The sequence below is a fragment of the Aegilops tauschii genome, chromosome 2 (genome assembly GCF_002575655.3).
Source record: "Aegilops tauschii subsp. strangulata cultivar AL8/78 chromosome 2, Aet v6.0, whole genome shotgun sequence".
Taxonomy (NCBI): Eukaryota; Viridiplantae; Streptophyta; class Magnoliopsida; order Poales; family Poaceae; genus Aegilops; species Aegilops tauschii.
In genome coordinates this window covers 522,596,185-522,668,273 of record NC_053036.3, presented here as the reverse complement: position 1 = coordinate 522,668,273, position 72,089 = coordinate 522,596,185, and the positions used below count along the sequence as shown (strand labels likewise).

Below are 72,089 nucleotides of genomic sequence, written 5' to 3'. Positions count from 1 at the left end.
GGGTGAGCTCAACGAGCTCGCGGACGAGGCCGCATGCGGCAATGGCGACGGAGGCACCGCAAGCCAACTACGGTGCATGAGGAGGAACCAGAGGAAGGAGGAGGGTGTGGAGGCTTACGGCGCGGCACACGGAGGCCCTCGAGTGAACGGGAGCGTAGAGGGGAGGCGGAATCGATCACAACAGACGGCGGAGACCGAGGTTGGGGAAAAGCTTGACCCGGCCGCTGCAGGGTACTCCAGCTCGTCCTGAAGCGCGGGGTCGACAAGGACGACGTAGAGGGAGCTCGGGGACTCGGCGACTCGGCGAACGGTGGTCGGGGCCATGCCTACGGCGAGGCTTCGGCGGCAATCTCGCTCGGGCGAGGGGTGAGCAGAGAGAGAGCGGTCGAGATGGAGAGGGGAGTGGGTGGAGGTAGGTGGGGGGAATATCTGGGGGGCCTCGGTGGAGGCCTTATCCACCCAGTAGCGCTGTCGGCGAGCTGGCTCGGCGGCGACGGTGGGTGCACCTCGGTCGCTTGAACAGAGAATGGGGGAGAAGGAGGAGGCCGTGGTGGGCTGGGCTCTAGGCACTGTGCACTTAGGCCAGTGCACAGTGGCCTTTTCTATTTTCTTTTTACAGAAAAAATGATATGCATTATTTGAGCTGCCAAAAGGAGTTCTGTAAAATGTGGGACTTGGCCAAATAAATACATTACAATATTTGGCACCTGCCACAAAAAGTTTGGGAGGAGTTTGAATTGTTTTGGATTTTTTCACAAATGGAAAAGAATTCAAAAATGCTGATTTGGAACTGCATTAATTTCCAGGGGGAATTAGCTATCTCAAATGATGTTGAATCACTCATGACATTTAGTTAGTGAAAATTTGCAGCCCAGCGAACATTTTTGTTTTACTGTTTGGAGAAATAATTTATTTGACTTTATTTTAAAATTGAATTTGAATTGGTTTCGAATCAAAGTGAGATTAGCAACAATAACAGTGATGACTTGGCATCATTAGTAGGGGATTACTGTAGCTTGATTATCCGGGTGTTACAAATCTCCTCCACTACAAGAAATCTCGTCCCAAGATTTAAGAGGTGGAGTAAGGGGGAAGCTATAAGGACGAATGTCTGAAAGGATGAGCATCCGGTAGTTATCTCAAGAAAGGAGATTTTAGAAGCACCAGGACGTATCGAGAGTGCTATACGGAGATTCAACAAGTTTTAACCAGGTAGGCATCTGGCTGATGCCTAGAATAGGTGATGAAGGGGTTCAGAGCAAAGAAGAATAATGTTGCCTCTGATACCGAAATGAAACATGGCGAGGAAGTTAGCTCGTGTATTACATACGAAGCCGAGTGCCAAGAATATTTCGGAATCAAGGTTGTACAGGAGAGTCAGGTTTCGATCCTGTGGAACTGTGGGTTATGGGCCCACCATGTGGGTTAAGGGGTAGAAAGGATGATGGCGTCTTGCATGGTCATGATAGTAAGGCATGTCAGAGAAACATCTGTCAGTTATGTTGGCAACAACGTTGGTACCAAGGGCGAGGGACGAAGAGAACCATTTTCCTGCTCGTTGAAATGAGGCGGACTAATAGGCAAAGTTCTCGTCCATCCGTGGTTACCGGAATGTCAACAACTATAGTAACAGGGTCTTACTCACACGGTTCTACACCAAGGTGTTTACATAAGCAGAAAAAAATTACTGCTTAGATCATATAGATCACAAGAAAGGTTAAACAAAACAATGGGAAGGAAAAGGCGATTATCAGATTAAACAGAACAATGGAAATGAAAATGTGTTTAAACACATATTTCAAGGGTGTATCCTTCCCAAGGACAAGCAGAGCATGATATCCATGACAGGATATAATGTAGAAAACTCTTTAGGTAAGGGGAGAGAAATTTCATGACATTACCCATACAGCGGTGTTTGGATAGTTGATCAAGAAACATTTAGCATTGGGCTTCAAATGTTCTTGTTGAAAATCGGAGTACCATAGGCATGCTTCGAGATAGCATTGACATGGTCATCAGGTGAAGATCAGACTTTGGAAACACAAAGGATCCATCAGGAATAACTTTTAGAATAAGTCTTACAATTTCCTCATGGAAAGAATGGATAACCTTGCTAAAAATGAAAACTATAACAATGGGTCCTCTAGCCCAGTGCACTAGGCAAGACATCACCTTGCTGGGCTATACAAAGTCCAATGTTACGGCTTTTGGAAAATTTCCCAACCATCATATTTGGCCGAGATTCAGTTCTGATTGGTGTCAGGATACCTCAGACTCATGATGCGTGAGAAGGAAGGGGTGCAACACCATTTGACGAGATGGAGTTGCAAGATTCTCGGGAAATGAATTATGGAAGCAAGTTCCGAATCATGAGTTCATCATTTAACCAAGGAGAGGATGAGGAGGTGGCTGATGAACTCAGCGACAATTCATTGAGATTTTCAAGATGGATTTCCACACTTATGTGAACAAGGAGATAATATTTGTCAGATCAAATGATGTAATGAGGTATGCTCGAGGAAGCCATACACAGTTAAACATTGGTTGAAAGGTGCACCCGAAATATGGACTTAGGTAGCATGATCAATGTTAGTATGGGGATTCGATAACCAATGGTCTAAGAATGAAATATCGACCATTAACTTCAAAGCAATAGGGTTGCTAGAAGTTTTGAAGACGCACATCATAGTTCAATTGTCGGTTTTCCGGTTAGAAACAACACGGGGACCAAGGAATGAACGGGTATGGCAAGAAGTATCACCTGTATCAAGATCTCTTAAGAGGTGGTGAAATTCTCACGACTTTCTTGACATAGAAGATGGTAATACTCCAAGGTAAAGAAGAACAAATGCTGGGTAGCAAGGATCTCAAGGTATAACGCAAAACACGAACAATTTGTGTTAAACGGAAGGCAATAAAGTGGTCGATGATAACACACATCATCGAGGGCAAGGATGGTATTTCTCAACAAGAATTCAACTGATATGTTGGAAGAGCTCAGAATGTTGACGAGCACGACACAATTGTCGAGAGATTTCAGGAAGATGTAATCGATCGGCGATGACATCAAGTCAAAGGAATGATGAAGCGAAAAGTTATTGGAACCACGGATGCGACACAAGCTCAAAATCAAGCTTGTTGTTCGAGGTGAATTGATAAAATGAGGAAGGTCGACGTAAGCTTCACTCATCGTCGAAAAGTTGTGCTCCGGGAATAAGGACCAGGTAGCACAGTTAAATTAGCATGATAATGATGTAGCCGATCAGGCTAGGAATGATGTGACGGAGTACCACTCCAATTAAGAATTTTCAAGAGGTAGTGCAATGAAACAATATCATCGAGATAACATGAGGCAATACTTGAAGGTAGATCAAATTAGAGGTTGGACAGATGAAATGATCTGCAGAAGACAAGTATTTTAACTTGTCCAGGAAATGGAATCAAGGAGAAAATATGGTCGGAACCACGATTGCAAAGAATCAATTTAAAGATGCAAGATGAGCTTATACCAAGGGGATAATTAATTTTAAGAGAAGCTTCCATGATAAGATCTACATCGTGTCCACGGACATGAACACAAGTTCAAGGTCGACTCCCACTTCTTCAATGCATATCATTTCATTTACTTCTCGCTTTCGATGAAGTTGTAGTGTTGAAATTATATCTGGCAAAACACCAGAAGAGTATGACTCGTGAAAACTCTCGGGTTCACACGGATTAGGGAAGGCATAGGTTCAACCCATAGGGGCATCTTAGGAACATATACCACAGACCTCAGGAGTAATATAACACAAGCTCGAAGGCAGAGCATGGTTGAGAAGGCAAAGGATACAATTTACCGAAGGCATTATGTATCCGAGGAAAGGCTAAAAAGGTTATTGAATATGACGGACGTTGCCAGATAAAATCCAACAAAGGATCTGGCGGTCCACATAGGATCTGATGTGAGTATCAGTACTCAACCAGAAGAAGAAAGAATGCAAAGGCTTCGAATTATAGAAACATCTAAATAATTCGATGCTTAAATGCAAAGAAATCATGATTCAAAAATAGAAGATCAGAAGCAGACGCTCTGATCAAAAGATAAGTAAGTTGAATAGCCTTAGGGATACAATCGACAACAATTTGATTGGTCGAGAAACAGCTCTTGGTCAAATGACGTCCAAGCCGGAAGGATGAATTCTATGATCCAACTGAGGATTGCGAGTATCCGCAACATATTGAATCAACAGACTCAAAAGGATAGTGACAAAGGATGCCAGTAAGATTACTAGACTTATGGGATTATCCATAATGCAAACAAGCAAGAATTTTAAGAACAATAGGCTGTTGAGGATTATTGAAAGATCGAATAGTATTTCAAAGACTTTTGTGAAACACATGAACAACTGGGGATGAACGGATCCCCGGTAAGTGTGAGGAATTATTCGCAAGGGCTTTCATGCGGTAAGGAACTGCGGGGCAGTAAGCATAAAGGATTCTTGGAACATCGGCGAGTACCTCAAGGCATCCTGTAATAACAAGAGCAACTGGGGATGAAGGTATGAACGACAATTGTAGGTCGTTATCCATAGGGGTTGACGGTGGAAGGGAATCAAAAAAGCGATGAGCACAAGTTCTCGGGAGTAGATCGGAGAGTATCTTCGAAGTCTTCTCGTGAAGCAGGCAACCATCCGAAATGAAGGTGATCTCCGGGAAAGTCATTACGAGAACCTAATGTAGTTAGTAAATTCATTTAACCCGAATAGAAGAGAGAAAAGAGTCCCAGAATAAAGATCGAGGAGTAAAAGATGCTACTACCACCCATTTGTGATGTGGGCCCGTAAGCCACACAATCAGTGTTAGTAAAAGTTTTTCAAGGACTAGACTCGACTTCGGCCAAGGAGTTGGAAAGGGAGCTACCGACAGGCAGTCGGCTCTGATACCAACTTGTGACACCCTCGATTCAATCGTACACTAACCATACATGCAAATATGTACGATCAAGATCAAGGACTCACGGGAAGATATCACAACGCAACTCTAGACACAAATTAAATTAATTCAAGCTTTATATTACAAGCCAGGGGCCTCAAGGGCTCGAATACATAAGCTCGAAAACACAAGAGTCAGCGGAAGCAACATTATTTGAGTACATACATGAGTTAGACAAGTTTGCCTTAAGAAGGCTAACACAAAAGCAACAACGATCGAAAAGGCAAGGCCTCCTGCCTGGGAGCCTCCTAACTACTCCAGGTCATCGGCGGTCTCCACGTAGCAGTAGACATCGACGGTGGCATCTGGCACCTGGGCTCCGACATCTAGTTGCATCAACTGGAAAGAAGAAGAAAGGGGGAAAAGGGGGAGCAAAAAAACCGTGAGTACTCATCCAAAGTACTCGCAAGCAAGGATCTACACTACATATGCAACATTATCAAAGAAAGGCTGTATATGTGGACTGGGCTGCAGAAATTCCAAAATATAGGGGGGAAAGCCTAGCCTATCGAAGACTAGCATCTTCTGAAAACCACCATCTTGCAGCAACAGGAGGGAGTAGAGTAGCATAAAGTAAAGTAGTAGAAGTGTTATCAACCTCGGCCAGAGATCCTTTCTCGACTCCCTGCGAGAAAGCAATCCCAGAGCCATACTATCCATTTCTCATATCCATATCTCATCTCAAGTATCCAGTTCTAGTTGTATCGATCGGGATACAACTCCAAGTGTCCGTTACCGTAGGACAGGCTATCGATAGATGGTTTCTTCCCTGCAGGGGTGCACCAACTTACCCACCACGCTCGATTAACTCTGGCTGGACACACTTTCCTGGGTCATGCCCGCCTCGGCCAAACAATACGCCGCAACCCGACCTAGGATTAATAGAGAGGTCAACACGCCGGACTAAACCTATGCCCCCAGGGGTCATGAGCCATCGCCCCAGGAACTCCTGCACATTGCGTACGCGGCCGATGAGCAGACCTAGCTACCTCCCTAAAAATGCAGCAGCTTACCAGTCCAACCCGGCGCGCGCCGCTCAGTCACTGACGTCTATTAAGCTTCGGCTGATGCATACGACACAGAACGCCCATACTATGCCCATGTGATGGTTAGTGCTATCAGGCCAGAGGCCCCTCGCATCAAATATCCAAATCGTAGTGGATTAGGAACGCACGGTAACAAGCAGAGACTCACGAAAGATGTGACCCCGTTGCCCCGTCTCGAGGACTTGCGGCAAGGGCTAGGAATGCCCGGCCATGCCTCGTAGTTATCTCGCGGGCACCCCCGGTGAATTCCACTCAATGTAATCATCAAGGTGAACGTAAGAGGAACCACCCCCGAGGTTCACACTTGAGGGGTTGCATGACAGAGTCGTATCGGAAGTGGTTAAGGCGGAATCACCCTCGATGACCACGACCGAATAGCTACGCTACAGGGTTAACATCAGAAGTGATGTAGAGGTCTCACCCTCGGCGGTCGATAGTAACCCAGTAGTGTCGAGCAACTAAGGGGAATGTGATGTGCGGTGCCGGGGCCTGGTCTTCAATCCCGTTGATCGGGTCTTCAATGATGAAGCAGGGGCAACAAGGACAAGGTGGGGGTCACTGATGGATCACTAACCAACCTATACTAAGCAGTTTAGGATAAGCAGGTAAGGTACAATGAGCAGGTTACAAAAGCAGGCTATGCATCAGAATAGGAGCAATCAAATACAGTAGCAAAATCTAATGCAAGCATGAGAGAATGGAATGGGCGATATCGGGATGATCAAAGGAGGGGCTTGCCTGGTTGCTCTGGCAAGGAGGGGTCGTTGTCGACGTAGTCGATCACAGGGGCGGCATCGGTCTCAGGGTCTACCGGAGAGAAGAGGGGGAAGAAACAATAAATATAAAGCAAGCATAGCATCACAAAGCATAACATGGCAATATGTTGTGCTGGGGGTGACCTAACGTACGGCTACACGATAAAGGTGAAGGGGGAATTCAACCGAGAATGATTTCCCGGTTCCGGACCTCTGTCAGACAGATGACCGGAGGGGGAATGTTCCATGCTCTGGTAGTTAGAGGCATCTGACAGGTAAACGGACCGCATATTCGGATTCATTAGATTTTTCTGAGCAACTTTCATGTATAAAGTTTTTCCATCCGAGCTACGCTTTATTTTCTGTGATTTTCTAAAGTTTTAATAGTTTTCTGAAATTATTTAAATTAATAGAATTAATAGAAAAGGGACATGACTTCAGCATGACGTGTGGGTGACGTCAGCAGTCAACACAGGTCGGCTGGCCAGGTCAAACCTGACCCGTGGGTCCGGCGGGACCCACATGTCAGCCTCTGTTAGCTTAACAGTGGATTAAACTAATCTAACTAAGCAAATTAGGGGTGTGGGCCCCATATGTCAGTGAGTGTTTAGGCTAGTATAGTTACTTGTTTTTATAAAAATGTTTATTAAACTAATTATCAGAGTGGGGGCCCACATGTCTGTGACAGAAGCCGGCCCAGTCAGCGTTGACCTCGGTCAACTGGTCAAAGTGGGGCACCTGGGCCCACCAGTCAGTGGCCCAGGCGGTGCCACGCGGGTGCCACGTCGGTGACGTCACCGAAATCACGCCGGCGACCATTACCGCGGCGGAAGTTCGCCGGAGTTGCTCGGATTTCCTGCATAGTGCACCATTCCGCCCATTTTCGGTGGCGTTCGAATGAGTAGATCCTCCCGCGTCGATCTAGAGTGATCCCAGGTGCGGGGGTGGCCGGAGTGGAGCTCAACGACGACCGCGGGCGGCGCCGGAATACGGGCATCTCCGAAAACCACACTACGGGCTGCGTTCTAGCTAACAAACGGCGCTAGCGGGCTCTACGGATCTCCAGCAACTCGACGGAGGCCACGGCTTGGCTCGGAGATAGACGGGGTGAGCGCAACGAGCTCGCGGACGAGGCCGCATGCGGCAATGGTGACGGAGGCACCGCAAGCCAACTACGGTGCATGAGGAGGAACCAGAGGAAGGAGGAGGGTGCGGAGGCTTACGGCGCGGCACACGGAGGCCCTCGAGTGAACGGGAGCGCACAGGGGAGGCGGAATTGATCGCGGCAGATGGCGGCGACCGAGGTTGGGGGGAAGCTTGACCCGGCCGCTGCAGGGTACTCCAGCTCGTCGTGTAGCGCGGGGTCGACGAGGACGTCGTAGAGGGAGCTCGGGGACTCGGCGAACGGTGGTCGGGGCCACGCCTACGGCGAGGCTTCGGCGGCGATCTCGCTCGGGCGAGGGGTGAGCAGAGAGAGAGCGGCCGAGATGGAGAGGGGAGTGGGTGGAGGTAGGTGGGGGTATGTGGGGGGCCTCGGTGGAGGCCTTATCCACTCAGTAGCACTGTCGGCGAGCTGGCTCGGCGGCGACGGTGGGTGCGCCTCGGTCGCTTGAACAGAGAATGGGGGAGAAGGAGGAGGCCGTGGTGGGCTGGGCTCTAGGCACTGTGCACTTAGGCCAGTGCACAGTGGCCTTTTCTATTTTCTTTTTACAGAAAAAATGCTATGCATTATTTGAGCTGCCAAAACGAGTTCTGTAAAATGTGGGACTTGGCCAAATAAATACATTACAATATTTGGCACCTGCCACAAAAAGTTTGGGAGGAGTTTGAATTGTTTTGGATTTTTCACAAATGGAAAAGCATTTAAAAATGCTGATTTGGAACTGCATTAATTTCCAGAGGAAATTAGCTATCTCAAATGATGTTGAATCACTCATGACATTTAGTTAGTGAAAATTTGCAACCCAGCGAACATTTTTGTTTTACTGTTTGGAGAAATAAATATTTGACTTTACTTTAAAATTGAATTTGAATTGGTTTCGAATCAAAGTGAGATTAGCAACAATAACAGTGATGACTTGGCATCATTAGTAGGGGATTACTGTAGCTTGATTATCCGGGTGTTACACACCCATACTTGTTAGTTCCTTCGATGAAAAGCATGATTGCAATGATTTTACTATAAATTCTCTTGATGTCAATTGTGCTAATAATATGCAAAACCCTAAGCTTGGGGATGCTAGTTTCGTTATGTCTACTACTTGTTGCAATGATCATGATTGGGGTGATTCTTCTTATGATCTTGAAAATTTATTTAAGCCCCATGATAAATATGAGATTGATAATAATGTTTGCAATAGTATTGAAAGTGGGTTTGGAAGACTGTCAACTTTATATCCCACATATTTGGAGAATGTTCAATCTTATGGTATTTTTGATAAAAGTGGGTTTGGAGAGGTCATGACTTTAGTTAATGATAATCCCACTATTTTGGAAGAGTGTCAACTTTGCATACATGTGGATAGTGTTAAGAATATGTTTTGTGATAGCTATATTGTTGAATTTTCTTATGATCCTACATGTAATTATTATGGGAGAGGAAAATATGGTTGTAGAAATCTTCATGTTACAAAATTACCTCTCGTTATGTTGAGATTGCTATTGTTTCTTTCCACTTCCTTGCATATGTTGGTTTTTGCTTGCTATGATAATTTGTTTGCCTATAAAATGCCTATGCATAGGAAGTATGTTAGACTTAGATGTATTTGTCATGTGTTTCATGATGATCTCTTTGCGCTTCAATTCTTGTCTTTCATGTGAGCATCATCGAAATCTCAATGCCTAGCTAGGGGCGTTAAACAATAGCGCTTGTTGGGAGGCAACCCAATTTTATTTTTAGTTTTTTTTGCTTTTTGCTTCTGTTTAGGAATAAATATTTGATCTAGCCTCTGGTTAGATTTTTATTTATGTTTTAATTAGTGTTTGTGCCAAGTTTAACCTATAGGATCTTCTTGGATGATAGTTGTTTGATCTTGCTGAAAATTCCAGAAACTTTCTGTTCACGAAAATAATTGTTAAAAATCACCAGAACGTGATAAAATATTGATTCCAATTTCTGCTGATCAATAAATAAATTGTCTAGGTCTTCCTATTTTGGCTGAATTTTTGGAGTTCCATACGTTTGCGTTAGTTACAAATTACTACAGACTGTTCTGTTTTTGACAGATTCTGTTTTTCATGTGTTGTTTGCTTATTTTGATGAATCTATGGCTAATAAAATAGTTTATAAACCACAGAAGAGTTGGAATACAGTAGGTTTAACACCAATATAAATAAAGAATGAGTTCATTACAGTACCTTGAAGTGGTGTTTTGTTTTCTTTCGCTAACGGAGCTCACGAGATTTTCTGTTAAGTTTTGTGTTGTGAAGTTTTCAAGTTTTGGGTGAAAGGTTTGATGGATTATGGAACAAGGAGTGGCAAGAGCCTAAGCTTGGGGATGCCCATGGCACCCCAAGACATTCTAAGGACACCTAAAAGCCAAAGCTTGGGGATGCCCCGGAAGGCATCCCCTCTTTCGTCTACTTCCATCGGTAACTTTACTTGGAGCTATATTTTTATTCACCACATGATATGTGTTTTGCTTGGAGCGTCTTGTATTATTTGAGTCTTTGTTTTTTAGTTTACCACAATCATCCTTGCTGTACACACCTTTTGAGAGAGACACACATGATTTGGAAATTGTTAGAATACTCTATGTGCTTCACTTATATCTTTTGAGCTATATAGTTTTGCTCTAGTGCTTCACTTATATCTTTTAGAGCATGATGGTGGATTTGTTTTATAGAAACTATTGATCTCTCATGCTTCACTTATATTATTTTGAGAGTCTTAAAATAGCATGGCAATTTGCTTTAATTATAATATCATGAGAAATTTTATGCTTGATCATTGTTTTGAGATATAAAGGTGGTAGTATCATAGTTGTGCTAGTTGAGTAATTGTGGAATTGAAAAATACTTGTGTTGGAGTTTGTGATTCCCGTAGCATGCACGTATGGTGAACCGTTATGTAACGAAGTCGGAGCATGAGGTATTTATTGATTGTCATCCTTTGTGTGGCGGTCGGGGTCGCGCGATGGTTAACTCCTACCAACCTTCTCCTAGGAGCATGCGTAGTAGTACTTTGCTTCGAGGGCTAATAAATTTTTGCAATAAGTATGTGAGTTCTTTATGACTAATGTGAGTCCATTGATTATACGCACACTTACCTTTCCGCAATTTTCTAGCCTCTTCGGTACCGTGCATTGCCCTTTCTCACCTTGAGAGTTGGTGCAAACTTCGCCGGTGCATCCAAACCCCGTGATATGATACGCTCTATCACACATAAACCTCCTTATATCTTCCTCAAAACAGCCACCATACCTACCTATTATGGCATTTCCATAGCCATTCCGAGATATATTGCCATGCAACTATCCATCGTTTCGTTTATCATGACACGCTCCATCATTGTCATATTGCCTTGCATGATCATGTAGTTGACATTGTATTTGTGGCAAATCCATCATTCATAATTCTTTCATAAATGTCGCTCTTGATTCATTACATATCTCGGTACACCGCCGGAGGCATTCACATAGAGTCATATTTTGTTCTAAGTATTGAGTTGTAATTCATGAGTTGTAAGTAAATAAAAGTGTGATGATCATCATTATTAGAGCATTGTCCCAAGTGAGGAAAGGATGATGGAGAGTATGATTCCCCCACAAGTCGGGATGAGACTCCAGACTAAAAAAAGATGCCATAAAAAAGGCCCAAATAAAAAAATTACAAAAAAAGAGAGAAGGGACAATGTTACTATCCTTTTACCACACTTGTGCTTCAAAGTAGCACCGTGATCTTCATGATAGAGAATCTCACATTTTGTCGCTTTCATATACTAGTGGGAAATTTCATTATAGAACTTGGCTTGTATATTCCAATGATGGGCTTTCTCAAATGCCCGAGGTCTTCGTGAGCAAGCAAGTTGGATGCACACCCACTTAGTTTCTTTTGTTTGAGCTTTCATATACTTATAGCTCTAGTTCATCCGTTGCATGGCAATCCCTACTCCTTGCATTGACATCAATTGATGGGCATCTCCATAGCCTGTTTATTAGCCTCGTTGATGTGAGACTTTCTCCTTTTTTGTCTTCCCACATAACCCCTACCATTATACCTTATTCCACCATAGTGCTATATCCATGGCTTGCGCTCATGTATTGCGTAAGAGTTGAAAAAGCTGAAGCGCGTTAAAAAGTATGAACCAATTGCTTGGCTTAAACCGGGGTTGTACATGATATGAATATTTTGTGTGGGGAAGATGGAGCATAGCCAGACTATATGATTTTGTAGGGATAACTTGCTTTGGCTATGTTATTCTGATAAGACATAATTGCTAGGTTAGCATGCTTGAAGTATTATTGTTTTTATGTCAACATTAAACTTTTATCTTGAATCATACTAAATCTGAACATTCGTGCCACAATAAGAAGAATTACATTGAAATTATGCTAACTAGCATTCCACATCAAAAATTCTATTTTTATCATTTACCTACTCGAGGACGAGCAGGAATTAAGCTTGGGGATGCTTGATACGTCTCCAACATATCTATAATTTTTTATTGTTCCATGCTATATTATATTCTGTTTTGGACATTATTGGGCTTTATTATACACTTTTATATTATTTTTGGGACTAACCTATTAACCGGAGGCCCAGCCCAGAATTGTTGTTTTTTGCCTATTTCAGAGTTTCGCAGAAAAAGAATATCAAACGGAGTCCAAACGGAATGAAACCTTCGGGAATGTGATTTTCGGAACGAACGTGATCCAGAGGACTTGGACCCTACGTCAAGAAAGCTACCAGGAAGGCACGAGGTAGGGGGGCGCGCCTCCCCCCGGGCGCGCCCTCCACCCTCGTGGGGCCCACGTTGCTCCACCGACGTACTTCTTCCTCCTATATATACCTACGTACCCCCAAACTACCAGATACGGAGCCAAAAACCTAATTCCACCGCCGCAACCTTCTGTACCCGTGAGATCCCATCTTGGGGCCTTTTCCGGAGCTCTGCCGGAGGGGGCATCGATCATGAAGGGCTTCTACATCAACACCATAGCCTCTCCGATGATGTGTGAGTAGTTTACCTCAGACCTTCGGGTCCATAGTTATTAGCTAGATGGCTTCTCCTCTCTCTTTGGATCTCAATACAATGTTCTCCCCCTCTCTTGTGGAGATCTATTCGATGTAATCTTCTTTTGCGGTGTGTTTGTTGAGACCAATGAATTGTGGGTTTATGATCAGGTTTATCTATGAACAATATTTGAATCTTCTCTGAATTCTTTTATGTATGATTGGTTATCTTTGCAAGTGTCTTCGAATTATCAGTTTGGTTTGGCCTACTAGATTGATCTTTCTTGCAATGGGAGAAGTGCTTAGCTTTGGGTTCAATCTTGCGGTGTCCTTTCCCAGTGACAGTAGGGGCAGCAAGGCACGTATTGTATTGTTGCCATCGAGGATAACAAGATGGGGTTTATATCATATTGCATGAGTTTATCCCTCTACATCATGTCATCTTACTTAAGGCGTTACTCTATTCTTTTGAACTTAATACTCTAGATGCATGCTGGATAGCGGTCGATGTGTGGAGTAATAGTAGTAGATGCAGGCAGGAGTCGGTCTACTTGTCTCGGACGTGATGCCTATATACATGATCATACCTAGATATTCCCATAACTATGCTCAATTCTATCAATTGATCAACAGTAATTTGTTCACCCACCGTAATACTTATGCTCTCGATAGAAGCCACTAGTGAAACCTATGGCCCCCGGGTCTATTTTCTGGGAATATAAGAAACGGTGAAAGGCCAAAATCTGGGAGCGCAGAAACAGAGAGAGACAGAGAGACATATCCAATCACGGAGGGGCTCTCGCCCCTCCCATGCCATGGAATCCAAGGACTAGAGGGGAAACCCTTCTCCCATCTAGGGAGAAGGTCAAGGAAGAAGAAGAAGAAGGGGGGCCTCTCCCCCTCTCTTCCGATGGCGCCGAAACACCGCCGGGGCCATCATCGTCACCGCAATCTACACCAACACCTCTGTCATCTTCACCAACATCTTCATCACCTTCCCCCATCTATCTACAGCAGTCCATTCTCCAGCAACCCGCTGTACCCTCTACTTGAACATGGTGCTTTATGCTTCATATTATTATCCAATTATGTGTTGCCATCCTATGATATCTGAGTAGATTTTCGTTGTCCTATAGGTAATTGGTGAATTGCTATGATTGGTTTAATTTGCTTGTGGTTATGTTGCTGTCCTTTGGTGCCCATCATATGAGCGCGTGTGTGGATCACACCGTAGGGTTAGTTGTATGTTCATAGGACTATGTATTGGAGGGCAAGAGTGACAGAAGCTTCAACCTAGCATAGAAATTGATGCATACGGGATTGAAGGGGGACCAATATATCTTAATGCTATGGTTGGGTTTTACCTTAATGAACGTTAGTAGTTGCGGATGCTTGCTAATAGTTCCAATCATAAGTGCATAGAATTCCAAGTCAGGGATGACATGCTAGCAGTGGCCTCTCCCACATAAAACTTGCTATCGGTCTAGTAAAGTAGTCAATTGCTTAGGGACAATTTCGCAACTCCTACCACCACTTTTCCACACTCGCTATACTAACTTTATTGTGTCTTTATCTAAACAGCCCCTAGTTTTTATTTACGTGCTCTTTATATTCTTGCAAACCTATCCCGTTACACCTACAAAGTACTTATAGTTTTATACTTGTTATAGGTAAAGCAAACGTCAAGCGTGCGTAGAGTTGTATTGGTGGTCGATAGAACTTGAGGGAATATTTGTTCTACCTTTAGCTCCTCGTTGGGTTCGACACTCTTACTTATCGAAAGAGGCTACAATTGATCCCCTATACTTGTGGGTTATCAAGACCTTTTTCTGGCGCCGTTGCCGGGGAATTATAGCGTGGGGCGAATATTCTCGTGTGTGCTTGTTTGCTTTATCACTAAGTAATTTTTATTTGCTGTTCTAGGTTGTTCTCTATCTTTAGTTATGGGTAGGAAACGCAAAATACCAAAAAAATAGTTGTACCTACTACACCAATGGTTGAAGAACCATTCAAAATCTATCACACTCCTAAAGCTTTTTACTTGGATCATCTTCGATCCCTTTGTGCTTGTGCTGAAACCCCAACTAGCTTAGTTGAGGGAAAATCTTTAGATGAGCATGCTTGTTATGTGCGACACCGCTTATCTCAAAAAGGGGAACTTTTACTGGATCAAATTCGTCGTTTGCAATGCTATGCTTGGAATTTATGTGAAATATATGATGTGACTTGTTGTTCTGAAAACCCTAAGAAACACCTTCCCTACCAATGTGAGTTTAGTGATAATGTAATCGTATCTTCATATGCTAAGGGTGTTTATAATTACTATGATGTTCAACAAATTGAAGAATTTGTTGCTTTGAAGGGTGCTTATGAAATTGCTTCTTTGATTGAAAAGTATGATGCTACTCTTTACAAATCTGAAAATTTTGCCATACTTAAATATTGTTATGATAATTATGCTTCTAATGCCTATGTTAAACCATATATTGAGGACTCCTCTGCTGTCCAAGAAGAGACTAATATTTTGCAGGAGCCTATGGAAGAAGAAATTGATGAAACTGTGAGCTCATTGGATGAAAAAGATGATGAGGAGAGCGAAGAACAAAAGGAGGAAGATCGGATTCACCTGTTCCCACCTTCTAATGAGAGTAACTCTTCAACTCATACATTGTTTAATTTCCCTTCCTGCTTACCGAAGGATGAATGCTATGATGATTGTTATGATCCCGTTGATTCTTTTGAAATATCCCTTTTTGATGATGCTTGCTATGTTGTGGCCAATATGCCAATATGAATTATGCTTATGGATATGAACTTGCTATAGTTCCTTATGTTAAACATGAAATTGTTGCTATTGCACCCACACATGATAGTCCTATTATCTTTTTTAATTCTCCCGACTACACTATATCGGAGAAGTTTGCCCTTATTAAGGATTATATTGATGGGTTGCCTTTTACCGTTGCACATGATAATTTTGATTAATATAATATGCATGTGCTTGCTGCTCCTACTTGCAACTATTATGACAGAGGAACTATATCTCCACCTCTCTATGTTTCCCACATGATAAAATTGCAAGAAACTGTTTATACTATGCATTGGCCTTTACTATGTGTGCATGAATTGTTCTTCTATGACATGCCGATGCATAGGAAGAGAGTTAGACTTCATCATTACATGATATATGTTACTTTGTGCTCACTACTAAATGCCAAATCATTGTTAATTAAAATTGGCTTTGATATACCTTGGGATCCGGGTGGATCCATTACTTGAGCACTATATGCCTAGCTTAATGGCTTTAAAGAAAGCGCTGCCAGGGAGACAACCCAGAAGTTTTAGAGAGTCATTTATTTCTGTTGTGTGATTTTATAGAGTTTTAAAATGAAAATAATGTGCCAAGGTTTGCCTTTAGGATGTTTTAGATTACTTGTTGGTTTGTGCGGTGCAGGACAGAAACTTTGGCTGTAGTGCGCGATTTTACATTTTTTACTGGAAAGTCAAACGGTTCTGAAACTTTTTGCACTGTCTTTCTATAATTTTTTTTATTTTTCCTAATTTTTGCAGAATTTTTGGAGCACCAGAGGTATGGTGAATGTTCAGATTATTACAGACTGTCCTGTTTAAAACAGATTCTGTTTTTGATGCATAGTTTGCTTGTTTTGATGAAACTATCGACTTATATCAGTGGATTAAGCCATGGAAAATTTATATTACAGTAGCTACAATGCAAAAACAAAATATGAATTGGTTTTCAACAGTACTTAGAGTAGTCATTTGCTTTATTATAATAACGGATCTTACCGAGTTTTCTATTGAGTTTTGTGTGGATGAAGTGTTCGAAGATCGAGGAGGTCTCAATGTGAGGAGAAGGAAGAGAGACAAGAGCTCAAGCTTGGGGATGCCCGAGGCACCCCAAGTAAATATTAAAGGATACTCAAGCGTCTAAGCTTGGGGATGCCCCGGAAGGCATCCCATCTTTCTTCAACAAGTATCGGTATGTTTTCGGATTCGTTTCGTTCATGCGATATGTGCAAATCTTGGAGCGTCTTTTGCATTTAGTTTTCACTTTTATTTTATGCACCATGCTGGTATGAGATAGTCCATGGTTGATTTATAGAATGCTCTTTGCACTTCACTTATATCTTTTGAGTATGGCTTTATAGAATGCTTCATGTGCTTCACTTATATCATTTGAAGTTTGGATTGCCTGTTTCTCTTCACATAGAAAACCGCCATTTGTAGAATGCTCTTTTGCTTAACTTATATTTGTTAGAGCGTGGGCATATCTTTTGTAGAAAGAATTAAACTCTTTTGCTTCACTTATATCTATTTAGAGAGATGACAGGAACTGGTCATTCACATGGTTAGTCATAAAATCCTACATAAAACTTGTAGATCATTGAATATGATATGTTTGATTCCTTGCAATAGTTTTGTGATATAAAGATGGTGATATTAGAGTCATGCTAGTGCATAGTTGTGGATTGTAGAAATACTTGTGTTGAAGTTTGTGATTCCCGTAGCATGCACGTATGGTGAACCGTTATGTAACGAAGTTGGAGCGTGAGGTATTTATTGATTGTCTTCCTTATGAGTGGCGGTCGGGGACGAGCGATGGTCTTTTCCTACCAATCTATCCCCCTAGGGGCATGCATAGTAGTACTTTGCTTCGAGGGCTAATAAACTTTTGCAATAAGTATATGAGTTCTTTATGACTAATGTGAGTCCATGGATTATACGCACTCTCACCCTTCCATCATTGCTAGCCTCTTCGGTACCTTGCATTGCCCTTTCTCACCTCGAGAGTTGGTGCAAACTTCGCCGATACATCCAAACCCCGTGATACGATACGCTCTATCACACATAAGCCTCATTATATCTTCCTCAAAACATCCACCATACCTACCTATCATGGGATTTCCATAGCCATTCCGAGATATATTGCCATGCAACTTCCATCATCATCATATACATGACTTGAGCATTTATTGTCATATTGCTTTGCATGATCGTAAGATAGCTAGCATGATGTTTTTATGGCTTGTCCGTTTTTTGATGTCATTGCTACGCTAGATCATTGCACATCCCGGTACACCGCCGACGGCATTCATATAGAGTCATATCTTTGTTCTAGTATCGAGTTGTAATATTGAGTTGTAAGTAAATAAAAGTGTGATGATCATCATTATTAGAGCATTGCCCAAAAAAAGAGAGGCCAAAGAAGCCTAAATAAAAAAAGGGGGGCCAAAGAAGCCCGCAAAAAAAGGGCAATGTTACTATCCTTTTTCAACACTTGTGCTTCAAAGTAGCACCATGTTCTTCATATAGAGAGTCTCTTGAGTTATCACTTTTATATACTGGTGGGAATTTTCATTATAGAACTTGGCTTGTGTATTGCGATGATGGGCTTCCTCAAATGCCCGAGGTCTTCATGAGCAAGCAAGTTGGATGCACACCCACTTAGTTTCCAGTTTGAGCTTTCATACACTTATAGCTCTTAGTGCATCCGTTGCATGGCAATCCCTACTCCTCACATTGACATCAATTGATGGGCATCTCCATAGCCCGTTGATTAGCCGCGTCGATGTGAGACTTTCTCCTTTTTTGTCTTCTCCACACAACCTCCATCATCATATTCTATTCCACCCATAGTGCTATGTCCATGGCTTGCGCTCATGTATTGCATGAGGGTTGAAAAGGCTGAAGCACGTTAAAAAGTATGAACCAATTGCTCGGCTTGTCATCGGGGATGTGCATGATGTGAATATTTTGTGTGGTGAAGATGGAGCATAGCCAGACCATATGATTTTGTAGGGATAACTTTCTTTGGCTATGTTATTTTGAAAAGACATGATTGCTTTATTAGTATGCTTGAAGTATTATTGTCTTAATGTCAAAAGATAGACTATTGCTTTGAATCACTCGTGTCTTAATATTCATGCCATGATTAGATTACATGATCAAGATTATGCTAGGTAGCATTCCACATCAAAAATTATCTTTTTTATCATTTACCTACTCGAGGACGAGCAGGAATTAAGCTTGGGGATGCTGATCCGTCTCCGTCGTATCTATAATTTCTGATTGTTCCATGCCAACATTATACAACTTTCATATACGTTTGGTAACTTTTTATATTATTTTTTGGGACTAACATATTGATCCAGTGCCCAGTGCCAGTTCATGTTTGTTGCATGTTTTTTGTTTCGCAGAAAACCCATATCAAACGGAGTCCAAACGGGATAAAAACAAGCGGGGAATATTTTTGGAATATTTGCGATATTTGGGAAGAAGAATCAACGCGAGACGGTGCCCGAGGGGGCCACAAGGTAGGGGCGCGCACCTGACCCTCGTGGGCACCCCGTAAGGCGGTTGCTGCTCTTCTTTGGCCACAAGAAAGCTAATTTTCGGAAGAAAAAAAATTTGGCGAAGGTTTCAATCTAATCAGAGTTACGGATCTCCGGTTATAAAAGAAACGGTGAAAGGGCAGAATCCAGAGCGCAGAAACAGAGAGAGACAGAGAGACGGATCCAATCTCGGAGGGGCTCTCGCCCCTCCCATGCCATGGAGACCAAGGACCAGAGGGAAACCCTTCTCCCATCTAGGAAGAAGGTCAAGGAAGAAGAAGAAGGAGGGGGCTCTCTCCCCCTCGCTTCCGGTGGCGCCGGAACGCCACCGGGGCCATCGTCGTCACCGCAATCTACACCAACACCTCCGTCATCTTCACAAACATCTCCATCACCTTCCCCCATCTATCTACAGCGGTCCACTCTCCCGCAACCCGATGTACCTTCTACTTGAACATGGTGCTTTATGCTTCATATTATTATCCAATGATGTGTTGCCATCCTATGATGTCTGAGTAGATTTTCGTTGTCCTATCTGTAATTGGTGAATTGCTATGATTGGTTTAATTTGCTTGTGGTTATGTTGCTGTCCTTTGGTGCCCATCATATGAGTGCGCGCGTGGATCACACCATAGGGTTAGTTGTATGTTGATAGGACTATGTATTGGAGGGCAAGAGTGACAGAAGCTTCAACCTAGCATAGAAATTGATGCATACGGGGTTGAAGGGGGGCCAATATATCTTAATGCTATGGTTGGGTTTTACCTTAATGAACGTTAGTAGTTGCGGATGCTTGCTAATAGTTCCAATCATAAGTGCATAGAATTCCAAGTCAGGGATGACATGCTAGCAGTGGCCTCTCCCACATAAAACTTGCTATCGGTCTAGTAAAGTAGTCAATTGCTTAGGGACAATTTCGCAACTCCTACCAGCACTTTTCCACACTTGCTATACTAACTTTATTGTGTCTTTATCTAAACAGCCCCTAGTTTTTATTTACGTGCTCTTTATATTCTTGCAAACCTATCCCGTTACACCTACAAAGTACTTCTAGTTTTATACTTGTTATAGGTAAAGCAAACGTCAAGCGTGCGTAGAGTTGTATCGGTGGTCGATAGAACTTGAAGGAATATTTGTTCTACCTTTAGCTCCTCATTGGGTTCAGCACTCTTACTTATCGAAAGAGGCTACAATTGATCCCCTATACTTGTGGGTTATCAGTAGTCATGTGAATTTGGTATTCGTTCGATATTTTGATGAGATGTATGTTGTCTCTCCTCTAGTGGTGTTATGTGAACGTCGACTACATGACACTTCACCATTATTTGGGCCTAGGGGACGGTATTGGGAAGTAATAAGTAGATGATGGGTTGCTAGAGTGACAGAAGCTTAAACCCTAGTTTATGCGTTGCTTCGTAAGGGGCTGATTTGGATCCATATGTTTCATGCTATGGTTAGGTTTACCTTAATACTCCTTTTGTAGTTGCAGATGCTTGCCATAGGGGTTAATCATAAGTGGGATGCTTGTCCAAGGAAGGGCAGTACCCAAGCACCGGTCCACCCACATATCAAATTATCAAAGCAATGAACGCGAATCATATGAGCGTGATGAAAACTAGCTTGACGATAATTCCCATGTGTCCTCGGGAGCGTTTTCCTTTATATAAGAGTTTGTCCAGGCTTGTCCTTTGCTACAAAAAGGATTGGGCCACCTTGCTTCACCTTGTTTACTTTTTTTACTTGTTACCTGTTACAAATTACCTTATCACAAAACTATCTGTTACCGATAATATCAGTGCTTGCAGAGAATACCTTACTGAAAACCGCTTGTCATTTCCTTCTGCTCCTTGTTGGGTTCGACACTCTTACTTATTGAAAGGACTGCGATAGATTCCCTATACTTGTGGGTCATCAAGACTCTTTTCTGGCGCCGTTGCCGGGGAGTGAAGCGCCTTTGGTAAGTGGAATTTGGTAAGGAAAAATTTACATAGTGTGCTGAAATTTACTGTCACTTGTTACTATGGAAAGTAATCCTTTGAGGGGCTTGTTCGGGGTATCTTCACCCCGACCAGTAGAGCAAAGAGTTGCTCCTCAATCTACTGAACCTACTGAAAATGTTTACTTTGAAATTCCTTCGGGTATGATAGAGAAATTGCTAGCTAATCCTTTTACAGGAGGTGGAACATTGCATCCTGATTTGCACCTAATCTATGTGGATGAAGTTTGTGGAATATTTAAGCTTGCAGGTATGCCCGAGGATGTTATCAAGAAGAAGGTCTTCCCTTTATCTTTGAAGGGAAAGGCATTGACATGGTTTAGGCTATGTGATGATATGGGATCATGGAACTACAACCGATTGAAATTGGAATTTCATTAGAAGTTTTATCCTATGCATCTTGTTCATCATGATCGTAATTATATATATAATTTTTGGCCTCGCGAAGGAGAAAGCATCGCTCAAGCTTGGGGGAGGCTTAAATCAATGTTATATTCATGCCCCAATCATGAGCTCTCAAGAGAAATTATTATTCGAAAAATTTATGCTCGGCTTTCTCTCAATAATGGCTCCATGCTCGATACTTCTTGTACTGGCTCTTTTATGATGAAGAATATTGAATTCAAATGGGATTTATTGGAGAGAATTAAATGCAACTCTGAAGATTGGGATCTCAATGAAGGTAAGGAGTCAGGTATAACACCTAAGTTTGAGTGTTAAATCTTTTATGGATACCGATGTTTTCCGTGAATTTAGCACTAAATATGGACTTGACTCTGAGATAGTAGCTTCTTTCTGTGAATCATTTGCTACTCATCTTGATCTCCCTAAGGAGAAGTGGTTTAAATATCATCCTCCCATTGAAGTAAAAGTAGTTGAACCTATTAAAGTTGAATAAAAGACTATCACTTATAATGTTGATCCTATCGTTCCTACCGCTTATATTGAGAAACCACCTTTCCCTGTTAGAATAAAGGATCATGCTAAAGCTTAAACTGTGGTTCGTAAGAGTAATACTAGAACACCTACACCCCCTGAGCAAATTAAAGTTGAACCTAGTATTTCTATGGTTAAAGATCTCTTAGCCGATAATATTGATGGGCATGTTATTTACTACTGTGATGAAGCTGCTAGAATTGCTAGACCCAATACTAAAAATAAACATAGACCTATTGTAGGCATGCCTGTTATTTCTGCTAAAATAGGAGATCATTGCTATCATGGCTTATGTGATATGGGTGCTAGTGCGAGTGCAATACCTCATTCTTTATATGAAGAAATTATGCATGATATTGCACCTGTTGAGTTAGAAGGTATTGATGTTACAATTAAGCTTGCCAATAGAGATACTATTTCACCAGTTGGGATTGTTAGAGATGTTGAAGTCTTGTGTGGGAAAGTTAAATATCCTACTGATTTTCTTGTTCTTGGTTCCCCACAAGATGACTTTTGTCCCATTATATTTGGTAGACCCTTCTTGAATACTGTTAATGCTAAGATAGATTGCAAAAAGAATATTGTTACTATTGGTTTAGGGGATATGTCTCATGATTTTAATTTTGCTAAATTTCGTAGACAACCCCATGATAAAGAATTGCCTAGTAAAGATGAAATTATTGGTCTTGCTTCTATTGTCGTGCCTCCTATTGATCCCTTAGAACAGTATTTGCTAGACCATGAAAATGATATGTTTATGAATGAAAGAAGGGAAATAGATGAAGTATTCTTTAAACAGGGACCTATTTTGAAACACAACTTGCCTGTTGAAATTCTAGGGGATCCTCCTCCACCCAAGGGTGATCCCGTGTTTGAGCTTAAACCATTACCTGATACTCTTAAATATGCTTATCTTGATGAAAAAAAGATATATCCTGTTATTATTAGTGCTAACCTTTCAGAGAAAGAAGAAGAGAAATTATTGAAAACTCTGAAGAAACACCGTGCTGCTATTGGATATACTCTGGATGATCTTAAGGGCATTAGTCCCACTCTATGCCAGCACAAAATAAAATTGGAGAAAGACGCTAAACCGGTTGTTGATCACCAACGACGGTTAAATCCTAAGATGAAAGAAGTGGTAAGAAAAGAAATACTAAAGCTTTTGGAGGCAGGTATTATTTATCCTGTTGCTGATAGTCAGTGGGTAAGTCCTGTACATTGTGTCCCTAAGAACGGAGGTATTACTGTTGTTCCTAATGATAAAGATGAATTGATCCCACAAAGAATTGTTACAGGTTATTGAATGGTAATTGATTTCCGCAAATTAAATAAAGATACTAAAAAGGATCATTACCCTTTACCTTTTATTGATCAAATGCTAGAAAGATTATCCAAACACACACATTTTTGCTTTCTAGATGGCTATTATGGTTTCTCTCAAATACCTGTGTCAAAAGAGGATCAAGAAAAAAACCACTTTTACTTGCCCTTTCGGTACCTTTGCTTATAGACGTATGCCTGTTGGTTTATGCAATGCACCTGCTACCTTTCAAAGATGTATGATGGCTATATTCTCTGATTTTTGTGAAAAGATTGTTGAGGTTTTCATGGATGATTTTTCCGTTTATGGAACTTCTTTTGATGATTGCTTGAGCAACCTTGATCGAGTTTTGCAGAGATGTGAATAAACTAATCTTGTTTTGAATTGGGAGAAGTGCCACTTTATGGTTAATGAAGGTATTGTCTTGGGGCATAAAATTTTCGAAAGAGGTATTGTAACGCCCACGATGCGGTTATATCTCCCACGTGTCGAGGCACGACTTAGAGGCATAACCGCATTGTGGTTTTGTCGCAAGAAGGGTCATCTTCACACAATCCCATGTAATGAACAAGAATGGGATAAAGAGTTGGCTTACAATCGCCACTTCACACAATACATAAATAAATCATACATCAACCAGAGTACACACATAGGTCCGACTACGGAACCAAAAGAAATCAAGACAACCCCAAATGCTAGATCCCCGATCGTCCCAACTGGGCTCCACTACTGATCAACAGGAAACGAAACATAGTAACGACCAAGGTCCTCGTCGAACTCCCACTTGAGCTCGGTTGCGTCATCTGCACTGGTATCATCGGCACCTGCAACTGTTTTGGAAGTATCTGTGAGTCACGAGGACTCAACAATCTCACACCCGCGAGAACAAGACTGTTTAAGCTTATAGGAAGGATGGGGTAATGAGGTGGAGCTGCAGCAAGCACTAAGCATATATGGTGGCTAACATACGCAAATAAGAGCGAGAAAAGGAGCAATGGAACGGTCGTCAACTAGCAATGATCAATAAGTGATCCTGAATCCCTACTTACGTCAAACATAACCCAAAAGCCGTGTTCACTTCCCGGACTCCGCCGAAAAGAGACCATCACGGTTACACACACGGTTGATGTGTTTTAATTAAGTCAAGTGTCAAGTTCTCTACAACTGGACATTAAAAAATTCCCATCTGCCACATAACCGCGGGCACGGCTCTCGAAAGTTTATACCCTGCAGGGGTGTCCCAACTTAGCCCATTATAAGCTCTCACGGTCAACGAAGGATAAACCTTCTCCCGGGAAGACCCGATCAGTCTCGGAATCCCGGTTTACAAGACATTTCGACAATGGTAAAACAAGACCAGCAAAGCCGCCCGATGTGCCGACAATCCCGATAGGAGCTGCACATATCTCGTTCTCAGGGCAACACCGGATAAGTCAAGCTACGAGTAAAACCAGGCCTCGAGTTTCCCCGAGGTGGCCCCGCAGGCTGCTCGGTTCGGACCAACACTTAGAGAAGCACTGGCCCGGGGGGGTTAAATAAAGATGACCCTCGGGAGCGCGACTCCCAAGGGAAAAGAAGTAGGTGATAGGCAAATGGTAAAACCAAGGTTGGGCCTTGCTGGAGGAGTTTTATTCAAAGCGAACTGTCAAGGGGGTCCCATAAATCACCCAACCGCGTAAGGGACGCAAAATCAAGGAACATAACACCGGTATGACGGAAACTAGGGCGGCAAGAGTGGAACAAAACACCAGGCATAAGGCCGAGCCTTCCACCCTTTACCAAGTATATAGATGCATTAATTAAATAAAAGATGTTGTGATATCCAAACATATCCATGTTCCAACATGGAACAAACTTCATCTTCACCTGCAACTAGCAACGCTATAAGAGGGGCTGAGCAAAAGCGGTAACATAGCCAACCAACGGTTTGCTGGGAAAGGTGGGTTAGAGGCTTGACATGGCAATATGGGAGGCATGATATAGCAAGTGGTAGGTAGCGCGGCATAGCAATAGAGCGAACAACTAGCAAGCAAAGATAGAAGTGATTTCGAGGGTATGGTCATCTTGCCTGAAATCCCACTAGGAAGAAGAACGAGTCCATGAAGAAGACAAACGGATGTAGTCGAACGAATCCTCACAACTCCGGAACGAAACCGAAGCTAACGAGAGAAGCAAACTGGAAAGAAGCAAACAACATGGTAAACACACAAGCATAAGCATGACATGATGCACAAACAAGTATGATGCATGTCCGGTTTAATGAGCATGGCATGGCAATATGGCAAAGTGCAACAAACAATACTACAAATTAAGTGGAGCTCAATATGCAATGAGTTGCATATTGACGAAACACCACATTCAAGTTATTTAGTTCGGTCTTGTTTATGTACCCAACAATATTAAATGTTCTTAAACATGGCAAGGGTGAAGCATAAGTAAACTAACTATTTAGGCAAGTTTAAATGAGGTCGGAACAACAAACAACAATTCCGGAAAATCCCCATATGCATATTTTAGATTTGGTACTGTTCTGCCCTAAACCATATTTTAATGTTGTTAAACAGTAAAACAAAGTGCACCAAGTTAATCTATGCATTTTTCTACCCCATTTACATATAAAGTTTATTTAAATCCGAGCTACGGTTATTTAGTTATGAAATAAAACATTTTAACATGGCATTTGAGCAAATTAAAGCAAACAGCAATTTAGACATCTTAACATGGATGAAAGTCACATATTATGAAACTAGATAAAATTCTACGCATTTTTCATATATAATGTTTTTTACAAATGATGCATGGTTATTAAGTTATTATATGCATGACAAAGAGGGTTTTTCTGTAAAACTGCAATACTCTGGATAATTAGACAAATTCGCAGAATCAGGAAAAAAACATATACGGGCCGGAACTGCTGGGCGCTGGGGTGCTCACCATGGGCCAGGCCCAGTTCGGTGGGGAGGAGGCTGGGCAGGCCGCGAAGGGGCGCTTTTGGCCTTGGCGCGGAGGAGGCCGACCCGCGGGTGTTCAGGTGTCGTGGATCGGTGCGGTCAACGCGGCTGGGACGGGCGTCCTCTGCTCGACAGGGAAGCAGAGCAGCGGCGACAGGGACTTGGCGCCGGCGAGCAGGGGCGTGAGCGAGGCTGGCGAGGCGGCAGCGGGAGGGCTGGATCCGCAGCGGATCCGGTCGGAGACGGTCGGTTCTCGCCGGAGGCGGACGACTGCTGCTTGGGACTCCATGGGCGCCATGGCTGGGTCTACGGCAGCGTCGTGGGGTTCCTGAAGAGGAGAGAGAGGTGAGGGAGATGGGGAAACAGAGTGGCCATGGGAGAAGAGAGAAAAGGGAAGGAGAGGGACTTGACCGGCAGCACGTGAAGGACGAGGTCGCCGGAGGCGGGCACGCGCAGTGGAGCTGCTGGTCCTGTGGTGCTGCGAAGAAGACGGAGGGCGACGAGAACAAGTGGATGCACGCACGGGAGTTCGAGGCGGCGGGGTCGACGTGCTCGGGAACGAGGGCGCCATGGGAGGAGCACGAGAGGAACTCGGGGTGGCTGGGTTCGCCGGCGGCGACGGTGCCATGGAGAGAGGAGCAAACGGGAGAAGCTCGCTCTCGGTCGGGGCAGCAGGGATCTCTTGGTGGCTCCGACCGAAGGAGCTCGGGCTCGGGCGCTGGTTGGATGCCTGCGGGTGCGGGTAGGAGGAAGGTAGCTAGGCTGATTGGGGATGGATCCCAAGGGGAATTTGGGTGGAGTGGCGGCGGAGGCGGCGGGTGGATGGGACAAGGTCCCTAGGTTTTAGGGTTAGTCTTTATATAACAAGTGAATTTTGGATAGGGGTATTTGGTCCTTCCGATCTTAATCGGATGGCCTGGAAAAAATAGGCTAGAAGAGTCTATATAAGAAACGATGATGTTTTATAGATGTTTGGGGATGATCCGGACCCAACGGTGATGACTGAGCGGGTCGGGTTCGAGACAGGTTTCGGACGCGCGCGAGAAGGGGTTTTGTGCATTGTGCAGAGAGGCTCAGACGTTCGGACAACAAAAGAACGGTTGGTCTCGAAGGGACAACGAAGGCAACAGGGAGAAGCGGGAACTACGAACGGACCACGAGTTTAAGAAAACATGCGGATGCAATGCGTATGATGCGATGATGAATGCAACAATCAAATAAATACACGTGACGATAACGAAAAACAAGGAAGGCATCTGGAGCGTCGGTCTCGGGGCGTTACAACACTCCACCACTACGAGAGGATCTCATCCCGAGATCTATGGACGGCACCGGAAAAAACGGAAGAGGAAGAGAAGAGGTAAAGCTAAGTTGCTTCTTTGACAAACGAGTGAAACCACGAACCTTGAGAGATTGAACGAACGAAAAGAGAGAATACAAGGGAGATGAACGAGATTGAAAACACTCCGTTATCAAAGAGGAACAAAGAACATTCGAGAATCTTGTAGGTTGAAAGACATGAAATAAGAGCTTCAAGAACCAAAAGAATATGACCACACCGGTAGAAAAGAGAAACAAGGAACACCATGTGAACCTTGGAGTTTGCAAAGCTATGAATGACGAGAACAATGGACGAGAAGTACATGCGAGCACTCCGGTTGAAACGAGATGTACAAGGAACGATAATGATCAATTACGATAACGCTACGGTTGGAAATGAAAAGAATAGAATTTGAACTTGGCAAAATGAAAGCACTTGGATGAGACTCCGGTTAAAACTAGATAGAGAAGGAATAAGATTGATATAATTTGGGCAGCACTCCAACTGAAAGAAGAAGGAAAAACTTGATAAGATGAAAAGAACTTCAAGAGATGACACAACACTCCGGTTAAATGGATAAGCATGAAAAGAATACGATCCTCACAAAACGAGGTGATGGGTGAAGGGAGCAACCTCACAATGCCTCCGGAAACAATGCATGATAGTTAGATAGTTGGAATGAATAGAACGAAGAATGAAACCAACATCTCCTACCATAAATGAATTTGAAAGAGCATCCTTACGAAGTAGGATTGAACGGAGTTGTTTGAAAAACAACAACGGTAAGAATAAGCTTGTAGCGGGCTTATGGAAACATCTCAAAATTATGAGGTGAGCTTCTGCCACTAACGAAAACAATTGCTTGCTTGAGATCAACGAAGAGATGAAAACTTCTTCCACCAAGAGGATAAAGAGCAAGCTTGGGTCATTGATAAGCACCACAATAGCAACATTCCTTAGGGAAGGCTTTAGGTGAAACATGACATAAGATAACTCCAACGAAGAGATTGGTGGATTTAAAATATCTCATTCTTGACAACATGTGAGTCATGAAACACGAACTCAAATTGTCAAGAATGACATAACACCACCTCAAATGATAAGGTAGAACGAATTGTACTTCCGAATGCAAGATGAAGAATGCTTGGACTCCACAAAACAAAACATGTGTTGAGCACCATGTTTATCTTTGAGTATAGCTTGGCGGATCATAACTTCGAGGGAATTCTTGAAGAACAATTGAAGAATGAAAGGAATCCTTGACGAAGCACCATGTAGAGCCTTCGTGGGAACTCCGGTAAACCAGGATGATAGAAAGAGAGAGAAGTTGAGAGAGAAGTTGAAAGAACAAGGTGATCCTTGCAATGATTTAGATGGAGCTTCGCGACGAGATAAAGCGGAAAAAAAACTTGGAACTCCGGAAAAGAAAGATGAAGCAACTCGAACCGAGAATGTGATATGATGAACAACTCCGGAAAGAAGAAATTAATCACTTGGATGAAACAAGAATATGAATTATGTTATGCATATCCTTCACCAATTTAAATTGATGACAAGCAACGGATTTAGCATACTACTTATTCTCGTAGAAAGGATTAAGAGAGATATAGTGTAAACTTGGGAAGGACTTCAACGGACCACCGGTAGGATTGAAACAACGAATAAATTGATATGATAACCAAGGAAGAGAACTCTTGAACGAACCACCGTAAGAATTGAAAATGAACGAAGAAAAGATAAAGAAACACCGGGAAGAATTAGAAAATGAACGAAGATACTTGAAAGAATTTAGATACAAGTGAAACGAAGATATCATGAACTGATTAGAGGATATTTGAACGATGCACCGGAAGAATACGGAGATGAACGAAGAGACATCAATTTAGAATAATTGGAGAATGAGGCTGAAAACTTAGAACGAAGAAATCTTCTGAAATGATGGCCTTTGGATGATCAAGAAACGAAAACAACTCATGAAAAGCTCCGGATGGGTATGAAAAGAATTTTCACAATCGAAAAACAATTATGAGAGGATGGCATAAGCTAGAACTATGAATCTTCTCATCTTCAAGAGAATGGAGCAAGATTTAAGAGAAGCTCTTCTTCGGTCTTCAAAATCCGAGAATGACGACGAGAAACACCACCAAGAATTGTTGAGATACTCCGGGATGAAAATAAGAAAGGTTGAACCAACAATGAAAAGAATTTGGAAGATCTTGGAAAAAGACATCTGACTGATGAAAATTCATTCTTACGTCAAACTTCGAAAGAATTTGAGAATCGCTCCGGATAAATTAGAAGAGTCAGGTAAGATCCTGGAAAAAGACCTGTGGGTTAGGGCCCACTCAAGAGAAACACCGTTGAAAAGATTACTTGAAAAAGGAGATTGCACCGGTTGAATTGAATGGCTTGAATGAGGTAACACCCTCGAAATAGTTAGAATTGATGCGGAGTGGAAACACGAATTTTCAGAGATATCTTCAACACTCCGGAACAATTGAATAGCAAACCGGGAATGATTAAGAGATACACCGGCATACGAAAACACTTGAAACGAGGAAGGGAATATGATCAACACCGAAAGCTTGAATTGAAGCCACCGGAGAAGAAAAGAGAATGATGAACTTGAAGCTCCGTTAGTATCTTCATGGGAAATCACCGGATAAGAACATTGAAAGAAAAGAATGAAGAGACTTCGCATCAATAAAAAGGATACTTGATTCAGAAATCTGAGTCCTTGAAGAAAAGAGTGGGAGGGCGGGAAAAACAAAGGCAACTTGGGGCATATGGAATAAACACCGTTGAGAAAAAACTTAGAATTGATCTTGCGAATGTTGGAATGATCGGATTTACTTGAAGAGAAGCACACTGGTTGGAAAGGATTGAAAAGACAACCTTGATGATCAAGAAGGATTAGTATTCACATAGCAATATGAGAACACCGTTAAGGAAAGGTATGGATTCAACATTTGACTTCGAAGCAACTCGAATACCACAAATAAAACAAAACAAAGGATTTGGCTTGCAGAATAAGCCAGAAACAAACATATGATAGATCCCATATCGTATCATGTGTGTGTTGGAAAGATATCCTACGAGATACTTGAATTCCCACTTATAAACTCCCGAAAATTTCTGGTTATGCAATCTGGTGTTGGGGATACAGGGGACACAAAATATATCACCCAAACTAGCAATCCCTAGATCCAGCTGTATCCATCCGTCAACACATAACCAAGAAACCTTCGGAAATTGTTTACCTCAACCTTCGAAAAGCATCCGTTATACGAGTTATGGCAATACTCCCGAACTCCCGCCCCAGTACTGGGTGGCGTCGAGGTGATCTCACCAACAACTGCATAAAAGAGATTTTCGATGTCGGCGAAACTCAGGTATTCCAGAACTGCAACGATAAAATTGTGACGACAACACCTCGGAGCTCAACTCCCCGGGACACTACCACAACCCCTAAATGTCAGGAGGCACCAAGAACAATGTTCTCGTCACAAAACCATCATAACAATTCCAAGATACCCGCGTGATCCTAAAACAATTTTAGTGAAATTTGAGGAGAGAAGAGTCAAAACTTCTACGTCAGGAGGCCTCACCAAAGCGACGAAGGGACTGAGGAGTAAAAAGAATCCTACTCTCCGATATATATAATCCTAAGACTCAAAACATTTTTGTTCTAGACTCAACAACGCCAGCGATTCGATCAAGCAGGGGGCTCCAAAGTCGGGGATGGCTCTGATTACCAACTTGTAACGCCCACGATGCGGCTATATCTCCCACGTGTCGAGGCACGACTTAGAGGCATAACCGCATTGTGGTTTTATCGCAAGAAGGGTCATCTTCACACAATCCCATGTAATGAACAAGAATGGGATAAAGAGTTGGCTTACAATCGCCACTTCACACAATACATAAATAAATCATACATCAATCAGAGTACACACATAGGTCCGACTATGGAACCAAAAGAAAAGAAGACAACCCCAAATGCTAGATCCCCGATCGTCCCAACTGGGCTCCACTACTGATCAACAGGAAACGAAACATAGTAACGACCAAGGTCCTCGTCGAACTCCCACTTGAGCTCGGTTGCGTCATCTGCACTGGTATCATCGGCACCTGCAACTGTTTTGGAAGTATCTGTGAGTCACGAGGACTCAGCAATCTCACACCCGCGAGATCAAGACTGTTTAAGCTTATAGGAAGGATGGGGTAATGAGGTGGAGCTGCAGCAAGCACTAAGCATATAAGGTGGCTAACATACGCAAATAAGAGCGAGAAGAGGGGCAACGGAACGGTCGTCAACTAGCAATGATCAATAAGTGATCATGAATCCCTACTTACGTCAAACATAACCCAAAAGCCGTGTTCACTTCCCAGACTCCGCCGAAAAGAGACCATCACGGTTACACACACGTTTGATGCGTTTTAATTAAGTCAAGTGTCAAGTTCTCTACAATCAGACATTAACAAATTCCCATCTGCCACATAACCGCGGGCACGGCTCTCGAAAGTTTATACCCTGCAGGGGTGCCCCAACTTAGCCCATTATAAGCTCTCACGGTCAACGAAGGATAAACCTTCTCCCGGGAAGACCCGATCAGTCTCAGAATCCCGGTTTACAAGACATTTCGACAATGGTAAAACAAGACCAGCAAAGCCGCCCGATCTGCCGACAATCTCGATAGGAGCCGCACATATCTCGTTCTCAGGGCAACACCGGATAAGTCAAGCTACGAGTAAAACCAGGCCTCGAGTTTCCCCGAGGTGGCCCCGCAGGCTGCTCGGTTCGGACCAACACTTAGAGAAGCACTGGCCCGGAGGGGTTAAATAAAGATGACCCTTGGGAGCGCGACTCCCAAGGGAAAAGAAGTAGGTGATAGGCAAATGGTAAAACCAAGGTTGGGCCTTGCTGGAGGAGTTTTATTCAAAGCGAACTGTCAAGGGGGTCCCATAAATCACCCAACCGCGTAAGGGACGCAAAATCAAGGAACATAACAACGGTATGACGGAAACTAGGGCGGCAAGAGTGGAACAAAACACCAGGCATAAGGCCGAGCCTTCCACCCTTTACCAAGTATATAGATGCATTAATTAAATAAGAGATATTGTGATATCCAAACATATCCATGTTCCAACATGGAACAAACTTCATCTTCACCTGCAACTAGCAACGCTATAAGAGGGGCTGAGCAAAAGCGGTAACATAGCCAACCAACGGTTTGCTGGGAAAGGTGGGTTAGAGGCTTGACATGGCAATATGGGAGGCATGATATAGCAAGTGGTAGGTAGCGCGGCATAGCAATAGGGTGAACAACTAGCAAGCAAAGATAGAAGTGATTTCGAGGGTATGGTCATCTTGCCTGAAATCCCGCTAGGAAGAAGAACGAGTCCATGAAGAAGACAAACGGATGTAGTCGAACGAATCCTCACAACTCCGGAACGAAACCGAAGCTAACGAGAGAAGCAAACCGGAAAGAAGCAAACAACATGGTAAACACACAAGCATAAGCATGACATGATGCACAAACAAGTATGATGCATGTCCGGTTTAATGAGCATGGCATGGTAATATGGCAAAGTGCAACAAACAATACTACAAATTAAGTGGAGCTCAATATGCAATGAGTTGCATATTGACGAAACACCACATTCAAGTTATTTAGTTCGGTCTTGTTTATGTACCCAACAATATTAAATGTTCTTAAACATGACAAGGGTGAAGCATAAGTAAACTAACTATTTAGGCAAGTTTAAATGAGGCCGGAACAACAAACAACAATTCCGGAAAATCCCCATATGCATATTTTAGATTTGGTACTGTTCTGCCCTAAACCATATTTTAATGTTGTTAAACAGTAAAACAAAGTGCACCAAGTTAATCTATGCATTTTTCTACCCCATTTACATATAAAGTTTATTTAAATCCGAGCTACGGTTATTTAGTTATGAAATAAAACATTTTAACATGGCATTTGAGCAAATTAAAGCAAACAGCAATTTAGACATCTTAACATGGATGAAAGTCACATATTATGAAACTAGATAAAATTCTACGCATTTTTCATATATAATGTTTTTTACAAATGATGCATGGTTATTAAGTTATTATATGCATGACAAAGAGGGTTTTTCTGTAAAACTGCAATACTCTGGATAATTAGACAAATTCGCAGAATCAGGAAAAAAAACATATACGGGCCGAAACTGCTGGGCGCTGGGGTGCTCACCATGGGCCAGGCCCAGTTCGGTGGGGAGGAGGCTGGGCAGGCCGCGAAGGGGCGCGCTTGGCCTTGGCGCGGAGGAGGCCGACCCGCGGGTGTTCAGGTGTCGTGGATCGATGCGGTCAACGTGGCTGGGACGGGCGTCCTCTGCTCGATAGGGAAGCAGAGCAGCGGCGACAGGGACTTGGCGCCGGCGAGCAGGGGCGTGAGCGAGGCTGGCGAGGCGGCAGCGGGAGGGCTGGATCCGCAGCGGATCCGGTCGGAGACGGTCGGTTCTCGCCGGAGGCGGACGGCTGCTGCTTGGGACTCCATGGGCGCCATGGCTGGGTCTACGGCAGCATCGTGGGGTTCCTGAAGAGGAGAGAGAGGTGAGGGAGACGGGGAAACAGAGTGGCCATGGGAGAAGAGAGAAAAGGGAAGGAGAGGGACATGACCGGCAGCAAGTGAAGGACGAGGTCGCCGGAGGCGGGCACGCGCGGTGGAGCTGCTGGTCCTGTGGTGCTGCGAAGAAGACGGAGGGCGACGAGAACAAGTGGATGCACGCGCGGGAGTTCGAGGCGGCAGGGTCGACGTGCTCAGGAACGAGGGCGCCATGGGAGGAGCACGAGAGGAACTCGGGGTGGCTGGGTTCGCCGGCGGCGACAACGCCATGGAGAGAGGAGCAAACGGGAGAAGCTCGCTCTCGGTCGGGGCAGCAGGGATCTCTTGGTGGCTCCGACCGAAGGAGCTCGGGCTCGGGCGCTGGTTGGATGCCTGCGGGTGCGGGTAGGAGGAAGGTAGCTAGGCTGTTTGGGGATGGATCCCGAGGGGAATTTGGGTGGAGTGGCGGTGGAGGCGATGGGTGGATGGGACAAGGTCCCTAGGTTTTAGGGTTAGTCTTTATATAACAAGTGAATTTTGGATAGGTGTATTTGGTCCTTCTGATCTTAATCGGATGGCCTGGAAAAAATAGGCTAGAAGAGTCTATATAAGAAATGATGATGTTTTATAGATGTTTGGGGATGATCCGGACCCAACAGTGATGACTGAGCGGGTCGGGTTCGAGACAGGTTTCGGACGCGCGCGAGAAGGGGTTTTGTGCATTGTGCAGAGAGGCTCAGACGGTCGGACAACAAAAGAACGGTTGGTCTCGAAGGGACAACGAAGGCAACAAGGAGAAGCGGGAACTACGAACGGACTACGAGTTTAAGAAACATGCGGATGCAATGCGTATGATGCGATGATGAATGCAACAATCAAATAAATACACGCGACGATAACGAAAAACAAGGAAGGCATCTGGAGCGTCGGTCTCGGGGCGTTACAGGTATTGAAGTTGATAAAGCTAAAGTTGATGCTATTGAAAAGATGTCGTGTCCTAACGACATTAAAGGTATAAGAAGTTTCCTTGGTCATGCCGGTTTTTATAGGAGGTTCATTAAAGACTTCTCAAAAATTTCTTGGCCTCTGACTAATCTCTTACAAAAAGATGTTGCTTTTGTCTTTGATGATGATTGTGTAGAAGCATTTGAAATACTTAAGAAAGCTTTGATTTCTGCACCCATTGTTCAGCCACCTGATTGGAATTTACCCTTTGAAATTATGTGTGATGCTAGTGATTATGTTGTAGGTGTTGTTCTAGGACAAAGAGTTGATAAGAAATTAAATGTCATTCAATATGCTAGTAAAACTCTAGACAGTGCCGAGAGAAATTATGCTACTACTGAACAAGAACTTTTAGCAGTTGTATTTGCGTGTGATAAGTTCGGACCTTATATTGTTGATTCTAAAGTAACTGTTCACACTGATCATGCTGCTATTAAATATCTTATGGAAAAGAAAGATGCTAAACCTAGACTTGTTAGATGGGTTATCTTGCTACAAGAATTTGATTTGCATATTATTGATAGAAAGGGAGCTGAGAACCCCGTTGCAGACAACTTGTCTAGGTTAGAGAATGTTCTTGATGACCCACTACCTATTGATGATAGCTTTCCTATTGAACAATTAGCTATCATAAATGCTTCTCGTACTGCTCCATGGTATGCTAATTATGCTAATTACATTGTTGCTAAATTTATACCACCTAGTTTCACATACCAACAAAAGAAAAAGTTTTTCTATGATTTAAGACATTACTTCTGGGATGATCCACACCTTTATAAAGAAGGAGTAGATGGTGTTATTAGATGTTGTGTACCTGAGCATGAACAGGAACAGATCCTACGCAAGTGTCACTCCGAGGCTTATGGAGGACACCACGCTGGAGATAGAACTGCACATAAGGTATTGCAATCCAGTTTTTATTGGCCTACTCTCTTCAAAGATGACCGTAAGTTTGTCTTGTCTTGTGATGAATGTCAAAGAATTGGTAATATTAGTAGACGTCAAGAAATGCATATGAACTATTCACTTGTTATTGAACCATTTGATGTTTGGGGCTTCGATTATATGGGACCGTTTCCTTCCTCTAATGGGTGTACACATATTTTAGTTGCCGTTGATTATGTTACTAAGTGGGTAGAAGCTATTCCAACTAGTAGTGCTGATCATAACACCTCTATTAAGATGCTTAAAGAAATTATTTTTCCGAGGTTTGGAGTCCCTAGATACTTAATGACTGATGGTGGTTCACATTTTATTCATGGTGCTTTTCGTAAAATGCTTGCTAAGTATGACGTTAACCATAAATACCACCCACAGTCTAGTGGTCAAGTAGAATTGAGTAATAGAGAGATTAAATTAATTTTGCAAAACACTGTTAATAGATCCAGAAATAATTGGTCCAAGAAACTGGATGATGCATTATGGGCCTATAGAACTGCATATAAAAATCCTATGGGTATGTCTCCGTATAAAATGGTTTATGGAAAAGCATGTCACTTACCTCTCGAACTAGAACATAAGGCATATTGGGCCATTAAAGAGCTCAATTATGATTTCAAACTTGCCGGTGAGAAGAGGCTATTTGACATTAGCTCACTTGATGAATGGAGAACTCAGGCCTACGAGAATGCCAAACTGTTTAAAGAAAAAGTTAAGAGATGGCATGACAAAAGGATACAAAAGCGTGAGTTTAATGTAGGTGATTATGTTTTGCTATACAACTCTCGTTTAAGATTTTTTGCAGGAAAACTCCTCTCTAAATGGGAAGGTCCTTACGTTATCGAGGAGGTCTATCATTCCGGTGCCATAAAAATCAACAACTTCGAAGGCACAAATCCAAAGGTGGTGAACGGTCAAAGAATCAAGCATTATATCTCAGGTAATCCCATAAGTGTTGAAACTAATGTTATTGAAACCGTAACCCCGGAGGAATACATGAGGGACACTTTCCAGAACGTTTCAGACTCCGAAATGGAATAGGTATGTGGTACGGTAAGTAAACCGACTCCAAAACAGTTCTAATAGCAATGTTTCTCCGTTTTGGAATATTTAAGAAAATAGGAAAATAAGTAGTCCGAAAAGGACACGAGGCATCCACGACGGTGGAGGGCGCGCCCCCCTGCCTCATGGGCACCTCGTGTGCCCCCCAGACTCCGTTTTCTTGCACGTTACGTCTTTTTGTCGGTAAAAAATTATTATATAATCTCCCAAAGGTTTTGACCACCATACCACGCAAATATCCTCTGTTTTTGTTTTGACTTGTTTCTGCCGCAGATTTAGAGCAAGATGTCACCTCAAGATTCCGATGGAGAGAGCTATGTCTCACATCTCATCGCTGACCCAAAGACCTATGGGGACCTATCTCCTTGTGGTCGAACTACGGATGATGAGGAGGATGCTCATTTGATGAGGATCGATGATTCAAGTTCGGAGGATGTCCCTCTACCTCAACTTGGGGATATGCACGTGAAGTTCAAAAAGTCTAGTCTCCCTAAGAGGGCTAAACTATCTAACAACCGATCTATTCCTTCTCGTTTTCGGTAGAAAAGCAAAGGAGATTTATGTGACAAGATCTTGAAGCTGGAATCGGAGGTCGTGATTTAAAGGATGAAATTGCTCTTTTCAATTACAATATGAAGAAGCTGAAGGCACAATTGTCATCATCATCACCATATTCTTCACCTCCGAAGAAGGAAACATAAACACATGGGTATGGGCACTCCCCTTGGCAACTGCCAAGCTTGGGGGAGGTGCCCCGGTATCACCACCACACTCCTATCTTTACCGTTTTTCTTAGTTAGATCCTTTTGGTAATATCTTGATCTAGTAGAATAAAGTTTTGGTATGATTTAGTTTTGAGTTTTGCTTTATGATCCCTCTATGTAATCGAGTCAGTGAGCTATATATAATAAAGATTAGTTTTGAGTCAAGGGTTTGATTATCTTGCTATGATCATGAGGGAATAAAAGGAAAGAAAGAATAAAAAGAAATAATGAGATCATATTGATCCTATGGAGAGTAATGACTTCACATATAAAGTGTATGATGAATAAAAGTTGTTGAGAGTTGACAAACATAGTTTTGGTCATCGTTGCAATTAATGGGAAGTAATAAAGAAAGAGAGGTTCTCACATATAAATATACTATCTTGGACATCTTTTATGATTGTGAGCACTCATTAAAATATGACATGCTAAAGAGTTGATGTTGGACAAGGAAGACAACGTAATGGGTTATGTTTTCTTATATCCGAAATAAAGTATATTGTCATGGATCATCCAACATGTTGAGCTTGCCTTCCCCCCTCATGCTTGCCAAATTCTTTGCACCAAGTAGAGATACTACTTGTGCTTCCAAATATCCTTAAACCCAGTTTTGCCATGAGAGTCCACCATATCTACCTATGGATTGAGTAAGATCCTTCAAGTAAGTTGTCATTGTTGCATGCAATAAAAATTGCTCTCTAAATATGTATGATTTATTAGTGTGGAGAAAATAAGCTTTATACGATCTTGTGATGTGGAAGAAATAAAAGCGACGGACTGCATAATAAAGGTCCATATCACAAGTGGCAATATAAAGTGACGCTCTTTCGCATTAAGATTTTGTGCATCCAACCATAAAAGCACATGACAACCTTTGCTTCCCTCTGCGAAGGGCCTATCTTTTATTTTCATCTTATGCCTTATGCAAGAGTCATGGTGATCTTCACCTTTCCTTTTTACATTTTATCCTTTGGCAAGCACATTGTGTTGGAAAGATCCTGATATATATATATATATATATATATATATATATATATATATATATATATATCCAATTGGATGTAAGTTATCATGAACTATTATTGTTGCCATTACCCTTGAGGTAAAAGGTTGGGAGGCAACACTATAAGCCCCTATCTTTCTCTTTGTCCGATTAAAACTCCATACCCATAAGTATTGCGTGAGTGTCAGCAATTGTGAAAGACTAAATGATAGTTGAGTATGTGGACTTGCTGAAAAGCTCTTATATTGACTCTTTCCGATGTTATGATAAATTGCAATTGCTTCAGTGACCGAGATCATAGTTTGTTAGTTTTCAATGAAGTTTCTGGTTCATACTTGACATTGTGAATAGATTGTTACTTTAGCATAAGAAACCATATGACAATATTTATATATGTTGCTGTTATAAGAATGATCATGATGCCCTCATGTCCGTACTTTATTTTATCGACACATCTATCTCCAAACATGTGGACATATTTTTCGTTATTGGCTTCTGCTTGATGACAAGCGAGGTCTAAGCTTGGGGGAGTTGATACGTCCATTTTGCATCATGCTTTTATATCGATATTTATTGCATTATGGGCTATTATTACATGTTATGTCCCAATACTTATGCCTTTTCTCTCTTATTTTACAAGGTTTACATGAAGAGGGAGAATGCCGGCAGCTGGAATTCTGGGCTGGAAAAGGAGCAAATATTAGAGACCTATTCTGCACAGCTCCAAAAGTCCTAAAACTTCATGGAGGCAGTTTTTGGAATTAATAAAAAATACTGGCGAAAGAATCAACCATAGGGGGGGCACCCACCATCCACAAGGGTGGGGGCGCGCCCTACCCCCCCCCCCCCCCCGGGAATTCACCGGGAGAGTAATGGGCCTTATTGGGCCATACGAGAAAGGAGGAGGCAGGCCAAAGGGGAGGTGGCGCCCCCCCCCCATGGGTCCGAATTGGACTAGGGGAAGGGGGCGGTGCCCCCCTTGCCCTTTCCTACTCCCTCTCTCTTTCCCTCTTTCCTTCTCTCTTACTCCGAAAAGGAAGAGGATTCCTACTAGGACTTGGAAGTCCTAAGAGGACTCCATACTCATGGCGCGCCCCTAGGGGGCCGGCCTCTCTCCCTCCCTCCTTTATATACGTGGGCAGGGGGCACCCCAAAGACACACAAGATTTGTCTTAGCCGTGTGCGGTGCCCCCCTCCACAGTTACACACCTCGGTCATATCATCGTAGTGCTTAGGCGAAGACCTGCGCTGGTAACTTCATCATCACCGTCACCACGCCGTCATGCTGACGAAACTCTCCCTCGTCCTCAGCTGGATCAAGAGCTCGAGGGATGTCATCGTGCTGAACGTGTGCTGAACACGGAGGTGCCGTACGTTCGGTACTTAGATCGGTTGGATCGTGAAGACGTTCGACTACATCAACCGCGTTACTAAACGCTTCCGCTTTCGGTCTATGAGGGTACGTGGACACACTCTCCCCACTCATTGCTATGCTTCTCCTAGATAGATCTTGCGTGATCGTAGAATTTTTTTTGAATTACTACGTTCCCCAACAATATAGCCTTCACAAAAAATCTAACCGTTACAAACCGTTATGCACAACTCGGTGGGACTGGGTGAAATACTCGGTGAGACCGACCAGTGCAAAAGGTTTGAACTTTAGGCATTTCGATGAGACCGGATGAATCCACTCAGTGGGACCGATTGATGATGACCTAAGCACTTTTGACGCTTCAGTGACACCGATCCATTTCAGTCGGAAATTCCGAGATGAAACAAATAGGTTACAGAAGGTTTGCTAGTGCACTTCGGTGGGACCGAATGTCATCTCGGTGAAACCGAGTTTCTAGGATTTAGGCAATGGCTCTATCAAATATATCTCGGTGGGTCCGGGTATGAGTGGATCGGTGGGACCGTGATAGGCTTTAGGGTTTTGGACAGAAATGATTGTGAGGGTGTGGTTGAAGGTTTTTGGAGAAATATCTCTAAGCACTTGAGCAAATGACCCGTGATCAAAACCTCATCCCCTTTTAATAGTACTGGCTTTCCTATAGACTCAATGTGATCTTTGATCACTTAACCAAAAAAGTAGAGTCTTGGAGCTTTTGCCAATGCTTGTTCTTGTAGCTTGAGGGGTCCACATCTCCATCTATCTACTTTCCTAGGTTGAACTTTTCCTAGAATATACTTGAGGGAAACATTAGTCCAACAAGATGTATGTTGACATGAATTACCAAAACCACCAATGGAGCAAATATGCTTTCACAATGCGAACGAGAGGAATGGGTGACCGGTCGGGAGAGGTCTGGTGAGTTCGGGACGCGTGGCTTGGAGAGGAGGGTGCGAGGCAGCCGACCCTGCGTGGAGAGGCAGAGATGGGCCGAGGCGGCCAGGCAGCACAACGGAGCGTGGTGGCGCGATGGGGCGGCTGGTGTGGAGGCGGCATGAAACTTCAATGGTTGCCTCCCGCCAATTTTAGGGGAAGGTTTTCTTCCTCTAGAAGGGAGGTTGGGCTGATTATATGTGTCCCCTTACTTTTTCACGTTTACGAACTGATGAAGCAAAAAAAATAGTCTCAACTTGGCGTAATCAAGTTTTTTATACGGGAAGGGGAACTTGTTGGAGATGTTCTACACAGATGTCTACCAGAATGTTGTTTTAGCCAAAACAAAATATGCCTTACATTCCAGATGGATGGAATATATGTAAATACAATCTTATTCAAACTCTGTCCTGGTTTCTTCCATTTTCATTATTTCATAGTCGTCGCATTGGGATTGAGCGGTCATGATCTTCAAAGCTGTCAGCTTTTTCTTTTTTCAAAGCTAAAAGGCATCTTACATTTGATATTTATCAGAAAAACAATAATCAATATATGAATGTCGGTTGGACGCAAACCGACCAATACCAAATAAAATTACATTGTAAAACGTACTAGCCTTCTTCTTCTTCTTCTGATTATACGCCAGCTGTCACAGGTTGAAAAAATTACACCCAATTATATAAAAAAAGGGCGCCTGCAAATGCTTTCGTCATATCATGCTTTAAAAACAACAATAGCCACTCATCCCCTTGGGATGAGATTTAGAAGTCACCGAAGAAGCATCGGTTGAAGCGTCACCCCATGCAAAACAAGCTTGCAATCCATCACCATAGGTCCAAACGGTTGAAAAAATCAAACCGTACCGCAAAACAATACAGAAAAAATGTCGAAGTCATCACGTCAATGGTCTGTCAAATTGCTCCCCTCGAAGGACACATCAACTGCCAAGACATGAAGAGAGCCAACAGATCTGGGGACACAAACTCTCACGGGCTCTTTCCGATGCCAGGTCAGATATCTTTGAGGTAGGAAAATACCTTATTCCAACATGCCATCATCGCCACCATCTCGTCAATGTCACCGCCACTCCTCTTGCCGCGCCAGATGGGGAAGATGGGGGGGGGGGGGGGGCATGCGGCGGTGTGAGGGAGAAATATGGCGGCGGCGTGAGGGAGAAACTTGGCGGCGGCGGCTAGGGTTGAGAGAGAGGCTCCGTTCAAATGACATTGTGTGAGTTGCTCCGCCCAATTTCATTTGAATTCGAGATTTCAGAAGCGGCCCCTCTTCAGATTTAGAAGAAGAAGAGAGAAGCGAGCTAACTTTAATGCGGGTCCCACCTCCAATCTGCGAAAATTGAATCGCTCTCTCCGCCTCCCCTTCGTCCGCTTTGCTCGCATCCGCTCCCACGCACTCCTAGCTCCCCATGGCGGGGGGCTCGCCGTCGCCGAGCCAAGCCGGAGCAACGCCCAACCGCCTAAAGCGCAAGGCCTCTGCATCTTCCGCCGTCGCCTCCTCCTCCACCTCCTTAGGGGCGGACGAGGCGGCGGACGAGGGGGACATTGAGGAGCTGGAGAGGGAGGTGGCCGATCTGGGCCGCCGGATACTCGAGCACCGCCGTGACGCCGCCGCCCGCTTCATAGACGCCACAGTATCGCGCCTCGTCGCCCTCCGCCCGCCCGCCTGCGTAGGTATGCGCGCTTCCGGCCTTGCTCCGGTACTAGGGTTTCCGGTTAATTCGTCCCCGTTTGGGGATTTGTATTTGCCCGTCGATAGGTAGTGTTTGAAGTATACATAGAAAAATGCCCCCGTTTGTGATTTACTGCTAGTCAGGGCTTGGGGATATGGAGACATGGGTAAAAGCGAGCATTTTGGATCTAAGTTGACACTTTGAGCTGGTAAGGTGAAGGGATTTGTTTCTGCTTGCAAAAAATTACAGCAAATAATCAGAGGAATCATTGATTTCTAGTCTAGGTAAGTTATAACAGAGGGAGGGATTTGTTTCTGTTTGCACAATTTTTCCTCAAATAATCAGAGGAACGTTGATTTCTAGTCTAGTAAGTTATTTGATTGCCACTTGTAGTTGACAATATTTGCTAAGGCTCAGTTTTGTGCTTGCTAAGCTGCGTTGTGTTGTGCGGAACTAACTTTATAATCAGTTGTGGAAATATAACCATGAAAACAGAGAGAAGCTTTGTTAGCCAAACAGTATAACAGGCATACTTTTGTTAGGCAAACATGATCATCATAATCGACTGCAGCGTGAAACAGAACCTAGAAATTCATGCCTATTTCTTCATATGGTAATCTCAACTTATTTCAGTTAAGAAACAAAATGTTTGCAATTTATCACTTGACCTTACAGGATGTGTTGTGTTTGCTGAGTGAAAGGGAATTATGTTAAGTTTGAGATATATTATGTGTAAGAAAACATGTTGCATGGTTATTTTATAAGGCGTGATCTGGTAGAGTGAATCCTGATTGGATGTATTGTAGTTTTAGCTGGGTTTGTTATCTGGTCGGCAATTGCTGAGAATTGTTTGCCTAATTGCTTAACTGTAACCCAGAATTATTTGCCCTTTCAAATGCCAAAGCTAAAAAAGCGGACCGCTATTTTTTTCGCCCTCTTTTCTCCTTTGCAAATTCAACTAAATATGTATGTCGTCTCATCAGAACTCAGAAGTCAGCCCCTACTAATTTCGCTGTTATTTACTCGAAAAATACCTGACTACGAGCTCAGCCTGTCACTTTAAGTTTTCCCTAGATTAAACATCAATTGTCATGGCATGAATAAAGGGCAAACATATAATAACGCAGTGACAATTTTACAAAAAATTGGTAGTACACCAAGACTGACATCAGTATTGATATTGCAGAAGTTCCAAGTGAATCACAACCTGCCGCTGGGGGCTCGCACGCCGAAGCTGAACAAAATATAAGTGAAAAGCTAAAGATGTTCAAATCTAAGACCGAGGCAAATATCGTGGCAATTCCCAAGGTACTGGACAAAATGAACAAATGTATTGCTCGGATGGAGAAGGTTCAGCAATTGAATGTGAATATACATCCTGCTTTCCAAAGAAAACGGTAGCAGTGGTGTTGTGGTTTTGCTTTATCCATTACGCGTGGGGCTGCTTGCTCACTCAGCAAATGTACCATTTGTAACATGTTGGTGTTGAAATGGCCTGATTCAGTTAGTACTTAGGCGGGATCTGTTACTGACAAAGCATCGATATTTACACTATGGATGTACCCACTCTGTCTCAAAATGTAAGACACGTGTCAAAAAATGTCTTACATTTTGAGACAGAGGGGATAACATTTTGTCCAGATGTATTTAATCAGTGTGTTTGTGTGTATGGCTGTTTTTGTCACTTCTCCAGGCTGCGTACTCTTTGGTAACTTGTTTCTGAACATTATATGTGAAAGACAAGGCGGTACAGGTTCCTGTTTTGTAACCCGTGGTTCTAATATGTTAATGTGTGATAGGCTAGCATTGCCTACTGATTGTGAAGCCTGTGTATGCATCAGACAAAGTATAGGATAGTGTTACATTGTCAATAGTTTTGCCATTTTAACAGAAGCATGGAAGAGGCGCAATATATTTAACTAATTCGCATTAGGCCCAAGACTATAATTAAGCGTGGAACAAATAAAACTTTGAATTTGAGGTACATTTGTCTACATTCATGTGCCGCATGTTGGATGGCAATTGCAATCCACATATTAAGAGGAAAACCTGAATGTGAATCAGCATGCAAGGATACAATCATTCACACTAAGCATGTGTGCCAAATTCAAGCCGTAAGCTGTACTCCTATACATAAATCTCACAGCTGTCTCGGTGTACTATAAGATAAAAGAAAATATTAAAGTACGGGCACGGCTCTTCTGCACATCTCAAAGCTTAGGCCTTGGGGTTTGCCCAGGTGTCTTGGCCCTCCTAATCAACGCCTCTTGGGTCAGCGACACGATGAGCTGACAATTTACAGAATTTATTTTAGATGAGAAAAATAGTACTCCCTCCGATCCAAAAAGAGTGACATGGCTTTATAGTTCAGTTTTAGCTTAGAACACACTTTTTTTTTTTTGGATCGGAGGGAGTAAGCAGCATCACAGTCGAAGCTTTAAAAGAATGAAATGAATGTGCATACCTCTCCTTGCCGGTTGAACATACGTCCGGTGACGAATCCCCTACCACCGTGTGCGGATGGGCTGTCGATCTGTGTTCATGAAGGGAAGATGACATTGAGATGAGAGCCTCTTGAACAAATTTTATTTCTATCATGATCAATTGAAGATACAAGCCAATAGCTTACCACATATAACAACCAGTCATCAGCTTTCACAGGCTTGTGGAACCACATCCTGCAAAACATTAACAGGCAACAGAAAAGAGACCATTTATTGGTGGGACGAATGTGGCAAATTGAAAATCCCGATAATGACTGTAAACCCTTGAAACATACGAGTGATCAAGACTGAGAGAGTATGTCTTCAAACCCCTCTTCCGGTGCGGATTTAGGCTGACGCCTGAATATAGTAGATCCGAAGCATATGCTACAACACATCTGTAATACCATAGAATAATGTCATCAGCATACCCAGCTGTTTAACATATGACCAATGTACAGCGATAAATGGCCAACCTATGCAGAGCTGGATCATCCGAAAGTTTTCCTCTAGCTCTAAACCAATAATGCAGGCTGAAAAGAATCAGATGCATTACTGAATCAGAAAAACATATATTGCAATACAATCTATCTAAAAATAATTAGTCTGGAGAATCTATACTGAAGCTTAGAATTTCTATCTAAAAAGATCCGTGAGCCACAAAGAAACAAATGATTAGTGAATCTCAGGGCCGCAAAAAAATTTCATCGCAAACTTACCTTGGTTCATGTTGAGATTTAGAATCTTGGCAGAACCTCATTTCAATGGGCCAAGGTACAAACTTTTTCTTGGCAGCTGAGTTCCTATATTGCCTGCAGATTACTGAACTGTCAGGACTCAGGACTATCACAGCATGTGATAAAGAGATGAACGTACTGTCAAATCCATATGACAACTGAAGCTTAAGAAGTATATAATTATAATATTCTAAATGAATCTTATGGGTTTCAGCTCTAGCCTACCCCAACTTGTTGTTATTGCTGTTATTCCAAATGTGTCGTCAAACTAGTGCCATTGCCAGAATGGGGGATCCACTTGAAAACTAATAAACACATAAACAATCATGCTTTTCTAAGATGTTGCGTCTTAAGGTGAATATTTTAAAGTTAAAACAGTTAGTTTAGCCAATTAACAAAACATATGATTCGTAGTCAAGAAAATTTACATCGGAAACCGTGGATCAGTGAGTCTTCTTTCCCGTATCTCCTCCATATTCAGGAGCTGCATTTGATTACTTATTAGTTCCAAGACTATTTCCCCAAGGGCATCAGAGGAAAGTGATAAAAACCCTTGCCTGTTCTGGAGGAGGAACGTCAGGCATGATTGCAGCCTGATGCTCAAACCCTAATTCTTCCTTCTGCAAAAGAACCAAAACAGAAGTTAGACACCCTTTCTTCTTTGTCTAGTAGATTAATTTAGTGGGGCTGATCCTCCAATGTATCGCCTAGTAGTATCATTTCGCTAGTTGTACTCCTGGACAAATTTATTACTTCACTTTAATATATAAATGCTGATTGAAGAATTGAATTGATCTATTGGCAGCGGATAGAGCAAAACAACTCTGGGTTTAAAATTTAAGAACTTAAAACTTTGTATAGTATGTCTGTTCATGCTTGATTTGATTATCATGGAAAGCTCTTAGGAGCATATGAACCTAGTATTGAGATAGTGAACGCAATTCTCTGTTCAGTCTGGCACTCCTTTTTTTCATTTCTTGTGCAGAAGAGTTTGGACAGATGATATAGTTTAAGGGGTTAAACACTAAAATAAACGAAGGAACAACTATTTGACACAACATTTTGGAAGCTACTAGTACAAAACTGTCGTTTGAGCTACTATCTAATATGTTCTCCACATGAACAGGGTACACGCTTCCCCTGGTTATATCACTGGGAGTGTTAAAAATAACTAAAACTTGCCTAACAATTCTGCTATAATTATTTATACAACTTTAAGGATAATCACCTGGAAAGAAACAATTAAAGTGAACATAACAAGGCCTTTCTGCTTTGCCTCCACTTTTCTGGTGGCAAAGCTGGTTCCATCACGCTCCCGATGTACTTGATATATTATTGGCACTATAGCAGAGGACATAACAAAGACAGATATAAGCATGGTTTTGTTTGAACAAAAGGATAGTGCATTAACAATCAAAACTTAAAAAGATAATTACAGTACAGGGCATTAATACGAGTACAGTACTGATAATTATAGGCCAGACATTAGTTTCTGCTTGCCCCCTGTTATGGACAAAATGAACACAAAGTTCAAAATATTCTTACTATTATTGTCTCCTGCTATTAGAAAAATTGCATGCAGACTATGCACAAGTTTCAGGCAATCGACAGTCTTGGATGCTGCTGCTAGTGCCTGCATGAAGGTTAAGACATAGTGAAAACCATTGGCAATGATGTGCAAAGCTTTTATTCTACCCCCTCTATAGTGAAAACTAGTCAGTTTTATAGTAAATGTTTTTCCTCTTGTATGGGAGTGTAGGGAGTGAGTTATGATGACCACTGGCCAAGCAGTGCTTTTTAACCAAACACAAATAATTGAATCAGAATAAGGTTAATACAGTGTCAAATACTGAGTAGTTTTACTGCCTGTGTTATGTTCTAAAACCATTCTGTCTTTCTGCTGAACTGCTCCCTAAGTGAGCTGATGTATGAACTGGCGGTTTCATTTTATAATGGAACCAGGGAGAGCCCTCCCTGTTAGTCTAAAAAAACTGACTAGTTTCCATTTGATATCTTGAGTGAACGTCATTTAAATAACAGAAAAGCTGAGACTTACCTGGGTTCCAAGTATTGTATTAAAAAATCTACAGTTAACAGCAACCACGACAAAGAAGATTTCAATTTGATATTGTTCCGAGTTCAAAACTTCAAATAAAAATATAAAGAGTTGCTAGAAAATCTATAATCACCAAGCGAGTTCACAAAGGTGAATTCTGGATCTTCTGGTCTTAATTCAAATGAATTCGTACAGGCATTCAAAAGGAAGCTTTATGTGAAGTTCTTTGATAACTTAATTTCATTGAAGAAGCTAATTAGCAATAAGGTTGATAATACATTATGAAAGAAAATACCAAAAGGATAAACATCACCAACAACAATGCAACAGAGCTGTCTTGAAGAAAGTTGATTGCATTATTCAAACATAAAATGTATATCTGTTACTGAACTGTTGCTTGTGGAGATACTCATACATGTGAACTATATGTTTCTAAAAGTTGAGGGAATTCAGAAGCATGCTTAAGAAGCTTCCTTTTAGCATTGACTCGGTGATTCACATATCCGTACTTAAATATAGGAACTAGGATATCCCTCTACAGCATAGAAATGAGGCGGTCAAATACATGCAGCTGGCAGATATAGATGACAGCAACTAAGAGAGTGGTTGAAACATGCCTGCGCAATCAATTGTCCTCCAAAAACTTGATTAAAAGTTGGAGCTTCTGGCAAAGTAAATCCACGAAAGATATCAACCTACAAAATAGATAAGAATTAAGGTAAGCAAGATCAGCAAGTAAGCTGTAAATTATTATGATGGCATGCTTGTCTCTTTAACTTGTAGACCATGAGATGCAAAACTTAAACTGCCAAATTTGCCCTTGTATTTCTTTCTTTTAGGAAATATCAATAAAATCCAATGGCCACCGATGATATTAAATCAAAGTTAGCAGACATAGCATAAATGTTACAATTTAAGCAATTAGTATGTCTGATCATCATTCCTCCAGTACAGTGAGCAAACTGAGACATGATACATACTGCCTTGACAAAATAGAAATATCATAGATACAAACATACATCTATCTAGACTTACCTCTAATTTCTCTAAATGTAAAATTTGTTCCATCAATGAATGGCTTTCAGGTGTTTCTTCTGCATTCCAAATTGTCTTGGTTTGCAGCAGATGTCCATATTGACTTGGCAATACAAAGCAGGACAGCTGCAATACATGAATAACAATAAGCTAAAGCCAACTATTGGATTTGGAAAAGCTATCAGCTAATATCATTGCAAATGGAAATCCTAAAGCTAATAAAATGTCAAGTTAGAAAACAGAATATGGAAAATTATACCTTTGTCACCGCAATAACATTTACTTGATGTACAGAACTATTGGTCCCTATAAAACAATACAAAGCATTAGGAGTTATCCAAAAAAATACATGAAATACAAACTGTTAGTCTTTTCAAGCAAAATATGGACATACATGATGAAAATAGATACAGTCCGTAACAAAACTAAAATCATGTATAGAGATGTCTTACCGTAACCAAAGTAGTCATACTTATTTAAGACATAGTCTGGACGGTTTGCTTCTTCTGTGTTTGCAGGAGCAGAAACTTCAGCCTGCAAGAAAATGAGAATGTCTTTCACATTAAACAATTTTTTGATAGAGCAATACTTTGTTGGCTGCTGAGATGGGAATTTTACTCTGAAGGTCTGGAACTATAAAACTCAGGTTTAGTCCTTCCCCCAGAGCATGAATGCAAATAACCAACGATATAGAAATTGAACATCACTCTTTTCTTTGCATGATTTCCCAGCAACTTAGAAAGAAAATAGTTCTTGTAACAAATTATGTTTCATCATTTTGAGAAATCGCAAAAAAACCTCGCTTCTCGATGCATTGATGACAGATAGGAAAAAGTTATTTACAAGCCTACGGGTAGGCCAACAAATGATCTTCTATCTGTAACGCAGAAAACGAAGCACCCAGCCCATCCAAATTTGCTGATATAAGTATTGCATTTTCAGGTAGTAATCAGGACCTCTCATAGTGAACAGCAGCATTATAATGAAGTCTGCCATTCTGTCAAAGAAAGGTGTCTCCGTGAATAAGTGAAGCAAGAACTAGCCTAACCAATACCTGCCCATCCAATATGATGCAAAGGCCATCTACGGGTTCACCTTCACGGGCAACATAATCACCAGGTTCTGCAAAATACCACCATGAAAACAAAATGCATAAATCAACTTGACCCCACACCACAATCAGTGAATACAAAATCACCACCACTCCAGGTAAGCGCATACACTGAAGAGTCAAGGGGTAGACAACATCTAGTTAATAGGTACGCACTGAAATGCAGCGCCCAGTTTTTTAGCAGCCTAATTTGCATGCGGTTGCTCCTGATGGTTAAAATTTTCTATTTATGCAGATCGCAACGCCAGTACAGAATCATGAGATGCATACAGAATCATGTGCGCGATTTGAAGTACAGTGAACTACTCCTACAAATCATGGGAGTCACATCAGACATCACTCACTGACACAGAGAGCATCCTTCAGTAATTCAGTAGGCTGACAGTAGAGAGTACTCTGAACTGACCCAAGCCAGATTTAGGCTGCGCTCGCCTGACTAGGCAAACCCGGTGGGCCGAGCGATCGATCTAGGGCGCCACAGCACAAGGACGGGGGACGGCGCGCGCGACTCACCGTAGTGCTTGACCTGGACGGCCTCGGCGATCCTGCGGATGGAGGAGCCGGGGAGGCACTGCAGGAGCGGCACCTGGCCCAGGAACTCCGTCACTGCACACCAACGGGAATCGTCCCCAGAATTAGCCACGGTCGCTCCCAAATCCGGCAGGCTCGCCGCTGCCTTACCTTGTTCCCGGTCCATCGGCGGAGGCGTCGGCGGGGCGGGAGGGGAGCAGCAGCAGCACCGGGGCAGCGAGGCAGCTGCGCGTCGGAAGGCGGACGATAAATAAAATCTCTAATTTAAAAGCGATTGGGATTTGGCAGGGTCGGGAACTTGTGGGGAGGACGAGGCGAGAGGAACGTATACCTGCTCGGGTTTTTTATTTGTTTTTTCCACACGTGTGAGGTGTGGACGCGCGGGTCCGCGTGACGGGGCTGGAGTCGCTGGAGGCCTCTCTCAGTGGCGCGTGGGCCAGAGTATGTGGGGTAGCCGAGATGTCGACGACAAACGGTTGCCCACGCTGACCCGAATTGATGATGGGGGAATCGTTAAGCATGTGCGCTTTACTGGAATGCTTTATCTCGTCGGGCATCTCCTCAACCGTTCGATGCTCCTATAATCACACTACGCCAACGGCAATCCTAAATTTTCTCCCGTATCCGTTCACGAATAGTGAGATCAGTCCATGGATACAGATGCAGAAGGCCTTCATTCAATGTTGTCTTTATACATTTGGACAACAAATACGGATAATTGAACGAAATACGTTCAAACCGAATGGATTTTATTCAAGTTCGGATATAATTTACATAAACGGACGATATTTCGACCGTTTAACTAAAAACTCACCGGCCGAACAGTTGGACCGGTCAAGCCACAACCACCCGATACATACTTTCCCAACCATCGGATTACTTCATTTCAAAAGTCAAAACGCACAGGAAACAAGGAAAAAAAGGCATTATGCGGATATGCCAGATCCCGAGGCTCGCCGGCCGCCCGCGCTTCTCCTCGTCTTCCCGTGCTTGCTTGCCACCCTTGCCACCGCGCCCGTCACCCGCGCTCGCCTGCCGCTCGCCCGTCGCTCGTGCACGGCACTTGCCTCGGCTGCCTCCGCTTGCCATGGTCGCAACTCACACACAGGAGGGTCCAGCGCGCTGTCATTCATGGTTGCAGCGTCCCCATGACCCCGTCTCCGGCTCGCCGCCCCCGTCTCCGGCTCGCTGCTGTTGTTAACTTGTACCGCCATGTCTAGCAAAAAAAGCAACAAAAACCTCAAGTGCTGGGTTGAAGCAAAAAGATTTGCCGGTTCCAACAAAAATAAATGATGGTTCCAGCAAAAATCTCAGCAGTAGAAAAGCTTCAGTAGTCGATTTGTAGCAAATAAATTAGTTAGTTCCAGCAAAAATAAACGCCGGTTCGAACAAAAAATCATGCCGCTTCAAACAAATGTTTGCTGGTTCTAGCAATTTACATGACGTCGTGATGCGTGTCATATAAATGGATGTAGCAATTGAGAACATTGGTTGTAGCAAAAACTCAAACGGTGGTAGCAAAAAAAGTGATGCACTGGTTCCACCAAAAAAACATGGTAGCACAAAAATTGACTGGTTCCAGCAAAACCAAAGATGGTGGTAGCAAAAATGTACACTGGTTGTACCAAAAGCAAATGACATGGTAGCAAAAATTTGGGTTGGTTCCATCAAAAAACGAACATGGTAGTAGCAAAAAAATTGATTTGTTCCAACAAAAACTGAAGATAGTGGTAGCAAAATTGTACACTGGCTGTACCAAAAAGCAAATGACAAGGCAGCAAAAACTTGGGTTGGTTCCATCAAAAAACAAACATGATGGTAGCAAAATCTTACACTAGTTCCAGCAAAAGGCAAGGACGTTGGTAGCAAAAACTGGGGCTGCTTCCAAGAAAAGAAAGGCCGGATCTCCATCACTTGTCGTCGTGGTTGCAATGCTCCAACGCCGGCCGCCGCGGCTCTCCATCACTTGTCGCCGCCATCGGCAGCGCTGGTGGGGATTGGTTGGCAGCACTAGTCACTGGTGGGGAGTGAGGGGGCGGGGTGGGGGCAGCCACGGTGGGGAGGCGCGGTGGCCATGGCTGGCGGCACGGCCAGTCGCCGGTGGGGGAGGCGCGATGGCCATGGCTGGCGGCACAGCCAGTTGCCGGTGGGGGAGGCGCGAGCATCTACAGAGAGAAAGAAAAGGGGAAGAGCGGAGGTTGCGATGTAAACGAGATGCGCTATGAGCGGTTGGCGTTGTTCCTGAAGAGATAAGATAACGTGGGAGGTGGTCGTTCGGTGGTGGGCCTACTTGCAGAGGAAGCGAGTCACAGAGCGAGTGGTGCGACCGGCCCAATGATTCGGCCGGCGCACCGTGGGGAAACGTTTCCCATATAAAAAACATTAAACTCTATATCGGACGACCACCTCGTAAGCGTGACCGCTCTGTCCTGCCGCATGGCCGTTGGCGTCCATGTCGTCGTCTTTGTCATCCCTCCAACGGCGCAAGGATGTTGAAGGGCCGCGACAACCATGTCCGGCGGCTGTCTGACGCTCACGCGGGGCTTAAATAGACGCGGCCAGGCCAGGCGGAGGGGCGGCCAGCCCGCTTCAATGCGTGCAGCGGCCGGAGTTGGTTTCTCGAGACGCGACATCAGGCGACGACACCCGAGAGGTCGCGTCCGTCTGCGCCGCCTTCCCGTCTGGTCAATCGCAAGCATCAATGTCGGCCGCTGCATGCTCTGGGCTGGCATGAAATGCGGCACGGCAAGCGGCGCCGCACGTGGGATGGAAAGCGCGGGAGGGGCGGGTGGGGGGTTTGGGTGGGCCAGGGCGGTCAGACGCGGGCTTAGGAGCGGTCCTGACGTACGCAAAGCCCCCAAGCTTGTTTTCCGGTTTTGCGGGTGAAAACACGTCCGGATCTCTCGACGGACCGATACAGATCCACGTTGGATGACTTTCACGGTCTGGACAGCGTGGTCCAAACGTATGCAGGCGGTTTGAGTTGAGATGCCCTTACTCCCTCCGTAATAAACGAACTACATGCAGAGTAAAATAAATAATTATATACTCTAAAATATGTCTATATACAACCGTATGTTATTTATATTGAAATCTCTAAAAAAGCTTATATTTAGAAACGGCGGGAGTACTTTGTTATTAGGCATTATGTGAGCAATCAAAGGCTAGGAGAGAGAGGGAGTGATTAGAACTACAATTAGGCAGATTATGCTCAACTGTTGTTGCACTGGCATTTGCATTCAGAGTACTATGTACTTTTTTTAACACCAATGTTGCTCATTTGTTAGTTAGGGAGGCTTTGCCTCAACCAGGCATTTGGATTGAGGACCCTCCCAATTTTATTATTTTAGTGCTCATTGAATTCTTATACTATTATTTTTCTTGTGCAAAGGAGTCGGATCTATTATAAATATTCACTAGAAGTATAAACCAACTCAAACATAAAAAATAAATACATTAAGGACCCCGGACCACCAAACGACAACTACCGTTGTCACCACTCACATGCCAGAGCTATCCCGGCGATGACCAAAACCCTAACCAACCTACTCGCTGAAGCCGAGACATCAAGATGCCCTTCCGTCATCGGGCGCTGGAGTGGTTGGGAGAGGGAAGGCTAATCCACGGACTGATAATTAATACATGTTTTTCGCGAATACGCTAAGGATGCGTATCTTTCCATTGATAGAAGGAGAGTGTTTACAACATGGGATTAGGACGACACACTATGCCATGTACACAAGAGAAAGGCATGGAAGTGGACGTCGAGCAAACAGACAGGATTGCTCATCCCCAAGAATATCCTAATCTAGCGCTCTGGGATGATGTTGGTAATCGCGGCGGCGCCGGCCTGGGCCCAGAGGCGCGCTTCGTCTTTGATGGTGGAGCACAGGTGGGAGACAGAGGGTCGGTCCCCATCAAAGGTGCAGCTGTTCCGGTGCTTCCAGATCCACCAAGCGGTGAGGATGATGAGGGAGGATAGGCCTTTACGTGTGGCAGCGGGCGCGAGAGCGCAAGAAGAAGCCCACCAAGCAATGAAGTCGGTGTCTCCGGTCGGCGGATCTGTAGGAGAACGAGCCCAAGCAAGTATACCATACCACACCTGGCGGGAGAAGGAGCAGCCAGCCAACAGGTGTTGCATCGTTTCATCCTCCTGATCACAGAGGGCACAAGCGGGCTCATGGGATAGGCCGTGTCTCGCGAGACGCTCGGCCGTCCAGCACCTATCTTGAAGAGTGAGCCAGATGAAGAACTTGACGCGAAGAGGTGCCCAAGATTTCCACGTGAGCTTCCAGTGTGGTTCCTCGCAGGCACCAAGAGGGCCTGGTAGCAAGAGCTGGCAGAGTAGGTGCCCGAAGAAGTCTAGCGCCATCGGATGGTGTCCGGAGAGTCGGTAAGCTGAAAGTGCCGAATCGCCCGCCATAGCTGCACGTATTGCACCATGGCTTCCGGGCCGAGAGCACCGTGGATGTCTTGCACCCAAGAGCGCTGGGAGAGACCATCCCGGACCGTGCGAATCTTTCATCGTCTCTTCGGGATCAATTGGAAGAGTTGAGGAGCGATCTCGGCCACCGATCGACCGTCAATCCAGTGGTCGGTCCAGAACTTGCACTTGTCGCCACTGCCAACGCTCCAGGTGGTAGAGGCGCGAAAGATGGCGCTGACATTGGCATCATGCGGGATATGCAAGTGGCTCCAGGGGCGCGAGGGATCGGTGCGCTGAAGCCAGAGCCAGCGAGTACGGAGGGCGATGCCCGCACGCTGAAGGTCACAGATGCCAAGCCCGCCAAGATGGAGAGGCCGGCAAACCCGCTGCCAGTTGACCATACATTGTCCACCATTGGCCTCCTTGCATCCGGCCTAGAGAAAACCACGGATGATGCGATTGACCTTTTTGAGAATGGTCTGGTTGAAGGCGATGGCCGTGAGGAAGTGAGTAGGGATGGCACATAGGATGTGACGAACAAGAGCCAGCCGGTCGCCGCGAGAGAGCATGGAGGCGCGCCATGTAGAGAGTTTTCGCTCGAGCTTGTACACGATGGGCAGCAAGCTGGATGAAGTCGGCTTGCGGATGGAAAGAGGCAGGCCCAGGTACTGCACAGGGAACTGCGTCATGGGGCAGTGCATTTCATCGGCGATGAGGGCCGCATGCTCATCAGTGCACAAGATCGGAGTGGAGGAGCATTTGGCGAAATTAGTCCGCAGGCCGGACGCGACGCCGAAAACACGCAGGATCTCCCGGATAGCCGTCATGTCGTGGTGATCGGGGTGGCAGAAGATGACGACGTCATCCGCATAGAGCGAGGTGCTAGAACTGGCATGCCTGGGCGTGAGGCGTTGGAGTAGCCCGAGATCAACCGCACGAAGAAGCATGGAGTTGAGGACGTCGATGACGATGGTGAATAGCATAGGTGAGACAGTATCTCCCTGCCGTAGCCCGCGAGCGTGGTCGATGGGCGGCCCTGGTTGCCCGTTGATCAAGACTCTAGTGGAGGCGGTAGAGAGAAGGATCGAGATCCAGTCCCTCCAACGGCGCCCGAAGCCGAGGTGTCGCATCGTCTCCAGAAGGAAAGGCCAAGAGACGCTATCGAAGGCCCTAGCAATGTCGAGCTTGAGTAACATGCGCGGCGACTTGAGGTTGTGGAGGAGGCGGGCCGTCTGCTGAACCAGGAGGAAATTGTCGTGGATGCATCTCCCGACGATGAATGCGCTTTGGTTAGTTGAAACCATGGCGTCGATCTTCGGTGCGAGGCGTAGCGAGAGCACCTTCGCAAAGAGCTTGGCGATGAGGTGGATGAGGCTAATGGGACGATAATCGGAGAGCGCCGCTGCGTCCGCATGCTTGGGGAGCACGGTGAGGAGGGCCTCATTAAGTTTTTGGAAGCTACGCCCGTTGGCGGCGTAGAACTTGTTGAACGCGTCGCAAATATCTTGCTTGATGATGTCACAGGAAGCCCGAAGAAACTCTGCGTGAAGCCGTCCGGTCCTGGCGCTTTGCCAGAAGGTAAGCACTTGACCGTGCGCCAGATTTCCTCCTCGGAGAAAGGCTCGTCGAGGTCATCAAGGGGGGAGGCATACTGCTGAAGGAGCGACTGATCGATCGAGAACTCACGCGCCTCAGTCGTGCCAAGGACGCCAGAGAAGTGGTGGAAGGCGGCCTCGGCCATGGCGTCGTGGCCGGTGACAAGCAGCTTTCCAACTTGGAGGGAGGTAATGGTGGTCCGCTGCTTCCTGTGAGAGGCTTGGATTGAGGTAGGATACGGCCACATCGTCGCCGCGAAGCCAAGCGAGACGGACGCGCTGACGCGCAATGGAACGCTCAAGGGAGGCCAGCCCAAGGTAGGAGCACTTGAGCTTCCGCCGCAGCCAAGCCTCGCCATGGCTGAGCAGCCGAAAATCCTGGGCGGCATCGAGCCTAGCGATAATCTCACGAGCCACCTTGAGCTGGAGGGAGACGTTGCCAATGGTGCGTGCACTCCAAGATTGGAGGCGACGAGCGGTGACCTTGAGGCACGCCACGATGTGCCGATAGGGATCGGGGTCAGGATGGACGGAGTTCCACGCCTCGGAGACCATGTGGTGGAACCCGTCGAGCTTCGGCCAGAAGCGCTCGAAGTGGAAACGGCGAGCGCCGGGCAGGCGAGAGACACAATCCACGAGCAGGGGGCAGTGATCAGAGGCCGCGGAGGAAAGGCACTGGAGCAAGCAGTTGGGATGGGTGATCTCCCAACCGGATGTGCAAAGCATTCGATCAATGCGGACTAGGGTCGAAGCGTCACGCTCACTAGACCAAGTATATCGGCGTCCGCGGAGGAAAACGGTTTGAAAAATCATATCTATGTACTTGTGTGCGAGTTAATTCCATGTGCAGTAAATTAGAAGGAATTTTCAAACATATTGGTCTCACGACATGGACACATGCATACGTATGCATGGAGCGACATGGCATTTTAATTCCAAAAAATAAAAAAATGATCACAAAAACATGAAACCTTGATTGATGTAATGCCATGCCACTAAGATGATGTGGTAAAGAAATTGGCATGTTTGACGAGCGTTTGGACACACACCCCTCACAAACCGAAGCAACTCACTAGAAGGTTCATGGTTCCGAGAGGGAACAATGCATGTTTGATGACAAACGGGAGATAGCTTCCTCTTACGGCTTTCAAAAAATTTCCTACGTTTAACGTGCACTAATACAACTGTCATGTGAAAATTTGGAAAATTTCTAGGGTCATTTGACATTTTAAAGACATTTAAGTGATTTTCTGACCATTTAATGACTGTAATTCAAACTTGACTACATCTACATGCAACACCTAACCATAACGGTTTGAAAAAACATATTTTTGTGTACTTGTGTGCGAGTTAATTCAATGTGCAGTAAATTAGAAGGAATTTTCAAACATATTGGTCTCAAGGCATGGGCACATGCATGGAGTGCATGCCATGGCATTTTAATTCCAAAAATTAAAAAAATGATCAGAAAAACATGAAACCTTGGTTGATGTAATGTCATGCCACCAAGATGATGTGGTAAAAAAATTGGCATGTTTGACGAACGTTTAGACACATACACCTCACAAACCGGAGCAACTCGCTAGAAGGTTCGTGGTTCCGAAAGGGAACAATGCATGTTTGATGACGAACGGGAGATAAGTTCCTCTTACGGCCTTCAAATTTTTTCCTACGTTTAACATGCACTAATACAACTGCCATGTGAAAATTTGGAAAAAATTTGGGGTCATTTGACATTTTAAAGACATTTAAGTGATTTTCTAACCATTTAATGACCATAATTCAAATTTGAACTACATCTACATGCAATGCCTAACCATAACGGTTTAAAAAATCATATTTTTGTGTACTTGTGTGCGAGTTAATTCCATGTGCAGTAAATTAGAAGGAATTTTCAAACATATTGGTCTCAAGGCATGGGCACATGCATGGAGTGCATGCTACGGCATTTTAATTCCAAAAAATTAAAAAATGATCAGAAAAAACATGAAACCTTGCTTGATTTAATGTCATGCCACCAAGATGATGTGGTAAAAAAATTGGCTTGTTTGACGAAAGTTTGGACACACACCCCTCACAAACCGGAGTAACTCACTAGAAGGTTCGTGGTTCCGAGAGGGAACAATGCATGTTTGATGACGGACGGGAGATAGCTTCCTCTTACGGCCTTCAAATTTTTTCCTACGTTTAACATGCACTAATACAACTGTCATGTGAAAAATTGGAAAATTTCAGGGGTCATTTGACCTTTTAAAGACATTTAAGTGATTTTCTAACCATTTAATGACCGTAATTGAAATTTGAACTACATCTACATGCAATGCTTAACCAAAACGGTTTGAAAAATTATATTTTTGTGTACTTGTGTGCGAGTTAAAAAAATCATCAGACGATGTAAATATCTGGTGTCCAAAAAACAAAATGTAAAGATCTGACAAGACAACCGGCCCACACACGATTGGCACTCTATCTCGCGGCTCGAGGTTTGGTAGGTGATTGGCGGGGATCATTAATCAGAGACGGTTATGTATTGGAAACCGTCAGCTATTATGTTCACACACGGATTTTGCTGCGGGAATCGTGTGTAATTCAAACTACAGTACTCGTAAATTCCGGCGACCGGCGTGTGTACTGTCCCCGTCGATCTAGATTCCGGCCACCAATAAATACTACCTTGCTCACGTCGTCCCGCATGTAATCTCATCTACATCCTCCCCTCGCTCGCCCTCTCTCTCTCTCTCTCTCAAATCTCTGCCATGGCGCCGCCGGTCTGCCCACGCGCCGACGAGGAGTCGCCTTCCCCCAAGGACGCTCACTCGATTAGCAGCGACGAGGACCCCTACGCGCCGCCTGACAAGGTTGCGCCGGACCCCCCAACTTTGGATTGGTTTTGGGGCCAGTACAATCTTGGTCTATGGAAGTCGCTGCCGCCGGCTGAGAAAGCCAGGCAAGTGGCCTTCAACAAGGAGATGGCGGAGGAGGAAGCCAGGTACCAGGCGGCCTGTGAAGCCCGTGATGCCGCCTGGAAAAGGAGGCGGCAGAGCTTTGGGGGCGGGCGCGTCATCGTGCCGAGGAGGTGTACGAAGACGGGTACTTCGCGAGGAAGGTCATAGGCGCTGGGCACCTCGTCGCTGCGTGGAGGTGGGCCGATAAGCTCCAGCGTGCCACCGACGAGGAGCTCCGGTGGGCGCCCAACGAAATGGCAATATCGGCCACGCGCGTCTGCCAACAAGAGGCAAATTGGTACGTCAAGCGCTGCGAGGCGGAGGAGTCGGAGTACTGCCTCCGCACTGGGAAGACACCGCGCACCAGGGAGCTGCTGGCGAGGGGCTGCCGGAATACTGGCCCCAGGAGGGATTATTAGTTTTACTATTGTTCGTTTTCAATTTTATGCATTGTACCTAGTAGTTAAGTATCATCATGTATATGTGATGATATTATATATATATATATATATTCTGTGATGAACTAATGAACAATTAATATATATATATATATATATATTATGAATTCCATTTTCTATCTGTTTTTGTATACTAATTTGAATCTAGCTGTTATCATCCACATATACAGAATGGAAAGCGTATATACACACATTGAAACATAACATACAAGAATAGAAAACAGAGTACACACATTAAAACAGAGCAATAAACAGAGCAATACTATGATTGCTGTGAATACATAGCTATCCACGTCAAAACGACTTTTCAAAATAAAACGCGTCCATGAGACCATGACCAACAGCCCTTGCCTAGGGTAGCTCTTGGCTCTGCCTGAACTCGTGCAGGCGTTCGTCCAAGCGGTCGACCCGCTCGCGGTACGTTTGGAGCGCGATCTCGAGCTCCAAGTTGGCTATTTCATTAGAGATCACCAGCTCGAGGATGCGACGGCCATCTTCCTCTACTGCGCCCAGGTGGACACCTGGGCCAAGGAGGCGGTCGAGCCTACGGACGAGCGCGTTGGCATACAGCGGGTCGCGGACAAGGCGAACGGCGGCGGGCGTCCGGTGAAAGTACGGCGCGGACGGCCACTAGTGCAAGTACAGCGCTGAGGGCCTCTGCCCACTCCTGGCGAGGAATGGGGGTACTGACAGGACGTGTACCAGCTGCGACGCCGTGTCGACAGCAGGCAAGCGCCGATGGATCCGCTCTTGCTGTGCGGCGCGCCGCGCCTCTTGCTGTGCGGCGAGCCGCAGCAAGCTGTAGCCTGTCGGCGCTGACATGCCTATCTTGATCCGTGGCGGTCAAGCGCCATGCGCCAAAGGTCTGCTCAACCCTGGCAATGACGCGCATCACGGCGTCGTCCATCGCGTTGGCGGGGAGCGCCTCGGCCTCGATGGGCCATGGCGCCTCGTCGACGAGGTTGATGGCAGAGGCGGCGCTTTGGTGGGTTGGCATGCTTGGAAAAGGTGGATGTGCTACAGGCTGCACTTGTCACCTCCGCACATCGCGCGCTGCCTATGCCATCAGCAGGGTGGCGGGAAACAGGTGAGGAAATGGCGGGAAACGGTGGCGTGTTCATAAAACACCATCAATTAATGGAAACTTAGCATAGAAGGAACATCGAGCTAGCACAAGAAGTAGATGATGATCAGATGAACACGGACCACACTAGGGAACCCGTCGGTAATGAATTCATCAACCCCAAACGGTTGAATACTAGCAAGCATTTGCCCACAACACACATGGCCTATTCCATCACAAACAGGTCGGATGGATCAACTGTATGCCATGTATCGCACATTGTCAAAAAGTAATGCGGTAGACCTTCTTCAACATGTGTTAAAAAATAAAAAAAGTAAAAAACAATGACCTCGAGGTTAAATTAGCTGAGGGAATGGGTCATTTCGGTCATTTAACCGAAATGACCCATCCTATCAGTTAATTTAACATCAACACAACTTCACATCCAGTCACCCATCTCATGGCTGCTCCAGCCTGAGCACACTTAACTTGATAGTTTTCTTACATGAGCTACTGGTGGAACCGCTAGTCCTTGCTGATAGGAATGCCTCTTCGCATCCTTATGGCATATGCGGATGACCACCCGTCCCCCAATGGCCAGTAGATGTTGTGTAGACAGAGCATATCACATACGTCTTATTAGAAGCAATCGTCTGTGTTATTATCGGTCTTCGCACACATTTCTGATTACAGACCTGTTTGTCGCGTATCACACACATCTTGTTATATCGAACCGTTTCTGTTCTCTTGCCTAATCACAAACAATTCATCCGAGTGAACCGTATGCTGTACATCGCACACACCTTGATCGGACTGACCGTTTCTTTTGTCTTGCCTAATCACAAACAGTTCATCCGAGTGAAACGTATGCTGTACATCGCACACACCTTCATCTGGTTGCCCATTTCTTTTGTTCCTCCTCATCGCAAACAGTTAATTGAGTTGAACCGTATACCCTGCATCGCACACGCAACTAAAATCTGAACCGTGTTTGATGCATCCTCCATCGCAAACGTTTTGCACCTTTTTTGACGGTTATTTTACACCACTGTTTGCGATTATGGCATCGCACACAGTTTCGTCGAAGGGTCTCTGATCGTAGTGTCGTGTTAGCAGCATCCTGCAGTAGTGACATATATATGTTTGGCCCACATGCAAAGCGGTGGTGGTTGTCCTCTCGCACCCACTTAAGCGGTTATCAGCGATATCGATGCTTTCCATCTGTGGGCCCGCCTCACTACTTTTTGCTTGACAACAAGAGATGTTAATTTGACTTAGGAGGGGATTATTATTTTTGCTTTGGGATGACATGCATGATACAGTTTGAGCACACACACATGCATGTGTACGCATGAATCCCTCTCATCGAGTCGAAGTGGCTAGTACAACGACACATCATGAACCGATTTCGCTCTGTGTGGGGAGCTAGTGTACGATTTTTGACACACGCGCCACATCAATGTTGTGTATTCAAACATGCATGCACGCATCACCTCCATACATATGCATGTAGTGGTTTCCTTCGAACGATACACTCCCTCGTGTGGTTATCGGCGACAAGCCTATATATTCGTGGGCCCGCGTGGACATCCATGATCACCTTGACCAACAACAAGATAGGACCATGGCGGATTCTTCATTTGGTTCGTGTTATCGTAGTATAGGTCATGGCGCGATTCAGACCTAATTAAGTTTGAGCGCATATACTATGCACGCATGCATGCATGCATGCAGGAATCCCCGTCATTGGCTTGTAGTGTGGTGAAACATACATATGCATCGTCAACCTAACCCTCACTCAGTGTGGGAATTTCTAGTTCGAAATCACGGTGCCACATCAAAGTTGTTCCATTGTTACTAAAAAACACACCTCTCCATACACATGTTTGGGCCACACGCATGCAGTGGTTGTCTTCGGGGACTAGCTACTTGTCTGATTATTGGCGAGCTAGCCCATCTCCGGGGTCGCATGGACGGCCATCACTTTGACCAACAACAAGAGAGAGATTGTAAGACCAAGGTGGATTATTCTTGGTCCGTTTTACGATCCATCTTGGTGAGATATATGCCTCTCTAGCCCGTCGACTGAAAGTGTGTGTGTGTGGGGGGGGGGGGTTTGCTACTTCGCACTTTGCTAGGTGAACCTCGGTTGGGGGGCATGCATTCTAGCTTAGGATTCCCTTCGTGGCGACACTAGGGGGTGGGGTTGCTAGCTACTTCGCACTTTGCTAGGTGAACCTCGGTTGGGGGAGGGGGGCATGCATTCATAGCTTAGGATTCCCTTCGTGCCGACACGAGGGGGCTGCTAGCTACTTCACACTTTGCTAGGTGAACCTCGGTTGGGGGGCATGCATTCATAGCTTAGGATTCCCTTCATGCCGACACGAGGGAGGGGTGGCTGCTAGCTACTTCGCACTTTGCTAGGGTGAACCTCGGTTGTGGGGGGCATGCATTCATAGCTTAGTATTCCATTCGTGCCGACACGAGGGAGGGGCTGCTAGCTACTTCGCACTTTGCTAGGTGAACCTCGGTTGGGGGGCATGCATTCATAGCTTAGGAATCCCTTCGTGCCGACACGAGGGAGGGGGGCTGCTAGCTACTTCGCACTTTGCTAGGTGAACCTCGGTTGGGGGCATGCATTCATAGCTTAGGATTCCCTTCGTGCCGACACGAGGGAGGGAGGGCTGCTAGCTACTTCGCACTTTGCTAGGGTGAACCTCGGTTGGGGGGGGGGGCATGCATTCATAGCTTAGGATTCCCTTCGTGCCGACGCGAGGGAGGGGGGCTGCTAGCTACTTCGCACTTTGCTAGGGTGAACCTCGGTTGGGGGGCATGCATTCATAGCTTAGGATTTCCTTCGTACCGACACGAGGGAGGGGGGCTGCTAGCTACTTCGCACTTTGCAAGGTGAATGAACCTCGGTTGGAGGGGGGCTGCTAGCTACTTCGCACTTTGCTAGGTGAATGAACCTCGGTTGGGGGGGCATGTATTCATAGCTTAGGATTCCCTTCGTGCCGACACGATGGAGGACAGGGGCTGCTAGCTACTTCGCACTTTGCTAGGTGAACCTCGGTTGGGGGGAGGGGGCATGCATTCATAGCTTAGGATTCCTTTCGTGCCGACACGAGGGGGTGGGGGCAAGCAATATCGTGCTCTTTGCGAGAGAGGTGCCACATCGAAGTTGCATTTGGTATTTGAAAATAAAACCACCCTTTTGATACATAAATTTGGTCCACATGCAAGTGTGTTCGTGTTCTGACCCTCTCCCGCGTCATCTTTCGCCAAATTTATGAACATTAGACAAGTCGGATGACGCAACAGACATGGTTCACTCAAACTAACCATGTGACACGCCGGTGCACCTGTCACGCACACATCCACACAGTACATTGGGCTCCGCGAGGCTCCCCCTCTCAAAAATATCTGCCTGCCTCGAGGGTATTTCTGTTTCATAACACACGGTTGCTATCTCCGGACCGTGTGCGATGTTTCTTGTTCCCAATCCCACCTGCATCCGTAGAAAATATCTACCCGCCTCGAGGGTTTTTCTGTTTCATAACACACGATTGTTATATATCCGGACCGTGTGCGATGTTTCTTGTTCCCAATCCCGCCTGCATCCCTAGAAAATATCTGCCTGCCTTGAGGTTTTTTTTGTTTCATAACACACGGTTGTTATCTCCGAACCGTGTGCGATGCACTATCATCAAAATTTTCAATAGCCCGGCATTTCACTCCCACGTTTGACTCCCGCGTAATAAAATTTTCAGTACCCGCGTCATTTCCTCAAACACCCCGCGCCCCCTCCACACACACACACACACACACCAAAACCTCCTCGGGTGTGCGCGCGCACACACACACCCTCCCTCGCTTGAAACCCTAGCAAGGTCCCCGCCACCGCCGCCGCCGCAAGGCCTCCATTGTCAACATCTGCTGGTTTGCCCGTGCAGCTTACCCATCGATCTCCATACCCAGGCCGCCCTGAGTTTCTTAGATGACGCCTGCCAAACGCCCCCTTTCCCACAGATCCCCATCCCCCACTCCAGAGCGTCGCAGCCTAAGCCCGGCTACGCTTCCCGTGGAGCTCGAGGAGCGACTGGCCCAAAAGAGGTGTATAGTGGTCTCTTCGCTCGACGTCGCCGAGGAAGCTGACGACCATTACTGGCGGCAGGCATTCAAGCAGCGGGCTAGAGTATGCTGGCATGTCTCGGCCGCCAGCTACGACATCGAGGTCATTGACAGCGACGGCCTGAGGCGGGCTGTGTCACATGTTAAGTGGCCCACCCCCAACCCCTCGGGTTCAACCGCCGCCGATCTCATCCATGGTCCCGCCGGTGATCTCCTCTGGCTCGCTGTCAACAATTTGCCATTCTACATCGCCATCGAGCCCCTTTTGTCATTTGTGAAGGACATGTTCTGTGACGCTGGCTTGGGATCCATAGCTTCCAAGTCAGACCTCATCGACGGCGACCACGAGGAGGGCACCCTCTCCGGCTCTTCCAAGGGGAAAGAGCCCATCTGCTCTTCCAAGGGGAAAACACCCGTCTGCGACATTAGGGAGGGCACCCTACATTCATGCTCTTCCAAGGGGAAGGAGCCCATCTGCGACAACATGGAGCGCATCTAGGGTCCGTGCTCTTCCCACGGGAACGATCCCATCTGTGACAAGTGAGGAAACCCATGATTTGTTTTGTCGTGCCTCTTCACAGGGGGAAACCCATGATTTGTTTTGTCGAGTCCCTTTTGTAGTGTAGTGAGAATATGTCCAATTTTAATTGCTATATCTGGTTGTTTGCAGTATGCCTTGTTTATTTTAGTTGTTCACAATGTGATGCTCTATATGTGCAATTATTTACTGTGCAATACATTTCATCAATCCAGTTTTAAACATACCGATAGGAATGCATATATTTCCTTGCTGTTAAGCCTGTTATAGCTAGCATATGCCTATTTTAAAGTTTTTTGATTGTTCGGTTATTTGTAGTTAGCATATGTTCAGTTTCAAATGCTATCTTTGGTTGTTCGTAGTATGCCTTGTTTATTCTAGTTATTCACAACGTGATGTTCTATATGTGCAAGTATGAACTGTGCAGTTCAATTTCATCAGTACGAGTTTCAACAATACCACTATGAATGACTACATTTGGTTGCTGCATCTTGTAGTTAACACGCCTTTCCATTTTTATTTAACCATAACCAGTGTACTTAGACCGGCACAATACCAGTTAGAATGACTATGTTTGCTTGTTGTTAAATATTAGGCCTGTTGCAGTTAGCACATCTTTCCACTTGTTTTGCTTTACTAGCGTGCTTAAACCTGCACACTGAAGCTATCTTTTGGAGATTATTTTGTCTGCCATGTATAATTTTGGTTGATGTTTAGCCTGTTGTGCTTAACATGCTTCTCGATGTACCTACACAAGACAATTTTGGGAACGACTGTTGTTTTCCATCGAGGTTAGTTTCATCCCATGGCTTATATCTGCTCACTATTCAGGATATCGGTAGCTGGTACCATATAGGCCGGCGGCTGATAATGGACTACCGGTGAATCGTACTTTTAACTGAATATATCTGCAACCCATTTTTCGTTAGGTTAACTAGGGCCATATGTAATATATCTGAGGCTACATAGCAACATGCATTGTACTTAATGTCTAAATATGCAATCCTAGGCTACATAGCAACAAGGAAGAGTGTTACATTAATGTTCTAATGATGTGATATACGTAGAAGAGCAGCAGCAGCAACAGGAACAACAACACAGCCCTGTTTGGATACTCAACTTAGCTAGAGCTTAGAGTTAGTTTCTAGCTCATTACTAACCCTGAACTAACTCCATCCAAAGAGTTGTTTGGATGGCAGGGTTAGATTGACAATAAATGCACTGGGAGAACTAGCTCCAATTAGCACCTCTTGGGTTGCATAGTCTTTTTGGGTGGGTTATAGATGCAACTAGCTCAAACTAGCCCTCATATTTAGATATACTTTAGGGCTATTTGAGCCCGAACTAGCTCAAACTAACTGTAACCCATGGATACAACAGCAATTAATTAGCCGATAATTTGTAAGAATGAACTAAACTCCTTCCGGCCCATAATATAAGATATTAATTCATCTAACATGTCAGTATATTGGATGTTATAAGATACTCCCTCTGTTCCTAAATATTTGTCTTTTTAGAGATTTCAAATGGACTACCACATACGGATGTATATAGACATATTATAAAAGAGTGTTGTACTACATCATTGTGCAATTGCTGTTTAGCTTCTAATATTAACTTGGTGCTCTTAGGTACATATGTCATTGGTAAAGATCCGCGTTTCGACCCTTTCTGTGTATGGGGCAATGAGATATCGATGAACCAGCATCAAGTGAGGAAGCTGACAAAGATTGTTAGTAAAATGGGTCCAAAGATGGCAATTAAACTATTTGTTTACACTTTATCCAAGAAAACAGCGAACTGCAGGATGGTAAGTAAGAACTCTGCAGCCTTCTTTTTACTGCCCATAATGAGTTGTGTTAGATGACAATGTCTGAATCTTTTTCCTTTGCAGTGGTTGCCAAAGCAGTTTACTCAAGATTACCTCTCAAACTACATGATTGGTGGGCATGCAAAGGTTAAAGTATTTCTACCAGAACACGATGATTATCTAGATGTTTTCATGAAGACCGTGAAGGATGGGCGGTTGGACATCACAAGGGGTTGGACTAGAGTCGTGCGTGCCTTCTGCATGGAGGAGGGCACAATGTGGGCATTCCGCTTCACCTTGTTCAGCAACCAGAATATATTTCGCCTCTTTCTTTACCGTCTTTAATAGTACAAGTATACAATTGTGGTTCATCATTCTTTATTTGGTTCTTATGTAATTCTTGAACATATGTACCTATGAATCGAATAATGCATTGGTTGTTTGAACCTGATGGATATGAATAAAGCTGTAGCATACATTCAAATTCAAAATCCAAATCCGGTACAATTTGGAAAAGCAGCAATTAAATTACGGAGAAATTACGCTCTCCAGGTTGTTACGGCACACACGGTTGGCAAAACACAAACGTTTGCGATATGCACCATAATCCGAGACGGTTTACAGAGAGGAAACGTGTGCAAGCATGCACACAGTTGCCATTTGCAAAGTGTGTGCGATGTCAGACAATATCACAAACGGTGCGGGCAAACTAAAAGTTTGTGTTAGTTGCCTTATCGTACACGATTCGCAACCATGAACTGTTTTTGACGAAGTATGCATCATAAACGTTGCACCACAGAATAGCGTGTGCGATAGTTGTCATGTATGATGATGTTACGACGGTCCGACGTTTCGTAATCCTGTCCGACAATCGTATGACGATTAGCTAATCTTCTTAATGGTGAACCGTTTGTGATGGGCCGCGCATCATACACGTTCTATAATAGTGAACCGTTTGTGATGGGCCGCGCATCATAAACGTAGCACCACAGAATACCGACTGCGATGGCAATGCGAGCAGAAATGAGTAGGAGTACTGTAGGGGCCATATCCCCGACGGTTTCTGGGTCGTGTGGGAAGGACCCCCATATCTCCCACACTCACTTGGCAACGGTTCGAAATGCCGTTGCGGAAAGGGGTTAAAAACCGTTTGTTTAGGACCGACGCGTACCAGTGACATGCAATAAAAATATGTGACATGATATGGCCATCATCATCTTGTGCCTTTTATCTCCATCTCCAAAGCACAAGCACCGTCATGATTTCCATCGTCACCGGCTTGACACCTTGATCTCCATCGTAGCGTCGTTGTCGTCTCGCCAACTATTGCTTCTACAACTATCGCTAACGCATAGTGATAAAGCAAAGCAATTAATTACATGGTGATTGCATTTCATACAATAAAGCGACAACCATAAGGCTCCTGCCAGTTGCCGATAACTTTTAGAAAACATGATCATTGATAACCCACAAGTATAGGGGATCAATTGTAGCCTCTTTCGATAAGTAAGAGTGTCGAACCCAACGAGGAGCTAAAGGTAGAACAAATATTCCCTCAAGTTCTATCGACCACCGATACAACTCTACGCACGCTTAACGTTCGCTTTACATAAAACAAGTATGAAACTAGAAGTACTTTGTAGGTGTAACGGGATAGGTTTGCAAGAATATAAAAAGCACGTAAATAAAAATTAGGGGGTGTTTAGATAAAGACACAATAAAGTTAGTATAGCGAGTGTGGAAAAGTGGTGGTAGGAGTTGCGAAATTGACCCTAAGCAATTGACTACTTTACTAGACCGATAGCAAGTTTTATGTGGGAGAGTGAAATGATCGAGAAGAGGTGTCTAGAGGGGGGGTGAATAGACTCTAAGAAGAAAAGTTGCAGTTTTTAAGTTCTTTAGGTTGAAGTAGAGTTTTGGCACAAGTTTAAACATTCACAATACATATCAAGCAAGCATGACAAGAGTATATGAGCAGCGAAAAGTAAAGCATGCAAGTTGCAAGAATGTAAAGGGATGGGATTGGAGTGTGCAAACGCAATTTGGAGACACGGAGATTTTTTATCCGTGGTTCCGATAGGTGGTGCTATCGTACATCCACGTTGATGGAGACTTCAACCCACGAAGGGTAACAGTTGCGCGAGTCCACGGAGGGCTCCACCCACGAAGGGTCCACGAAGAAGCAACCTTGTCTATCCCACCATGGCCGTCGCCCACGAAGGACTTGCCTCACTCGGGTAGATTTCACGAAGTAGGCGATCTCCTTGCCATTACAAACTCCTTCGTTCAACTCCACAATCTTGACGGAGGCTCCCAAGTGACACCTAGCCAATCTAGGAGACACCACTCTCCAAGAAGTAACAAATGGTGTGTTGATGATGAACTCCTTGCTCTTGTGCTTCAAATGATAGTCTCCCCAACACTCAACTCTCTCTCACATGATTTGGATTTGGTTGAAAGAAGATTTGAGTGGAAAGCAACTTGGAGAAGGCTAGAGATCAAGATTTATGTGGTTGGAATGGGATATCTTGACCTCAACACAAGTGTAGGTGGTTCTCTCTCAGAAAATATGTGTTGGAAGTGTAGGCATATTCTGATGGCTCTCTCCATGAATGAAGAGTGGGTGGAGGGGTATATATAGCCTCCACACAAAATCTAACCATTACACACAAATCACCAAACTCGGTGGGACCGATTCAGAGAACTCGGTCAGACCGATTTGGTTCATAATGTGACCGTTAGGGTTTTCGGTGGGACCGACACGTTAACTCGGTGAGACTGATTTTGTTAGGGTTAGGGCATAACGTAATCTCGGTGAGACCGATTTTGGTAATAGACAAACAGAGAGTTGGTCAGGCAAACTCGGTGGGACCGATTCGCTCATCTCGGTTGGACCGAAACGTTACGAAGGGGTGACAGAGAGTTTGCATTGCAATCTCGGTGTGACGGATTGCAAATTTCGGTGAGACCGAAATTATTGCAATAGGCAACAGAGAGTTTGCAATCCCATCTCGGTGAGACCGAGATTCCTATCGGTGAGACCGAAAAGACTAGGGTTTCTGGCAGTGGCTATGTCAATTGAACTCGGTGGTGCCGGATAGAAAGATTCAGTGGGGCCGAGTTTGACTTTTGGTTTGGGACATATGTGGATATGAGAAATTGGTTGAGGACTTTGGAGCATATCACTAAGCACTTTGAGCAAGCAAGCCATTAAGCAACACCTCACCCCCTCTTAATAGTATTGGCTTTCCTATGGACTCAATGTGATCTTGGATCACTAAAATAAAAAATGTAGAGTCCTAAGCTTTGAGCTTGAGCCAATCCTTTGTCCTCGGCAACTTGAAGAGGTTCCACATCCTCTAGTCCATGCCACTCCATTGTTGAACTTATCTGAGACATACTAGGTAGAAGCATTAGTCCAACAAGAGATATGTTGACATTAATTACCAAAATCACCCAGGGAGCACTTGTGCTTTCAATCTCCCCCTTTTTGGTAATTGATGACAACATACATCAAAGCTTTAGATAAAGATATAGGGAATAACAAGTAAAGCTTTGGAAAGACATATAACATGCATAGGCTCCCCCTACATGTATGCAATCATATAAATATGGAATATAGGAGCATGTGAATGCATAAGCATGACAGAGTAAGCCATGTGTTACATGTATCTTGGCTATATGCATCAGAGCAAATGATGTGAATATAGGAAATGTACCTTCATGCTCACGAGTCCTTCTTGCAAACAGTATATACATCAGCAAGAGATTCTCATGCACATGACTGTGATGCATATACTTACCTTGTGGTCTTGAGTTGGCTTAGGAAGGAATGAACCTGAGTAAACAAGGTTAGATAACACAGATACACCTACTAGCCAGAGCAAACAAAAGAAACCACAAGAGTACCAAGACTGGGATGACATGTAGAGAGTGAGTACTGAGTACTCTATTGGATATA

At 44.3% G+C, this 72,089-nt stretch overlaps 2 protein-coding genes across 3 annotated transcripts; one reads left to right on the top strand and one right to left on the bottom strand.

Moving 5' to 3' along the window:
• The first annotated feature begins 42,851 nt into the window (after positions 1 to 42,851).
• On the top strand, positions 42,852 to 44,878 carry LOC109761357 (uncharacterized). Its single transcript, XM_020320173.3, has 2 exons — positions 42,852 to 43,210; positions 44,396 to 44,878. The coding sequence occupies exons 1-2, from the start codon at positions 42,946 to 42,948 to the stop codon at positions 44,608 to 44,610; spliced, it is 480 nt and encodes a 159-aa protein (XP_020175762.1). The 5' UTR covers positions 42,852 to 42,945; the 3' UTR covers positions 44,611 to 44,878.
• Positions 44,879 to 45,156: 278 nt separating this feature from the next.
• On the bottom strand, positions 45,157 to 51,478 carry LOC109761356 (acyl-CoA hydrolase 2). 2 transcript variants are annotated; one of them, XM_020320172.4, is made up of 17 exons: positions 51,313 to 51,478; positions 51,145 to 51,237; positions 50,575 to 50,642; positions 49,973 to 50,054; positions 49,780 to 49,826; positions 49,521 to 49,646; positions 49,103 to 49,180; positions 47,975 to 48,062; positions 47,658 to 47,770; positions 46,987 to 47,049; positions 46,858 to 46,913; positions 46,412 to 46,504; positions 46,169 to 46,225; positions 45,989 to 46,090; positions 45,839 to 45,887; positions 45,674 to 45,742; positions 45,157 to 45,497 (listed from the first exon to the last, which is right to left on the bottom strand). In XM_020320172.4, the coding sequence occupies exons 1-17, from the start codon at positions 51,326 to 51,328 to the stop codon at positions 45,420 to 45,422; spliced, it is 1,278 nt and encodes a 425-aa protein (XP_020175761.1). In that variant the 5' UTR covers positions 51,329 to 51,478; the 3' UTR covers positions 45,157 to 45,419. The 2 variants fall into 2 exon arrangements, with proteins under 2 accessions (XP_020175761.1, XP_020175760.1); XM_020320171.4 differs by having other exon boundaries at positions 51,145 to 51,450.
• Positions 51,479 to 72,089: the final 20,611 nt, after the last annotated feature.

What these genes read in the sequence shown, in the direction of transcription:
- LOC109761356 (XM_020320171.4), bottom strand. Translation starts at nt 51,328, where the DNA reads ATGGACCGGGAACAAGGTAAGGCAGCGGCGAGCCTGCCGGATTTGGGA. An exon ending in GTATGACTACTTTGGTTACG is followed by an intron (nt 49,827 to 49,972) that starts GTAAGACATCTC and finishes ATTGTTTTATAG; the next exon opens with GGACCAATAGTTCTGTACAT. An exon ending in TCTCTCAGTCTTGATCACTC is followed by an intron (nt 45,888 to 45,988) that starts GTATGTTTCAAG and finishes AATGTTTTGCAG; the next exon opens with GATGTGGTTCCACAAGCCTG.
- LOC109761357 (XM_020320173.3), top strand. Translation starts at nt 42,946, where the DNA reads ATGGCGGGGGGCTCGCCGTCGCCGAGCCAAGCCGGAGCAACGCCCAAC. An exon ending in CCGCCCGCCCGCCTGCGTAG is followed by an intron (nt 43,211 to 44,395) that starts GTATGCGCGCTT and finishes TTGATATTGCAG; the next exon opens with AAGTTCCAAGTGAATCACAA.